Below are 65,094 nucleotides of genomic sequence, written 5' to 3'. Positions count from 1 at the left end.
CCCCTTTTCAGTGTGAACCCATTCCCCCTGGTCCTGTCACTCCAGTTCCTGATGCAGAGTCCCTCTCCCTTGCAGCTCCTTCAGACACCGGAAGGTGCTGTGATGACTCCACACAACCTTCTCCAGGCGGGATGTGCCTAATTTTCTCATCCTGTTCCCAGGATAGGGGAGGTTCCCCAATCCCTTTATCACCTTCCTGGCCCTCAGTCACTCTCCCTGGTACCCACTCAAATACCCGACAGGAGGCTGGACCCAGCTGGGGGCCAGTCACTTCTCCCAGCTAACAAGAACAGGAGAAGAGGAAATGGCCTCAAGTTGCACCAAGGCAGGTTTAGATCGCCTGTTAGGAAGAATTTCTTCACTAAGAAGGTGGTCAGGCAGAGGCTGCTCGGGGCAGCAGTGGAATCACCATCCCTGGAAGTGCTCAAAAACCGTGTAAATGGGGCATTTACAATTTAACAGCAGACCTGGCGGTGCTGAGTTAATGATTGGACTCCATGACCTTGGAGGTCTTTTCCAACTTTAGGGATTCTGTGATTCTCAAATGCTGGGATGGCAAGACAACACCAAACCCTGGCTCTGCTCAGCTTTATACTGGACTCTGCTCCTATTCCCAGCAGCCAGACTGGTGTCACATCAGCACCACACACAGTCACACCACCATCATCACCTCAACCACTGCCATCACCTCAACCATCAGCATCACCACAACCATCAGCATCACCTCAACCATCAGCATCACCACAACCGTCAGCATCACCTCAACCATCAGCATCACCTCAACTATCACCATCACCTCAACTATCACCATCACCTCAACCATCAGCATCACCACAACCGTCAGCATCACCTCAACCATCAGCATCACCTCAACTATCACCATCACCTCAACTATCACCATCACCTCAACCATCACCATCACCTCAACCATCACCATCACCTCAACTATCACCATCACCTCAACCATCACCATCACCTCAACCATCACCATCACCTCAACTATCACCATCACCTCAACCATCACCATCACCTCAACCATCAGCATCACCTCAACTATCACCATCACCTCAACCACCATCATCACCTCAACCATCAGCACCACCACAACTATGAGCATCACCTCAACTATCACCATCACCTCAACCATCAGCATCACCACAACCATCAGCATCACCTCAACCATCAGCATCACCTCAACTATCACCATCACCTCAACTATCACCATCACCTCAACCACCACCATCACCTCAACCATCAGCACCACAACTATGAGCATCACCTCAACTATCACCATCACCTCAACCATCAGCATCACCTCAACCACCACCATCACCTCAACCATCAGCATCACCACAACCATCAGCATCACCACAACCATCAGCACCACCACAGCCACGGCACCACCACAGCCACCATCCCCTGCAGCAGGAGGCTGAGCACTTCTCTTGGAGACACAGGATACTTTGGGATGACTTCAGCCTGATTTGTTTATAAATTTAGAATTTGCCTCCAGAGCTTGCAACTTGGCACTTTTCACGAGACCTAAATATACTCCTTGAAGGCGTGAACTGTTTCCATAATAAAGCCTTTTAGAATTGACTTGTGAAAACTCATTTAAAGCTGTATTTTGGCAGAGTGAGGGGAAGTGCTGACTGCAGTGGTAGAGCTTGTTCACAGTACAGAGGGAAGAGCAGAGAGGAAGGGAGTAGAGAAGGGCAGCTAAAACTACCTGCTACTAATATCCTGTTAAACATCCTGTTTGCAACAGTTTCGCCAGTTCTTCATGCTTGGGTTGGAATTTTCTCTATCGTATTTCTGGATAAGGCCAAACTTCTACAGTAAATTTCACCCTAGAGGGTTTTTCTGGGTTTAAGAATAAAGTTGTGTCATAGATACAACTTAACATTGAACAACTTTTGCTTGGAGTGTTACGAATGTTTGGCAGGTAGTTTTTTGATATTCTCAGAATATCGGGGGAAAAAAAAATCAATCACATCAGAAGGTTTTGAGATTTCATATTGAGGAAATTCAGGAAAGATTTCTTAAGCAGGAATCCCCTTAGATCCGATCCAGCTCAAGACTGAACAAGATTTCCACTGAAACTACAACTCCAGGTTGCTGCAGACCAGACCAGGAAGAGATGCCTACAAAGAAACTGGCAGGCTGTACCCCACAGGTAAGGGAAAGTGTAGGATTTAGGCTCCATAGGTCTGAGGAAGCAGGTAAAAAAACCATTCACTAAAGATTATTGATTAAATGACTTATATAATGTCTAAATATTGCAGTAATACCAGAAATCAGCCATCCATGCCCACCTGGGATAGGATCTGTGTAGATACACAGCAAGTTATACACTCTGCAAAGTCCTTTTCTCATGTCCCTGTGCTGGTTTGGCTCAGGATGATCATTAGGACCTTCTAAATGTGGAGGCTGTAAGAAAATCCAAGAGCACACACTTTGCAAGTGATGCCAGAAGCCCAGTCTCATCCCAAATCCTGAGCCAAAGCCCTCTGGCCCTGAAGGCTTCTGTCAGAGCATTTGGTGCCGCTCCTGTCCAGCGTCAGCAATGCTGGAAGGAGCCCATCCAGTCCCTAAGGCAGGGACAGCAAGAGCAGGATGCTCAGGGCTGTTTCCAGTTGGGTTTTGAATAACTCTTGTGGGTGGAGACACAAATGCTCTGGGAAAGCTGTTCCAGTGTTTAGTCACCCTTACAGTAAAATAGATTTCTCATGTCTAAATGAAATTTCCTGTGTTTCAGTTTGGGCCCTTTGTCCCTTTTCCTGTCGCTGGGCACAGCTGAGAGGAGGCTTCTCCAGCCTGAACAATCCCAGCTCCATCTGCCTCTCCCAGAGGGGCAGATACTCTAAACAAGACAGTGCAATTACAGCAACTCTTTCCCCAAATTCCAGTATATTACATTACATGATCTGAAGTGATTTGACCATCCACAGAGATTAGCAGATCTATACTTACCTCCCATTGAACATATGAATTTGTACTACTATAGCTCTTCTGTCAGCAAAATGGCTGTTTTCAAAGGAAGGACTAGGAAATGTTATTACATAGAGCAAAGAAAACATTGCATTGCAACTCCATGAAAATGGCATTGTGGTTTTCCACCTTTAGCTGGTAATTACCAACTTGAGGGCTCTGTTGAAAAGCAAAGTGATGTCTTTCATAGCTTACAAATGCATCCTGTGATCTAAAAACTAAATAATTTTCATCCACATCAAGCAATGAAGATCCTGCTTAGCCAAAATTACATTAATGACACCTAAGCTGATGCTCTGGCTTAAGAGAGGTCTTAAGCAACACTTCACAAAGACAGTGATGTGAAATCTCCAGAGTCACCTGTGCAAACCCATGGAGACTGGGGTTCCATCATGAAAAAATAAGGTTGCAAATAAGGTTACCTGCTTGCTCCTCGTCTCTACTCAGTTGAACTCACAGAGTTTAATATATTAACTTTTGTTGGTTATGCCTGAATACTCTTCATGGTAACAAACCTAAGGGGCAGTGAGGGGAATCCCCTTCCTTTTTGTACATTTTACCACTGTAAAACACCTTTCCTGGAGCTCCAAATCTACTGATAACTAATCAGAGCTAAACTCTGCTGGAGAGATTCCATGTGGCCCAGAGAGCCCAGCTCAGCATGGCCAGCACTCCAGCACTGGCGCTTGGAGCCACTTTTCCCCTCAAGCCTTCTAGTTCTGAGTGCCAGCAGCAAGAACCTGCAAAAAAGGAGCAGATGCTGCTTTTACCTTTTGACTTTTCAGGGTGGAAGCACATCTTAAGCAATATTTTCCAGTGGCACCATCTGAGAATTTTGGCAGTGTGGTGGAGGGAGATGAGCAGAGAGATAGCCAAAGCCTCCCTCGGAATTACATCCAGTAACTTCCATTTCCTCCAGGAGACTGGACCAGCCCTGTGACTACTTAGGGTCAGTATGGCCCATTTCAGTTTGAAAATACCTCTTTGCAAAATCCCTCTCTCACAAACAAACAAACAAATAAACAAAGAGACTACCAGGAGTAAATTTATGTAGCACGATGCTTCGTGGCAAAAATAGATGTCTGAAGTTGCCAGCAAGATCCCAAAAGTGAACATTTTGTAGGGACAACATTAAAGCAAGCCCAAGTGAGTATGAGAAATCAGAGTAACACACAGATTTTCTTACAGAGCCAATACAGAGCCTGACATTTCCGCCCACACAGCACAGCTCAGTGACAGGCAATAAGACACAGCAGCAATATGAGCAACATGAGACTCCAGAGGAATAAACAATATATTTCTTCTGTCAACAAAAATATATGCCTCTCTTTATTCCTTTCATAAGTCTCCCACGATATATTAATGCATTGGGTTTGTGTGGCAGGGGGGCTGCAGGGGTGGCTTCTGTGAGCAGCTGCTGGAAGCTTCCCCCATGTCCCACACAGTGGCTCCAAGGGGGTAACACTTCTGGAAAACAGATTTAAGCATGGGGGGGAAAGCTGCACAGCTGCAGGCAGGAGAGAGGAGTGAGAATGTGTGAGAGGAACAGCTCTGCAGACACCCAGGATGGGGGAGAAGGAGGGGAAGGAGATGATCCAGGTGCTGGAGCTGAGATTCCCCTGAAGCCCAAGGTGAAGCCCAGGTGAAGCTGAACCCAGGAGGAAGGGTGGGTAACAGGGCTTGGGTAGAAAGGTTTCAGTGTATTGCAAATTCTGCATCTTGTAAACAAAACATCAGTCACTGCACGGTTCCGCCTCTCCCCGCTTCAAGCCTGAACACATAAATCAATTTCTCTTCAATGTTAATGAATATTATTCTACTCACTTGCTCCTTGATCTATGAAACACTCATTGTCTTCCTTCATAAAATATGTTTCCTGCACACCAAGCATTTTTCCCTATAATGGTCCTGCTCATTAATATAAGGAACAATATTTTATCTGTTTCCATATATTGAAAATCTGGGACCAGGCTTTCAATGAAAGCTTTGGAAAATGTGTGAACAGGAAGTAGGGGTTACTAAGAAGAGAAACTACAAAACTTATAAGCATTGATTGAGGATGAAGTTTCAGGAAGTCACGATAGTCATGATAGGGCAATCCTAGGAGTAACATCATCCACCTCAGACTGTTCTACCAAAAGATCCTGTTTGTTTCTCAAACATTCACCGGAGTTCATTTTAAAATTAGTCCAATACAACAGTAAAAACCAGTACAGTTTCCTTGGGAGATCACAGACAACTTAGCACCATACTCAAAATTTTTTACCCTTTCTGTAGCTGAAGGAATTTAAAATACCAGGAGGTGTAAAAAGTGACCATGTCCATTTTAAGCTGGGTCTAACTACTCATAGTCACTGCTGTGAGGATCTCATCCATTCCACAGAGTTCCATCAGCACCACTGTTTTCTTGTCACACACATTAGGAACCAGAAAACAATCATACAGCAGAACAGGGAAAAAAGCTAAAAGCCACGTTAGTTTATTATTCATTTCAAAATACAGGAGATTACAAAGATTCTGGAAGAGAGGGAACATTTGTCAGTGCCACCCTGAGCCTTCCAGCACAGCTCTTTCAATCTGCCTCTGTTCCCCCTCAAACAGGATTGCCAGGGCTGCAATAAATCTCACACATTCCCAGCACGGAGGGATCTTGTCATGACCTCTGGGAGATGACACAAATCAGATTTCTTCACAGCCCAGCCCAGCAACATCCACAGCTCAGCTGAGCCCCTCGGGTGAGACACAAACGTGGGGTCCAAATTTAGAGAAAGAAGAAGAGATCCTCTCTTAATCTGCTTCACATATTCAGCACAAGAGACACGATAAAAGAGGTGCCACAGTCACTGGGAGGTCAAAGCACTCAGCATTTTCCAGGAGGTATTCACCCTCCCTGGATCAAGCCATATTCTTTTTTATCTCGGGGGCCTCCAAACTTTTCTCCCAACAAAATGAAACTGCAGCTACACAAATTAATTTTCCCTAGGCTGAAGCTTTCAAATGTGAATTTTTCTGCCTCAGAGGAGAGGGTCCTGATGCTGTCACTAACGAGTGAGAAACTTCCTGTGAATATTTATTAAAAATCCACTCTGGCTGTAATATACTTCAATAAAACTTGCTCTTTTCCTCCTAAAGTAAAACTGCACTTAAGCCATGGATTCTCCTGCTGCTTCAGTTTGCTGGAAAGCCCATGATGTGAAACCCATCCATGGCTGGTTTGGTTTTCATGCAAATTCCAACCATCACAGTTATACAAGTGCTTATGCAATGAAAATAAACATAATACACAAACCTGCCCATGTATGTCACTGAGAATTATTTACAAGAGCTATAAGTCAAAGTTCTGTTCTGCTTTATATTTAAGGGCCTACTGCACAGGCAAAATGTCATATATGCCCAAAATTTGCTTTCAGTCACTTCCCTCTCCCAAAGAAAAAGAAAACTACAATTCAACTGCCTGCTGAAGGCTATTCCTTAGTCAGAGTCCATGCAAAATTGTATTAGAAGCTTTGAAGTTAAAACATGCACATTGACTACCAGGGAGGGCCCTAAAGACAAAGACATTTACTGGATGTAAATGTTCAGTGAAGATAAAGGTCACCTTCTACATTCCCAAAATCAAACCATGTTGGAAACTCCACCGCCTGCTCTCAAGTTTTGCTTCAGAGCTGAAATCTTTTCATGGAAGGAATCAGCAGTGAAATATTATTAACCTTGGTGATTGATTATGTTGTAATGGCCAAGTTACGATAACCTCAGAGGCCATGGGACTGCAGAGCCTCAGTTGGTGGGACACAGGAATCTAATTCATCCCAGGTCCAGAGCAGATGAGGCATTAGCAGAAGAGCTGCTGGGCAAGCCAAGCCTCCAGCCTGCAGGAAATGAGGTCTTATCTGAATTGGTGGCTTTGGGCCAAATCAAGCAGGAAACAAACCCTTTTGAAAATGCCCACAAACTGGAAATTCCCAGAAAGGTCACTTCAGAAACATCAAAACACTTCCAAAACACAACTCCCAAGTTCTCAAGGCTGCAGCTGATCGGTGACATCGTCTCTGGCAGCAGCAGCAGCAGCATCTGCACACAGCAGCTCCACACAGTAGCTGTGGGAGCTCCTGAAGCTCCCTGGCTCCTGTGCAGCCTGGATGCTGAGGACACCCGGGGAAGGCTGCCCAGAGCCACAGCTCCACAGCAGGGAGTGCAGGAGCTCCGGCAGTCCAGCTTCAGCCAAGCCTCTCAGTGCTTCCAGACATGGAAATCACTGTGGAGTTCAGGCTCCCAGCACTTCCCTCCTTCCAGCTTTACAGCCACTGGAAGTCGTAGCCCGAGGCCACCAGCTGGAGTTTTGAGCTCCCAAGCCCTGTACAGAGAACTCCAAGGCAGAGTTGCCTGGGTCGAGCTGCTCCAGGAACCAGGCAAGAACTCCCCGAATGGGATAACTTCAACCACAACATGCCAGGATGTTCTATTTCCAGCTAAACTTTGACCCATCAATCTCCAGCTAGCATGGAATAGTGATATTAACCCCAAAGGCTTTTACTCTCCACTGCTTACCTTCATCCAAAGTCATTTGCATTTATGACACACAGGGAAAAGAGCTTATCCAGACCAGCTTTTGGATCATGAGACAAGTGTCTGACACCATTATTAACAGATAACAGAAGTTCAGCAGCAATGCCTTTGGCTACTCTGCATGCCCTGGCTGCTCCCTCCCACCTCTGTACCACAAGGAACCTCCTCAGATCTCTTGGCAGCTGTTCACAGAGTTGAGACAAAGAAATGTCAAACTTCTAGAATAAGCTGGAGTTTGTGTTCTGTGTAGAAAGGTAAATTATGTGCTGAGAACAAGGCAAAGCAAAGACAAAGTGTGACCTCTGTATTTGCACATCTGCTTCAGTTCACACTCCAAGGGAGATTTGTTATTAAAAACTTCAGGTAACTGATCTGCATTTTGAAGAATGTGAAGGAGCAGCAGTGCTGCCCAGGAGCCACAGCAGGACAGTGTGACACTTGCTCTTGGTTCTGCAGTGATGATTGAGGACTTCAGAGCAGAATCAGTTCTTTTCTGAGTCTCTCCTCTGTGATCCAGCGCCCTGAGGGTCCCTTATTTACTTCTCACTCCTTTTAACAAGGAGGGTTTCAATAAATATTTTCATGTTTATCCAACCCTTTTTCTCCTTGTTGAGCACGTTACTTACTTGGAACATGCAAGATATTTCAATGCAGCACTACAACTACTTTTCTTTTGCAGTTGGTACTTAAATGATCACATGAATTAAAAAAAGAATGCACGGAGGTCTGGGTGGATGAGGATGGTGGTCTGGTTTGCAGAGCTTGAGCTGGTTCTTCTCCAGGCCCTTTTTTCAGCAGTTTAACTGCTCTGATAACCCTTGTTCCCAACTGTACCTTTGAAATCTGGTCACTACAGCAGAAAGCTGAAATTTAGCACCCAAAAAGTCAAAAATTGAATGTGAATCCGCATTTTTCCCCACTGCAACAGCTGTTCTGACCCAAAGTGATTTGAAATGTAAGAGCCTTTTCAAAGTACTGCCAAATGAAAGTTCTTGATCAGTAGATTCCAACCAATTAATTATCTCATCATCACCACACAGACCCTTTAGACTGAAGGAGGCACATAGGGATGATTTAGTGCCATACTTATCTTTTATAATTTCTTTTAAAACAGTCATACAGACAGAGGTCTGTATTTATCCAAAGAATCTTAATGTCTTGGCTAAAATTCATTCAGAGCTTTAGGTTAATGCACCTCATCTATCCTGTTAAAGCAGCAATTATGCATCTGGAAGAAAAGTGTTTCCAGGGCCCCTGAAGTCTGTGCCAGTAAAGTACCAACTGCAGCTGCAGTTTACAAGAGAAGAAACATTAGAGCAACAACTCTACAATTTACAAACCAGGATTATAAACTAAATAACTCCCCATGCAAACATTTCATTGATAGAACTGTGGGGACAGGGAGATAGTCTCGTTTAGTCAAAAAACCCCCAAACCCCCCAAAATCCCACGTGTGACTCTAAACATGTGTTCGGAAAATACCAAAGAACTATGACATTTTTGCTCTGCCAGAAAAATGATCATGTCTTGATTGAATACTTTGCCTTCTCATTTCCTTTTCCAAGCTGAAATGTCAACTATTTTAAGTAAAATCCGAATATTACTCAACCACAAACCAGAAGAGAACCTTGACGCCGCAGCTGTCCCTGAAAAGGCACTTTCCAGTTCCCCACTTGCAGTTCTACTACGAAGAAAACAGAGATGAAACCTTTCCAAATGCTTTGCTGCTTAATGACACAATCACCAGCATGTTATTAAAGCTCAACACTCTGACACTGCAGTCATTATATCTGCAAACACCAAGGCATTATGCCAGGAGAAAACAATCTTTTTATTGAAAGCAAGGACGCCTCACTGTGACAGGTGAATGTTTTACTCCAAGATGAACATAACTATTTTTATGCAGTTTTCATGTTCCATTTACACAATTTGCTGGCTTAAAAGGCTTTAACAGTCAATCAAGAGTTCAAGTATTAAGCTGCATAACAGAAGAAAATTATATTGTGTTATTGAAGTCAGGTAGATAAACAACGCCTCGTGATTGTGATGGTACCATTATGAGCCTCAGGATGAACGGGGAGAGAGAAAACATTCACCTGGTTTCATATTCAAAATACTTGCTGAGATTCATGTAGAAATGGATGAAAGAACAGAGGGGGTTATTGTGTAATACTTTAATATCATAAAGTCAAATTTATTCAAATCAGGAAGAAAGGAAAGTGAGGGTTTATTTCTTGTTGAGGAGCTCTGCCTTTCTGAATTTGTGTTTATTATCCTGACAAGCTACACAAATAAAAGATATAAATACAGAGACAACACTAAATGTGTATCTCTTCTTTTGCAAGCAAACTGTCACAATATTATGCTTATTAAAAAGCTTTCTGAAACTAATAGCTCAGTAAAATACCAGCCTTAATGGCTTGAGATAAATATCTTGCAACAGAGCTGTTTAAGCCACTGTAAAAACAAACCTCTTAAACAGCAGAAGCACAAACACCAAGCAAACAACAGAGAACCTGTGTTCCCTAAAGTCACTTTGCAATCTTGCACTGACTCCAGGAAGAACTAGATCAAAATAAAAGCTTTCACTACTTTTTTATTTCCATTGGGGCTGAATATTCCTTTCTTTTCCTGCTACACCCAGCCAAAGATGAACTCGTCCTAGAGAAAAAAAGTGATAAAAGTGAGTTGGTACATTCCCATTAATATAAAATAAAAATCTGTATCAAGTGGGACAAATAAAGACTGTTCAGATTCTTCAGATTGTACTCTCGACCATCATGGAAGGATTTAGATCAAGAAGAAGGCAAAATCCACCTCCCTTTGCCTTGGCAAAGGGCAGAGCCCTCCCTGTGAGGATGGAGCTGTTCTGGTCCCCAAACATCACTGAAATCTTGAAAATATTTGAGCTCAATGTCAGTAATACTTTAGAATATAACTGGCACTTATTATAATAACATTAAACAAGATCAGTGCATGTTTTTAATAGTATTAATTTGCTTATTTTAGCTTTTTCTTTGGCCTTTAATGGACTGCCTACATACCCTGTCCAGGTATGCCCCATTCTGTGACCTCTGGATCCTGTCAGAACCTGCAGGAGAACATCAGGTGGAGGAAAATCATCATTTGCAGTCACGTGGAATCTAATCTTAATTGCAACATTCCAAGGAGTAAATAGGTAGCATTAAAATTCAAGTAGACTTTTGTTCTCGCAAAAAGACTATTTATAGAGGCAATAAAATGCAGCATTAATTTTCTGGCTTTAGTAATCTAGGGAAAAAAAGAAGATAAAAATGAACCCAGTTTATTCAGACTTGTTGATCCATATCTAAATATGTGCTAGAATTATTCCATTTGCTTCTTGATTAATGAAAAACTCAGATCAATAGGAGACTTATGCTAGATTTGATGTTGTGCAAAGTCTGCTAATTAGAAAGAAGGTATTAGAATTGACGGTTTTCACTGAAATAGGGCTTAATAGGAGATTCTCAATTAAAGCTCCTGAGAAATGGGGTAAAATTACAATTAAGGCTAGAGTAAGAGGCGAGGGGGAGGGATTGGTTGGTTGGTGAGGTTTTTTAAGTCACTGGAAGTTATATATAAAGAAAATGCTCTTTCTCTAAAAAGAAATGAGTGGCTGAAAAGGGGACAGGCCCTGTCCATACATCCAAGGTTAAACAGCACATTGTGTGCCCATAACAGGAAAGCAGCCATTATGGTAAGATGGCAAATCCACCCAGGAAATCATATATAAGCAGAATTCTGGGGGGAGGTTTCTTAAAATAACTTGAAATCTAATAATCTATTAAAGATTTCTCCTCCTTTTTTCTTGACACTTGTTCTCCTTTCTCTTGAAATCAAGCAAATATAAATCCAGAAAGATTTTTTTTTTGAATTCACTGTCCTACACATCCATGGATATATGTGTGTCTTAAACATAGATATATATCCAACATATACATTAATAGCTGTGCACAAACACTTCTGCAATGATCTCAGCTGTGGGAGAAAGCACATGGAACAGTTTCCATGGGAGGAGAGATTTATTAGATTGGAACTTCTTAGCACAGAAATGTCACAGAGGCCAATGGAACCTCGACTGATATAAAGAATATGAACAGCACATAATGGATAATTAATATCATGTCATAATTCCAGAATTAATCAGGAATTGGGTTTGAAGCCAACAGAAGTGTTTTTCCACACAATGTAGAGTATTTGCACAATAATTGCGGAATAAGTTGTTGAAGCACACTGTGGAATTTCTTCTCCTATTCAATAACATCCACTGGGGTAGAGATTTCTGTTCTGAACCAGAATTGCCCTTCTTTTGTTCTCATGAAGAAAAATTTTGTGGGAGTGTTTTCTTGTTACATATGTGGAAATCTAATCCAACATTTTACAGAATAAGACACTAGCAGGAGTGGTCCTACACATTGGGATACACCCTAACATGCCCCCATGTGGAAAACATCCAGCAGCAGCAAAGCAAGCAAAGAAAAAGTGCTGTGGGTGAACATGGCATTTTTTACTTGCCTGGTAGCTTTTCATGGATTAGTATATTCTTTTTCCTAGTAATTCATCCAACTGTGAGGCCAGAAATTCCAATTCCACTTGTAAGCATACACTGTATTATCTTAAATTGTGCAGCAGCTACAATGCCTCTAATTGAAATTGGCTGAATGCAGAGCACCAGTTTTAATTCCCAAGTCATTTTCCAGTAATGAAAGAGCTGCATTCAGGGCACAGAGTGAGAACATGTTTGATGGTTTTGTTAAATTGTGTTACAGCAACCTTTGGGGAGCATCTAATTTATTTATTGTCTGTATGAAATCAACCACTATTTTCCTACGTGAAAAAATAAATTATTATTCATACAAATACCGCCTCGGACCCATCTGTGAATAAGTTTAATTACGTATTTCACATGTTCAGAAAATCTTGCAGATGATTTATGTGCATGTCTTTAATGTCAGGCTGCAGCAAACACTTCCACTGTCCTTCCTGAAAACTAATACATACAAGAGTCTCCATGAAACAAAAGGGTTTTTTCCAAAAAAGCTGGAAGTGCCTAAAATATGGAATGAATTCCATTTGTGAGTTGTAACACCTACTACCCAAAACAAACAGCTGAATGGACCTTAAACCTTGGGATCTTCACTTGTATTGATAATGTGTTTTCTCTAGTAAAATAAAATCAGTTCATTTCCTACCTGCTTCATTAAACTGGCTGCAGCTCAACAGGCGACTTCTGAACCTTTCATTTTCCTCAAGCATTTTTGAAATCACTCTCCAGACCTTGTGCCAAACTTCGGACTGAAAGATGAAATGTGAAGCATATAAAGAGTTTGCATTAAAACATCTATAGGGCAGAACTTTAAATTCCCCACAATGACTATGAAGTCCAGATGGGTTTTTTTGTTGAGGACTGGGAGGGAAGAGAAGAAGGGATATATATATATATATATATATATATATATATATGTATGGGATGTATGGAAGAATCACCTCTATTTAAAAGTCAGAAACAAAACTTCCTCCATGATTTTTCTCATGAGGTCTCCCCTCCTTTCTTGCCTGGAACTCTTGTGCTTATCCAGGACTTGAGAAGTGCCCTTCTAGATAAGGAGAGCTTATGAAAACGTGTGTAGAGCCATTAAGCTCTCTTCAAAGTCATCCAAAATGGGGGGGAAAAATAAGATTGTTTATTTTTCCAGGAACAAAAACTTACCCATGTGGTCCCTCAGCAGCAGCATAACTCAGGCCCCAAACTCAGATTCCAGAATAGCAACAGTGTTGCCCTTTTCCATATCAAATCCATATTAATCTGTTTTATAGATGTTGAAAACCTTTACTTTAGAGGCATAAAGCTCTGTCTGTAGTGGGCATGTTTCAGACTTGTACATTGAAAAGATTAAATTGGAATTGTGGACAAAAGCATTCAGTCAAAGGTGGCCTAACAAACAGAAATGGCTATTGACATGCTGATGTTTGGACTTTTGCTGGACCTCATCTGAGAAACTTGCTTAAATCTAAACACAATTCCTTTCTTGAGGACATTTATTGCTAAAACATAATATATATTCCTCATTGTTTTTGAAGACTATTCAATGCACCAGGAGAGCCGTATTCCAGGATGTTATTAGCTGTTCCTCTGCAGTTGGTAGCATTTTGCTGTTTTTAAATCAAATATCTATGACATAACTCTGTTCTAGTCTAGCTGATTACTTGTACTTCACACATTACAGAATCTCATAATGAGTAACTGCTTAATAAATGTCCCTCTTAAAATTTCAAGCCTTTGTCGAACTACTGAACAGGAACAGAAACATGTTTGTGAAGCAGAAAGTAATTCTGCATTGCTACAAGGATGGCGTTAATAGCTCAGATTCCTGCCTTCGCTTATTTGCAACCCGTGGGATTTCTTTGTTTAAAACATGAGAGGAAGAGGAGCTGCAGAGCTTTCTCCTGCTGGGTTTCACCCAGCAAGGTGTGCTGCACCCTGGCCCCAATCCAGCAAAGCATTTCAGTACAGGCTTTAAGTCAACAGCATACTCTCATTTTTCAAGGTAAGCACACACTTAAGTGCTTTATTGAATAAGAGCCAGAATTTTAAAGCCTCCAGAGAGGGAAGATAATACCTTTTTTTCTTTTCTGTAAGTAAGGTTTTCAGTAACAGGCTACCAATTCCATCTTTTAATCTCCTTCATGCTCTCACACACAGAGAACAAGCAGCCTTCTCAAATGCCAAGGCAGCTAATTGAGCTCCCACACTTTATACCTTTTTCTTCTTTCGTTTAATAACTTTATCAACGTTTCTTGAAGGGATGGGAAAGTCAAAGGTGTCAGTCTTAGCCTCTTGTGGGCCACCTAGAAAGAGTTTAAAAAGCTTTTTTTGAGTATTTACAATACATTCCTAAGGAAGCTGTAGATCACTGGCGCAGGTTGCCCAGAGAAGCTGTGGGGGCCCTGTCCCTGGAAGTGTCCAAGACAGGTTGGATGGAGTTCTGAGCAGCCAGGTCTAGTGGAAGATGTCCCTAGGAAGGAAGTGGAACTGGATGATCTCTAAGGTCCCTCCCAACCCAAACGATTCTATGATTCCAGAGGGATCTTTATTTCTGGTCCCAGCAGATTATAGGATGTCAATCCTTACATCCTGCAGATTGTCCCCTTCTTTACTCCATTATAACCCTGGGGCAAGTGGATGTCTCTCAAATGCCACAAAACAGATTTCAAAATTGCACAGCACCCACACATTAAGATAACAGGCTTCTGGGAGCTTTTAATTTCCTCTTTTTCCCAGAACTGGACACAGCACTCGAGGCGTGACCTCACCAGTGCCCAGAACAGGGGAAGAATCACCCCCCTCCCCGCCCCCGGTTCCTGCTGGCCCTGCTATTCCTGGTACATACAATTAAGACAATACTTGAGCCACCTCCAGCCCCTAGAGGGCCCGACACAAGGGGGTTCTCCCGGGGTCTCACGTACCGGGGGCTCGGCTGCCGGGTCTCCCCTCGCCGCCGCTCCCCGCCCGCCTCCCGCCGCCGCCCGGCTCACGGCTGGGCCCGGCCCGCAGCTCCGGAACGGCCCTCGGGGCCCCAGCCCGACCCGGGGGGCTCTGCCCGGGGCTCTGCCGGCAGCCCCGGCCCAGGCGGATCACGGAGCCGCAGCGGTGCGAGCCGAAGGTGTTCACGTACACGAGCGGCACGGGCGGGAGGGCGCGGCGGCCGCGCTCCATCTGCGGCGGGGCCGCGGGCATAAGGGGAACCGGGGCTGCGGGCTGTGAGGGGAGCCAGGGAGAGAGACTTAGTGAGGGCAGCCGAGGGTCGGTGAGGGGAACGGGGGTGAGGGGAACCGCGGGTTGAGAGGAGCCGGAGCTGAGGGACGGTGAGGGGAACCGGGGGTGATGCTTAGTGAGGAGAGCCCAGGGTTGTGAGGGCAGCCGGGGCTGAGGCGGCAGCCAGGGGAGCCGGAGGTCGGTGAGGGGGGCCGGGGCTGAGGGACTGATGTCCCCCTGCCTCTGGGCCAGCGCTAAGGTTTAGCACACAGTGCTGCTGCCCGAAGCCATGTTTCATGCAAGTTATTGATCTATTTGTAACACTGATAAGGGGACACCGGGCTGAAGGTTGTTTGATGTCTTGTTTGTCTCTACAGAGGAACCGGCAACACCTCTTTGGTGCAGGTGCTGCTGCAGTGCCTGCACTGATACAAGGAATTCCTCTCCAAACAGTGCACCTGCTCCAGCCACTTGCTGAACAGTAATGAAACATCAAATACCTTTCTGTCCTTCAGGCAGCAGCAGCAGTGTGACCCCGACAGGATGCCCAGTGTGGTCAGTCCAGCCCATGCAGGTGCTCGACATGTCCCACTGCAGCCATGGGTTTGTTGGATATGGACACTGACAACTGGAGTTCTCACTGAAGAGCTCAAGTCATGGAATTATAGAATGGTTTGGGTTGGAAGAGACCTTAAACACCATCCAGTCCCACCCTGTGCCAGGGGCAGGGACACCTTCCACTATCCCAGGTTGCTCCAAGCCCTGTCCAGCCTGGTCTTGGACACTGCCAGGAATCCAGGGGCAGCCACAGCTTCTCTGGGCACCCTGTGCCAGGGCCTCCCCACACTCACAGGGAATAATTGACATCAAGTCCCACTGATGTTTTCTTTGTCACTAGAATACTGCTCCGGATTATTTTCCAGAGTTCAGCACACTTTTCAAAGGATTGCAAACTAGAAAGAATAAATTCTCTGAAAATACCAGGTTTTTTTTCTCCTAATTGTTTCAGCAGCACTGGCAGCATGAATGGTGCTGCCCTTAGGAATGGATCCAAAGAGATCACGAAGCAAACCGTGGTCATTCCCCAGGCTTTGAAGAGGCTGAGGGTCCCTGTGTGTGTCCAGGAGAAGGGAATGGAGCTGGGGAAGGAGATGCAGCGGCTGAGGGAGCTCAGGGGGCTCAGCCTGGAGCAAAGGAGGCTCAGGAGGGACCTTGTGGCTCTGCACAACTCCCTGACAGGAGGGAGCAGCCGGGTGGGCGTCCAGGACAAGAGGAAATGGACTCAGGCTGGGTCAGGGGAGGCTCAGGCTGGACATCAGCAGGAATTTCCCCATGGAAAGGGTGCTCAGGCCCTGGAACTGCCCAGGGAGGTTTGGAGTGCCCATCCCTGGAGGTGCCCAAGGAAGGGCTGGAGGCGGCACTCAGTGCTCTGGGCTGGGGACAAGGTGGGGACGGGGCCCAGGCGGGACTCGGCGATCCTGGAGCTCTTTCCCTCCTCAGCCGTTCCCGCTCCCGGGTCGCGGCCGCTGCAGTGCGGGCGGGCCCCGCCAGGTGGCGGCCGCTCCCGCGGAACCGGCGCTGCCCCGGTGCCGCCGCTCCGGGCCGGGAGCGATGCCGGCCTGCCAAGCATCCCTGGATTCCCAGCTATTGTACACACTGTCGGGAAAAGGCATGCCGCGTATGCAGCTGCAAACGAGGAAAAACAACTCGCAGAGGCACAGCCTGACAGCTCGCCAGAGTAATTTGTTGTTTCCCACTTATAAAAGGGCATCGCCTGCAGGCTCCAAGGGGTACGGACTAAAAAGGAGGTTGTAGATATAGCACAGCCACTGAGTTAGGAGCCTTGAGATCAACTGTGACCTCAATTATCAACTCTGACCTCCTATATCAGGGAAAGGTTCTTCCCCCAGAGGGTGCTGGGGCACTGCCCAGGCTCCCCAGGGATGCCCCAAATCTGCCAGAGCTCCAGGAGCATTTGGACAATGCTCTCAGGGATGCACAGGGTGGGATTTTGGGGCTGTGCAGGGTGAGGAGTTGGACTGGAAGACCCTTGTGGGTCCCTTCCGCTCAGGATTTTCTCTAATTCCACAATTCTCAACTCCACTCCTTCACAAACCCAAACTCCCTCCTTTGTCAAAACCTGCACTAACCAACCGGCCCAGAGAGGCAGCAGCCAGTGAGTTCATTTTGGGATATTAAACCCAAAAACTTCATTAAAAACTGGTCCTGGCCTACAAACTTCCCCCATTCCATCCATCACAAAGCCCTGGTAAAGAAATCCCTCTTTTAGCTGCAATGCAGCCCACACCACAACCCCCCAGTGAATCCTCACACACAAACCTAAAGAGCCCCGTGCTCATTCCATGACTGTCTCTGCATTGTGCAGGAACACTCGCTGCTGTATCTGCCAGGGCAGGAGCTGCCTGTGCCAGCTGGCAGCTGCTTCCTTCCTGCGGCCTCCTCAGGGCACCACGGCTGCCAAGGCAGTGGTTTCTCAGCACCTGTACTCATGGAAATGCTTCTACCCTGCTAATGCAAACACACAGACCTCATGGGGCACATTTTGTCCACTTTTCCCAACAACACATTGCCAACACTTTGATCTCAAATGCAAATTCAGTTCAGATCCTTTTTAGGATCTGTTGCTACTCAGAAAAATCAATGCCACCTAGAATCTCTCTGCAGATCTGTCAAGTTCAGCTATTTTAGCTGCATACTGCTCTTCACCCACCTTTCCACATGTGTGAGCTGACTACCAGCTGGCCACTATCTCTGTATTAATCACTCTGAGCAAACATCTCAGCTTTTCACCACAGCTGCAACTGTCTGGTTAAAAATAGCCCAGATTCCAGCGTTCAGCCTTGCACCTCACTGTGCGTTTGCTTTGTGTTCCACCGGCAGCTCCTCCGGCTCACAACTTGCGTCGGTTCCTGAATTCCATTGTTCCAGTTTTGCTTTGGCCAAGGATGTGCCATCATCTGTGAGCCCTGACAGTCCTTTTAAAATGAGGCAATTTTTGGTGCCTACAGCTGATGCCAAGGAGAGGGAAGGAAGGAGCCATTGGGACATTGCTGCACGCATGGTCAGTGATCCCTGAAAAAACTCTCCCTTCTGCTGCTGGTGGAGATTTGAGTTTCTCTGAGCATTCTTTGCAGTGGAAAGTACCCATATGATTCCACAGAGTTCATGGAATCACAGAATGGGTTGGGTGGGACATTAAAAATCATCTCATTCTGGCCCTGCCACAGGCAGGGACACCTTCCACCGTCCCAGGTTGCTCCAAGCCCCGTCCAGCCTGGCCTTGGACACTTCCAGGGATCCAGGGGCAGCCACAGCTGCTCTGGGCACCCTGTGCCAGGGCCTCTCCACCCTCACAGGGAGGAATTTTTTCCATACATCTCACCTAAACTTACCCTAAAATTCAACATAACTCAGGCAAGGCCATTGCTCATTAACTGTAACATTATCTTGATCAACTGCAAAGAGTGAATAATCTGAAATAGGACTCTGACACTGAACAGGGAAAAGTGTGCTCATTCTGACAACAGCTACACTCAAACCTTGTTAATTATACCCTCAGCAGCAGCACAAACAATTATTCTATCACCTTCGTTTTCACAGAATATTTAATAAGAGTCACTGGAATGAGGGATTTCATTAGAATGTGGTTACTGTACAAAAGACACTGGGGACCATTTATTAGTGTAACCAGGAATCATTATAAAAACAAAAGTCACGACTTCTGCTAAGTCAAAGCAATGAATTTGCCTTCAGCTTCTTCTTACTTGTAAAATTTCATAATTTAGCCTGCCTCTCAGTTAATTGTGTGAGCAGTAATGGGGCAGAAGAGAGAGAAAATGGAACAGCACCCGCATTTCACAGCAGTGAACCTGCACAGCTCCCACTGCTTTACAAACCACACACATGGGAATCGCTTCCTCCACACCACTCATGAGGAGAAGCCAGTTCTCCCATCTCTTCATGCTGTGCATAAAAATATTTAGCAGGCTATCAACTGTGTTACATAAAAGCCTGAGCCTCCCCTGGAGAGATTTCCATATCACCGAGAAGATCCGCAGGCTTTACAACAAAACCGTCAAGGAGATCAAACCCCCTGGCTTAGCAGAACTTTGTGTTACATCATTTCAACAGATTGCCAGTTGGAAATAAAACTATGGGGAAAACTCAAGAAGACAAAATGAGCCCTGCAATTGCACCAGAATTACCCAGCCTGATTTCCAGGAAAGGCTGGTAGTCAAGTGGATAAAGCAGAAGGCAGCTCAGGACTTCACTTGCTCTGATTTCATTTTTCCAAATGAAAAATGAAATAAATGTGCAAGTTATCGGTTATTTGTTTCCAAATCAGCGACAGGAAAACTTTACCAAGTTTTAGGCTGCAGAGACTATAATATTAAAGATTAAAAGTCTGCTGTTCTGGGGAACATACGCAGTTAGATCCTGAGTGAACACACAGCAGAGGAAATTCAGCCCTACCTGCCACAACCCTCCAGATGCTGAAAGAATCCTGGCTCATGCAGGACACAAAAAGCAAAAATCACTAAATCATCCCCAGATTCAGCATTAATGCAGATAACCCAAGTCCAGGCACAGAAAGCTCACGATTTCTTACCTCTCCTCTAACAGGATCCCAGGCCAAAGTGTGACCACCAACACATCTGGCTGCAGGAGTGCCCATCCCTGGAGGTGCCCAGGGAAGGCCTGGACATGGCACTCAGTGCTCTGCTCTGGTAACAAGGTGGGGATCGGGCACAGGCTGGACTTAATGATCTTGGAGGTCTTTCCAACCCAAAAGATTCTGGGGTTCTCAGCAGCAAGGCCACCCTATAATAGTACTGGGAACTTTGAGACCTGCTCCAGATACCGAGCATTTCCTCCCTCCCTCCCCCCAGAGACATCAGGATGCTGCCAGGAGAGGAGCAGAGCAGGGCTCTGTCTCCATGGATTGCTCTCTCTGCAGAGAAAATGGGAGCAGTCACTGCTTTGTTCTGCCCTCACATTCCTCCACAGACACCCCCTGTAAAAGCAACGCTTGAGCAAATTCCCTTTCCACTGACTGAAGGGCTGGGCTGACTTTGCCAGTGTACAGAGCAACATCTGTCCGTGCACAGCTGGCCCGCTGCAGCAGAGCTGGGGGCTACTGCCTGCTGCTTAGAGGAGAATGCCTCAGAAACCTAAGGAATCCCAGTTAAACTCAGAAACACTGGGCATGAACGTGCTCCCAACCCAACCCAGCGCTGGGCATCAGCTTAAAGCCACGAGCACTGCTTTGCAAAGTGACACTTGGCCAAACTGACAACTTAATGCACAGCAAGGCCTCAACAATCCCTGAGCAAACAGATCCTGGTCCATGAGTCAGCAGCGATGTCAGATGGTGATTTACACCAAGCAAACATTTTTTTCAAGCCTTGGGTTGGAGAAGGCTGGCAGAGATTTTTTTTTTTTAATGCATTGCTCTCCTTCCACTGATTTCAGATGTGGCTGAGTTACCGAGGCACACAGTGCGTGTCCACTGCATCTACCCCAGCACTCTGCCATTTAAACCCAATGTTCTTCACTCCCATGAAAAGCAAAGCAACTCAGGCTGTTGTAGTTTTGGGATGAAAAAATACCCCATGACTGAGAGCAATAAAACTACACCCATTTTAAACATTAAGAATAATACAAACCCAAAATGTGTCCTCACAGTCATCCTTGACCTGTGCTGCGCTCAGAGGATTTAATCTCAGTTTTCATGACTCACCAAAATTAAATTTCAGGAAGAAGAATGCAATCAAACACTGACTTAATACATCTCTATATTTTATGTATACCAAGAGCACTGAGAATTCTGGACCAGCAAATTTTGTGGAGGAACCTTAACAAACACGGTCTCCCACGCTCCGTAAACAAAGTGACTGAGGCAGCTTCCCTTAGGGAGAGATGCATTCAAATAAATCAGCATTTAGTATCAAATTGTCTCTCTGACAAGCCCTACAAGAAGTCAGGAAATTATAGTTCCTGTGCCATGAAAACAGGTGATATCTGATGGCATCAATCAGAGCATGGGGATGCAGGAAGACTTTCCACGATGTATTCAGAGCACTGATTCACCCCCTTCAGTTTCTCTGAGTGCACAGGCAGCTGCGAGGATATTCTTATCCCACAGGCTGTTTTTCACTCTGACAAACTGAATCAGCTCATTTCACACAGAGGAAGGGATGTCAGTGTTTCTCCTCATCTCCCCTTTCCGAGGCTATGACTCGTCCCAGATTCCCTGGAGCCGCACTCAGCATTTTGGGAGAGTCAGGACTGAGCAGAAAGTGTCCGACAACTTCACAGCTCAGAGCCTGTCCTGGAGATCAGCTCAGCCTTTAAATCAGGGGGAGATGGGTTCCATCCACCTCCTGCACCGCCCTGGAATGTGGCAGCTCGTTCAGTGCAAGTGGCACCCGAGAGAGCTCCCGGGGACTGTGCTGGGGGCAGCTCCTGCTGGAAGGAAAAAGCTGGGATCCACACGCGGTGGAAATTCTGGAATTCCACCCAGCAGCGCCTACCTCCGTCTTCTCGAGTCTGCCTGTAGCATTTACTTACAGCTTCCGTGCAAAGTGAAACCCAGAAGGGATTTGTTGGGTCATCTGCCCTAGAAAGTTACCAGCAACTCAGAATCAGCCCATCACTTCCCACAGTGGTTATTTCGAGTTTTGAATGCTCCAGACCTTTCCCCTCATTGATTTAAAAGTTTTAGACTCTGCCTAGGTAAGAAAACTTCATTTATTAAACATTCACCAAGTATTTTGCAATTTTCAGAATAGGATTTTAGAATGAATATACACTGTAATCCCCAACTGTAAATCAGACCTGTTGGATCCTGATAAACATCTCTAAATTTGCAGCACTTTGAATTGGAATGAGTCAGGGAGTGCCCTGTTTGTGAAGGACAAATTCACAAACTGATTCCACCATCACGGCATCCAAAGCCTCGAACCCTCCAATATTCCAGGACCGAATTGCAAGTCTGCCACACATGTGAAAAAACATGAACACATAAATAAGCACATGTTGTCTAAAAGACCATTGGCACTCGAAAACGATATCAAGAACATGTTAATCCCTCAAAGAGGCTGAACTGTGACTATTTCCTAACAATCCCGATGCAAAGAACAGAGGGATAAAGTTTCCCAGCCAAGTCACACGCTGGAACTGGTCAAGAGCGCCTGGTGCTGCTTGGCCGGCTCTGAGCACCGAGGAATTCCTGGCTCACTGGGCAGGCACTGCACCGCAGCCACTCCTGATCCCAAGCATCCCAGCGTTCTGTTCAGTCACGGTAAGGGAATCTGGAATATCTGCATGGAATCACCAGCAAAACTTCCCATTCCTGTTAAAAACCAATTTCCAAAGGCAGGAGCTGCTCCACGTGCACCAGGTGAGGCAATGGCGAGTGATCAGCACTGGCAGAACTAATCCCATCACAGCTCCAGGATCTGCTTTTCCCGGAGCACTCATACAAAGGAATGAGACTCGCTATCCACTGAACATTTGCACCACAATTCCTTCGGTGATGGCACTCGAGATTAGCGGCACAACTCTGGAATTCCTTGAGTACCTGCTGGACAGCCCTTGAAGAGCAGATACACAAGGTAGCAACGCTTCACATGACTTTCTAGATATTTCAAGTTTAGATATTTTAAATTAAGGCTGAAACGAGCAAGTTCTCTAAAATGCCAGATGTCTTCCTTCTGTTACTGTCAGATCACAAGCGTGAGACAATTAAAAAGGAATTCTTGACTGTTCCTGCCTTGCTGGGCTCTGCCCTGGCCCCACTCTGGCTCTCTCTGTGTCCCAGTGTGGTTTCTGACAGGATAAAGGAGTTGGGATTGTTCAGCCTGGAAAAGAGGAAGATTTGGTTGACCCAACTGCTGCCTTCCAGTAGCTGAAGGAAAGATGGAGAGAGACTATTTACAAGGGATGGAGTGACAGGACAAGGGGGAATGGTTCACATTGATAGAGAGAAGGTTTAGATTGGATATTGGGAAGAAATTCCTCCTGTGAGGGTGGGCAGGCCCTGGCACAGGGTGCCCAGAGCAGCTGTGGCTGCCCCTGGATCCCTGGCAGTGTCCAAGGCCAGGCTGGATGGGGCTTGGAGCAGCCTGGCACAGTGGGAGGTGTCCCTGCCCATGGCAGGGGGTGGAATGAGATCAATTTTAAGATCCCTTTCCAGCCATTGTGGGGTTACCTGAGCCTCAGTGGTTCTCTCCTCTCCTGCTGGATCTTCACCTCCCCAAGGAACCTTTGCTGCATTTGTGACCAGAACAGAGCAGCAGAACTTCCCCTAAAGCCCTTTTCACCCCACACAGCCCAACAAAACCCCCTCCCCAAGCCCCACGAGCTTCGGCCACAAAGGAACAAGTTCCTACAGGAAGCTCAAAAAAAAAAAAAAAAAGGTTTAAGGAGAAACATTGAGTTAAAAGTTTTATTCATTCAACATCTCACATTACAAATATTTAAAAATTATATGCATACTGGTATAAATAGTCATTTGCAAACTATTTAATAACATTAATTTTCACTAGCACTTCAACAAATGAACTCTTTAAAAAAAGTAACTTGTGTTATATAACTTAGAGTAGAACATACAAAAATATGAACTTAAACGTGAAAATGACTTTAATAAAAAATGAATTACCCTTATTTAAAATGCTATAATAAATACTACAACCTCCCCATACACAGTAAAAACTATATGGAAATTCAGCCAAGTAGTACAATTAACTGACATACTTAAATAACTTTTCCTTCTGATAATATGAGCAATACATTGGGGGAAAAACATATTAGGGATTAGTAAAAACTAGACACCCACTTGCTAAAAGTTTCACTTCCAAAAAATATAACAAAAAAATCTGATGAAAATTATAAAAACTAATTATACTTTAAAATTCAAAAATATAAAAAATAAAACAGTTGAATACAATATTGTCCCAATTCTTACAATGCTATCACAGTAGCTTTAAAATAAGATAATAAAATAAAGCAAATGACCAAAACCTTTTATTCCATTTTTTTTTAAAAATAATCTCAAATTTACATTAGTAGAAAGTTTGATTTCTGATTCTTTTCTTTAGAAACACCAGCAAGAAAGAGGATTTACTAGAACAGTAGAAAATGACATTTTTAAATGTCTGCAATTAAAAACAAAGAATTACACTGCAAAGATCTTCCAGAAGTCTGAAATAGGTATTGCACATAACTTGAAGTTAACTTGCCACAATTCATCACATTCAAGTTTTAAATCACCTTTGAACAGAAGGTTTTAACTCTTCAAAAACACAAGGGGTGAATTATCAAGTCTTTCCAACAGCATCCTTTATAAAACGCTAGATTCAGTCACTGCAAGGTTGAAATTTGCATTCTGCAGAGGTCTGTGTATGGAGAAGTAGAGACTATACCAAAAAAGCACGGGGCAGTGGGGTTCCTTTACATATAAAATAATCAGAAACACTTTATTTTACATTGCAAAAATAACCATGGAATTACTCTGTAACTCCCCCGGGAACGCCGCTGCTCGTTAATGACACCCCCCCACCGGTACCTAATTACACGTTAATGAGCCTGGGGCTACACGGTAACCCCAGAGAGCCCCGTGGAATCAGAAGGCTTTGCCAGCACTGTTGAAGCACAGAGTAATGGAGAGAATTGTTTATGCCCTGTAAATCGAAGTGTAACCAAAGGATCTGTAAACACGCTTGTCACACAATCACAAGTGAGTATTAGTAGAATAACGATTTCTTACATTAGTCATGCATACTAACATTACGTGCCTGCCACCTAGCAGGCTCTCTTTTATTCTTTAAATATAATTTAAAAGAGCAGACACAGTTCTGCATCAAACACCTAACATCGATTCTTTAGTAATAATAAAAATGGCTAAACATTCACCAAAAACGTCTGCATTTGTGTATAATTTTTAAAAACTCAGTAAGAAGCGGTAGACAATTTTGATGGTTCTTGACTTTTAAATTTCTACACTATATTTATGCATTTAAATTTCATGGGTCTAAAGACAAGTGTCATTTGTCACTTTCATGCTTTTTCTTCTTTAATTCTCAACTTTACATATACTATTTCTTAAATTATATGTACACCAAATACCTGGTGCTGGGCTAAGATGTTTAAGCAACATGCTTTCTTTTCTCTGCAGATTCTAAAATAGCATTGCCAGTGCACAACATCCATAATTCAAAATGTATGCAGAGCACTGAAATGTATAAAAAGCAGAATATAAGAAAATAAAATTTATTAAAATTATTTATATTAAAAAATGAAGTATATGAAGATCTCTCAGTAATAAAAGTACAAAAAGCTACTCTTTGCAATATGAAAAATTGAGGTATTGCATAAAGAGATATCCCGTCAGTGAAAAGTGTGCCTAAAAATGCTCACTGTTGGAAAAACAAGATATACAAAAGTAGTGCATAACAAATATACATTATGTGCATGACAAAATAAGTTAGCTACAAAAACACTGTACCGAAATTCAGCAGGTCATGTACAAAGGGAAAAAATTATTATTCAAAGCTAGTTCTCAAACAGTGTTATTTCTTGTAATGGAAACCCACCTCACCTGTTTGCTGGGTAGGATCGGCACAATAGCACACCCCAAGCCACCTACAAGCATTAAAAAAATGAAAGGAACATTCCAACTATAATTATGTACTTCAGAGAAAAAAAAGTCCCTGACAATCTACACAAGAGCACTCTGCATTTGCATTACTGTTGTCAATATTTTCAGGGATTTCAGTAAAAGCAGCTCCCTTGCTATACTTGACTAATAGACAGCAAATGTCTCCATTTTGACCTTTGGAACTTGGTAAGGTATCAGTTCATTAAAGCCTGTATTGAACACAAAAACTGCTTCTCATAAAGATAATGGGGGCTGGGGGAAGGGGATGAGGGGGGCTTTGAAGGGAGCAGATGTTTTCCAAGCAGTGCCAGGGCAAATCTTTGGTTTGGGAGACTCTCGGGTGGTCCCAGGCCCCTGGGGCCGGGCAGAGATTGCCACAGAATCACTTTGTTTGCACACTGCTACATCCTTGGTGGAGAAGTTGGCCAGGGCATTTAGTTCAAAAGTACTAAAAATAAATTTTCAGAACTACTCCTTCATTCATCTGTTTCAAACTAAACCCTCTGCACCCGCTCGTCAGCGTTGGGTTCACGTGTCCTGGGCTGATGCTTCTCAAGGTAGGACTGAGTTCCAATAAAGCCGGCGTTAATTAGCGATGTTGGCACTTCAAACACCTGCGTGTCTTTATCTCCCCACAATTAGTTCTGAAGAGCTGGGATTCTTTCTACAACAAGAATAAGAAAGGCATCTGCACACTTGCACCATTCCATGCACAAATTCAGCCCACAGTGCAAAGCAACATTTGGAAACTCCTGGGTTCATGCCTTCTGTTATAGCTAAATTTGAGGGGATTGAAAAGTGACTTTACAGCCGAGATGGGAAACCAATAAGCAGCCAATTTGAGTTTGTGTGCCACAATGGAATATCAAAACTCCAGTAAAAATCAGTGATATCCTTGAGGTATCTTTAGGTTTTCTACTTTTTCACGTCAAAATGGAGAGCAAAGGCTGGCCCCTGATGAATGTTAGTATATTAGGATATAGAGTTATATATAGCCATCAAAAATAAAATCTATATATTTATCCTTCAGGAGAGGAAATGCCAGTTCACTAGTTGTCATTACTCTAGCTTTGGTAGGATATCTAGGGCTGTAACCAGACAATTGAGTTCTCTTAAAGAAAAAAAAGTGCACTCCCCCCTCAGTAGTAACTTTACTCAACTTTTACATTCAGGAATTCTTAAAATGTAATCATTTTGATGAAAATATAGTAAGCTCTGCCTATCTCATTAGAAATTTGGATGTGGGTGGTAGCCAGAGGCACGGTCAGATACACACCGAGCTAAAATTTCAGCCTCGAAACCCTTAAAATATTTAAAAAAAACCCAAAACAAAACAAATCATTATTATAGTGCTGCTTCAACTTTGCTCATGCATTTTTGTTGCTTTAAACATGCTCTTTCCTGTTGGTAGGTAAATGCTAACTTCATCTGTTGCTGGAAAAATCCAAAGTCCAAACAAACAAAAAAAAAAAAGAGGCAAAAACAGGCTTCCCTGGGGGAAAAGTGTCAGAACAGACTGATAGTGTTATTGTTACACGGTTATTTAATAAAAGTATTATTATGTTCTTTATTAACAATAATTTAATTAAAAAACCAAAATACTCTATTGTTTCAATTCTCTTCTCTTAATATTTTTCTCTCCTCTAAGAAAACGTTGCAGGAAATTAAGTGTTCTCTCGGTAGTAAAGACAAGAGAATGCAACTCGCTTGCAACATGTTATCGATACGAAAAGGAGTTCCCAATACAGTTTTCAATGACAAGATTCTATAAAATACCCATTATAGGTCATTCTTTCGTTAGACTATTGTTAAATTACAGACTACTACAAAAGGACATGCTGTGAGTGAGGGACGGGGTGGGGAGGGCAGTCGGGAGAACAGAAGAGTGCACTTAATTGGAGGCCTGCAAATGAGCGATCCTTTAGTTCCAGCGGAATGAAATATGTCTCGGGCGGTCCCCTCCCTCCTTCACCAGGGGCTTGTGGAATTCCCTGCCGGCCCGGGAATGGATAGCAGCCCAGCAATATTCACAGTAATACTGCAGACACGTCACGTTAGCACAGAAGAACGGGGCGAACTTCCCGCCGCAGCGGGCGCCCTGACACTCGTCACACAGCTGATCGTCCAGGACATATGGCTTAACTTCCACCTGCAGCCACAAAACAAGACAATTTATCATTCTTCGTTGCAAATTCTTAATTGCACACCCGTGTTCTAGCAGGCAGCCGGCAGTTAATGCAGTAGGGAATGCTACACTCAAGATTTCCCCCTCGTGACGCCTGATCGTGGCTGTTGAACACCCAAAACTCCAGGCACTTCAACACTCCTACCCTCTCCTTGATCCTTAAAAAACACCCCCAGAAATCAGTGCTGACCACTGATCACACCTGCTGTCTCTGATTTACAGAAAGGCCCAAACAACCTATTGTTGATACACAGACTGACACCAAAACCCTGGATGATTATGGGAGTTATTTTTGATGACCAATTAAGTTCCTTCCCTTTCAGGCAGGAATGGAAACTGTTTATACAGCACCATAACTGTGGATTAAATATGCACATGGCCTGCAACTTTCAATATCCGAAGTCACAACATTAAAAATAATTAATTTATTCTCTAAATAAATACTCCATTTCTGTATTCTTTTTCCATGGCTTAGTCCTCTCAGCTAAAGGAAATCCACCTGATCTTGTTGGGATCAAATGAGAGGCTTAACATGGGACTGATGCCCTCCTACGCTGCTGGCATTAAGGGCCAGGTGATGGGCAGGAATTCAGAACAGCAGAAATAAATACAGGTTACGAGCTCCTGTTCTAGAAGGGTTTGTGAAGCGTCTCTGAAGCTCATTTAATGTGATGTTTTCACCAACATTTTCAAACACCCAGGCTGTGACTGGTATCTCTGCTGTTATCTCTGCATCTGGCCTGGGGCTGCTCCTCTCTGCACCTCACAGGTCTTGGACACACCTCAGGCAAATAAGGACATTCACAAGTTCCTGGGTTTTTAAACCCACCTAATTTTATCACAGTCCAGACAGCACTGCAGTAGTTTGATGTCATTTTTGCTTACAGGACACATAAACTGCTCAGAGACAGCACAGCAGCCTTTTTAATGACCTGGTTCTCTCTTCCCATCAAGCTGCATTTCCCAAAACCCCTCCCTGCCAACTCAGTCAATTTGTAGAAGAGCAGAAGCAGGCAAATATTCCTAACACTACATTCCCCATCCCCTCATCTGCTGTGTAGTGTGAGGTTGGGGATTTTTTGAGGAGTGCTGCCTTCTCCAAGTGCTAAAAGGACAAAGATGCCACACAGGCTTCTTTCATGTGGTGATTCTGTTCCCTTCCCTCTGCTCAGCCATGTTCAGAGGCCAAACTGCAGCTCAGGTGTCCTGGCCACATTTACTCAGAGTGTGGCAGGGGCTGCAACTGCTCCCTGAGCTGGGCACAGCCAACTTCCCAGCTCCAGAGAGTTACAGCAGCTCCATCAGGCCCACTCAGGGTGGGAGCCCCAGCCACTGAACCCTTCCTTTGCATTATCTCAGGGCACACCCTTTAGCAGCACCTTCTTGCCTAATTTTACAGGAAATCCCTTCTTGTTACTTTGTTTTTCACTAATTTTATTTTTCTTTTAACAGAAAAGCAGTCTTAGAAAACTATTAATAAATAGAACCTTAACAAAAAGTAGTAGTGGTGGTGTATTTTTACCTCCCTCATGCACCCAAACTCTCCTATGATGAATCCTCTCTGAACGTTTATCTCCCCACACAAAAACTACACAAAAAATGAGGAAATAAGGAGTGGGAGGAGAGGAGGAAGGGGAAATAGATTGCAAAATTTTGTTCAGAGTTTACAAGTACTTACTTAAATTTGTAGTCCCACCAGCTTCAATGGACCTATTCACCCAAGTGTCTGCTTATGCAAGCACAAGTTGCACAAGGACAGCCCAAATTATTTGTTCAAAGCTGTACAGAACTCATTTCAGAGCCAAGATTAGAACAAAGACATTCCAATTCACAGGCCCACAGTCAAATTGTTGTTACAATTCTTCTGCCCAAGCTTTATAGCCAAAGCAGAAGTGAAATGATAATGAGCTCATCAGCCAAGTTTGGAGGTTTTCCGCTGTATTAACTATAAAATTCAGATCAGTAGTGACAGTCATGTAGGAAAAATCCAGAGACAAAGGATGAATTACAAGAGGAGATGTGAGCATCTGAGTTTCCCAAAATTGTGGTCTGAAGATCACCACAACTGGCAGTTCTATTTTAGAGAGATGAAGAGGGCAGAAGCAAGTGCTGGTCCATATTCCTCTAATTTAAAATAATGAGGAATACAATAATAAAGGAATGAAAAAACCAAACACAGCCTTTGCACAGGCTGTGGGAGGGTGAATGTGAGGCTGCAGTGCACAGTAACAAGTTTACAAGGCATGGGGTGGTTCTGCCTGGCCCCCCCAAAGATGCCGAGCAGGATTAAGAGCTGCCCCATCCTTGGCATGCACCTCCCTCCCTGCATCACACGAACACCACAAATCCTTGCAGGGGGAGCATCTGAGGAGTGCAATATTCTTAGAAAAGGCCAAGGCAGCTGCCACACTTCCCACTACACTCAGCAAGTCGACAAAGTCTGTTTCACAGTCACCTCCCACGTGCCAGAACCACCAGCTCCCTACCACTCCATTTTATTGCGTGCTGCACCTGAGAGGCACTAAAAACGGGATTAATCTGGTGTAACATTTCCAAGGACACCCCATGAGGTGGGAGAGGGCGTTTCCAGAGGAGCCCAGGAGCCCAGGGGCGCAGGCCTTACCCGTTTATCAATCTCTCCGTGCTGCAGCTGGACAAAGCGAGCGCTGATAGCAGCAATGTAACTCTGTTGGTTGGAAAATGCCACCCGCCCTGCTCCTTTGGGGTACTTGAGCTCGGGGTCGGTGTCGATGCCGGCGTAGCAAACCCCTCCGTAGAGCCGGTCCATGATCATCGCCAGCTCCACTAGAGCACAAAGCAAAACCAAACAGCGCTCTAGGCTCCGTTGTGTCTCTAAAAGCACCACATCAGGCCAGCTCGTGTCCCCCACTGTCACCACACTCGATATTCCCTCGCTGCCAGGCTCGCTTCCCCCAGTGCTCCCCAAACCAGGCTGCACATCCAACATGCCCAGTGCTGCAGTGTGTACCTGCTCGTAAAGGCCGAGGAACACCACCAACAAAAATGGTTTTTCTTGGGTCAAGAGGCTGGGAACCATCCATAACAAAATCACTATCACTAAGGTTCCAAGGCCGGATCTGAACCTATGGACAAAAAGCCTGTTTTTTTTAACCATTCACAATTCAAAGTGTCTCAGTAATATAAATTACAACAGTGTCCTACAGAGAAGCAAACTTCTTAAACAGCTCTACTTTCTAAACTCTACTTGTTCAGCAATCATTTCTCAAAATGAAATGGTAACGAGCTCTCTTAAGACAGACCATTTGAGGGTGCTAAATTTCATCACTTCCTTGTTACCTAAATTTCTGGGAAAAAACCCTCACCCTCTACTGACACATTTACTTAATCGTGACTGAGCTGTGCTGTCCAACCCCCCTGGTCACACAGATGTGCACTGCTCCTGTTGTCCCAGCCTTATCTCAGTGCAGCAGGCTCCAGAGTTGCCTGTTTATTTACTGTGTTGCTTTATATTTGGTTACAGCTGGCCAAAATTTGAAGCACAGGACTAGAGCAGAATTCTCCCCAACTATTGACAGACTTGCATCAGCCCCCAAACTATTTGTATATTAATAATTTATAGTTCAGTGGTATGTTTTTAGGATTTATCTCTGTTACATACAACACTCAGACAATATGAATTCTACATGTTTGTCATTAGCAAGCATAAAATACCTGTCTGGAAACACATCTTTTTCTAACAAAAATAGGCATTGTAACAAGACTAAAACACCTTCCTATGTCTCGTTCAAAAGTAGTAACTTGGTCTTTTCTCTTCCAAGAACTTGACACCTTAAAGAAATTTTAACATTAACATTCTGAAGACAAAAACTGCATGTGAAGAACCCAATTTGTGTTTATCACCCAGGAATTGTGCAGGCCCTGACAATTCCACCTACCGGCTTGTCTTTGATAGTGGGGCTGGAAACACAGAGATAGAGCTTTCCATCTTCTTCAATGCATGCATCAATCAGTGCCTGCACGGAGCTTTCATCTTGGAACAGCAAAAATGCATATCCTGGCAGAGGGAAAACACAAACATCACTGCTGCTGGCTGTTTGTCTACAGGATCATAATTGAACTCAGAATTATGTTTGACATCACGCTGCCACACAGGAAGGGAAAAGATTTAAGGTGCTCTCATCACACATTTCTAACCCGCAAGTGCTCTGGTTGTTCATGTAAGGGACAAATCCTTCCCAGCTGCTGTGGAAGGCATTTAGTGTCTTTAAAGAGCTGTTACTACATGTACAACAACAGGGGGAAAAGGGAAAATGAAATAAAGGAAAAACAGGAAGTTAAGGAAGAATTCTTTCAGTGAGTAATAACTGCAAAGCCACATTCGAGACTTCACCAGTTTAGAACAATCCCAAGGGTTAAACTCTTTTCCTTCTAAACACTGTGTCACTGTCAGACCAAGCTTGTATCTTATCACAAAAAATTATTCTAAAATGCTAATCTGATTTGGTTTTAGATGTTTACCTTTAGGAGGAAAATAAGATTTGCTCTCTGCCTTGTGTGGCCAGTCTACAATCAAAGGTCCAAAGCGCCGAAAACTTGCAGTGATCTCATCTGGAACAGCAAAAAAAAGGGAAAAGGCATGAACTTAAAATTCAAATAAATTGAATTTAAGGCATTTGGAAGACACTGACTTCAGGTGGCTTCACCCTATAAACAAATATTCTGTGACCCTCCATGTCCAGCAGCTCACAGCAGTGCTCAGTAGCTGACGGGGAATCTTTATGACAAGGCAGAACACTCCTTATAAAACAAGACAGGCCAAAGCTCAAGCTTTTCTTTCTACTGATAATCACAAGGGTTCATAACCCATTAATTCACAAGAACTGAGCCACTGCATCTGTACAGTTACAATAATCCAGCTTCAACTACTCTCATGGCTGACATGACATTCAGGCTGCCATGTCACAGCAGTGACACAAAAAACCTGGGGATTAAAACAATTCTGTGATTAAGAAAAGGAAACTTTTCAGCTTTATTGTTGCATTTCTTCTAACCACTATGCCAGCAGCGTCATGCACACCGAACACAGAGCTCAGGTGAAACGAAGCTTCACAAGACCTGTACATGATTTTTTTAGATTTATTTCAATAACAGCTGCAGTGCTCTGGGCCCACCACAACTCCCTGGTGCCACAGGATGCCCTGCACAGATTCATTCCTGTCTGGGCTCTCACCATGCACATGTCAGAAGCTACCACAGGACAAAAATCATTGCTGGGAACAACCTCAACTACACAGGAGCAACCAAACACAGAGTTAGGACTTACTACCCCACACAGACCTTATAAAACTATGAGCAGCTTTTCCTACTACTGACTTCTGGGGCCTGTGAAATGATGGCAATGGATTCATGAGTTTCCACAGGTGATCTTGGCTTGTTTAATTTTACACTTCTGTACGTTTTATCCTGCTGAAGTCAGTTTAACGTGTGGCAAGGAGATTTTGTTCTTCGGTGGCAGAACAACACTACAACCTAAACTCATCTGAATTATCTCACGTCTGACACGTGAAAGATCCATTTCCATATCAAAGCTTGGAAAACACCCATCCCTGAGCTCGCAGACAAAAGGTGTCACAGCCCAGTTCTGTCCCTGAGGCAGCAGAACTCCCCTGGGTGAGGTTTTTACCTTCATCGATGTCTGGTGGCAGCCCTCCCACAAAGACCTTGCGGGAATAGCGTTCCACGCGCTCCCCGTTCTGGTGGGAGAAGCAGTGAGGAGATCCCAACCCGCTGTGCAGGGTCTGATCCCCACGGCCGTCATCCAGGAAGCCGTCTTCCATCGGGAACAGCGAGGACTGACCTGAAGGGGGGGTTGGAAAAAAAGAGAAACAGGGAAAAAAAACCATACTAACAGAACAAAGCACACACTGTTGGAATAATTGGGGAAAATGCATCAGTTGCTGCATCAGCAGAACCGGGAGTGATCTGCCCTCTGAATGAGCAGTTATGTTCTCGATTTCATTGCACCCTTTTAGTTTTCAGTATCATCCAGCAGCTCAAATGCATTATTTCAGAGGAAAGGTTCCTCCTCATAACAAACCAGGATTTCTAACGGGTGCTCGAGCTGACTGTTTTCCATCATATTTTGTGTTTCCAGTTAGGTTTCTTTCAAGAAGTATAAAAAGGGAACAGCCAATTTTGTTTCCGGGGCTCCCACAATATGAAGCCATATATCCCATTTCCCAGTGAACAGGAAATAGATACAATTTCAAGGTGAAAATGGGAAAACAAGAATTCTACCAGTTAAATAAATTACACATTTAAATTACCTGACATCAAAACATGTCATAAACCACCCACTAGTAAATAACAAAAATAACCTGATGAAAACAGCAAAACCCATTTATTGCAAAGACTGAAAACTTTGTCCCCCCTACAACTTTACTTCAGTGTTCCAGCAGAGTTTTGTTAATGGCCTCACTCTAAGAGAAAATGTTGTAAAATGAGAAATGTTCCCCTCACAGTCCAGCATCCTTCTATGATAATCCTTAATAATATTCATTACTTTTAAATAAGGTTCTTTGCTGATAAATGCCACTGTATAATATCATAAATAGAGCACAGGAGCTGTTCCCTGCCAGGAATTCCCTCCTTAGTTCCATTATTCGACAGCTACGCAACAAACTGAGACTTCTACTCATTTAAGGAGCATTTTAGGAATAAATGTGTATAGGGAAAGTGAGTAATGAGGCGTGCTACAAGTTTTAGGACACATTTCCTTTTCCCTATGATGTGATACGCTGTGTCTGCTTTTTCAGGATTCCTCCCAATCTACCACAGAAATGTACTGGTGAGGTTAATTTATCCTGTTCTTGCTTCCTTCCTTCCCTTGAAAGAAATTGATTTTAAAAAAGAAGACATCTCAAAACCAGAAAATCTGACCAAGACACAAGACATTTTCCATGAAAAAAATCAAACAGCTAAGAAGCTGAAAGAAAAAAAAAAAAATTAATAAAATCCACAGCCCATAGAATTTATATGAATAAAAAATGGAAGGCTCGGTCAGGTTGCTTTATTTGAAATTTCAAGAATCTTTTATACACCTTTAATTAAAATAAAGTCAAGTATAATCAGGCCTCTTTCTGTAGCTGGGCAAACCTCATTCCTACTATGATAAAAATATTGTAATATTGACTTAAATCTTGTTTTTCCCTAAGGAACTGCTGCACATGTGATTTGTTTCATCTCTTAAGACCCCAGTCCTGCAGGTATTGTTGGGAGGGAGCAATTCCCAAATTTAAACCCCCTTTCCAGGCTCCTCAGCTGCTGTTGGAGAACTCCACACACACACTGAACCCAGCAGGTCAGACACTCACTGTATTTATGTTCCATCAGCACCCAAAATTCCCAAAATAAACTTCTCCAGCATTGGGATTCATAACACACACACACACACACAAACACAGCAACACAGCCCCCCAGGGTCACAAACCATACAGGTGATGTCCACTGTGATCATTTCAGCCTCAGGTACTCCCTAATCCAGTTAAAATGCTGATTTATGGCATGCAGACTATGTAAACGTACGTGAAACTGCTCCCTTATAAGCTTAAATTTTGGACTTTGCCCTCTAGTAAAAACTTAATGTTATTTCTCCCATGAGACATTGTCAACATTAGAAAATTAAAGAGTAATATTGTTACCTCGCCTTCTCCCATATGTCCTTGCTGCATGTTAAATGAGAAAGAAAACAGCCTTTCAATCATTGTTATAAGGACCAAGAGACCTCGTTTTATTGCCTTTATACTGACTCAGTGATTCTCAAGCCTTTGCAGATCCAGGTCATTTAAAGTAAGTGTTCACAAGCTGCCCCACCCCACCCTCCCATGGCTTCCTCAGCCCAGCTCTGTTACTTACTGATAAAACATGTTGACAGGAGGCTGACCAAGTGGATATGGATAATCAAAGAGACTTTTGGAAGCAATTTTAGCCCTCAATTTGCACATTTATTTATTTATTTATTTGAGCTATTCCTGGGGGTGTGCCTATAAGCAAATGGATCTTTCCTCATGCACCAGACTCTCTCTGCCTTGCCAAGCTCCAGAATATTCCACCACTGCTCTCCACCCGAGCTGGAGGAGAAGCCCTGACACAAGGAAAGTGAAAGATTGGTGCCATACTTTCTGTTTGAAATCAGGTTGCTTTGCACAACCCACAAAATCCTTGGTTCAATTCTGACTGGCAAATAACCAGCTGAAAAACTGAAAAGTCAAGGAGGAAAACTGGGCCACTAAAGTTGCCTTCCAGACTCCTGCAGTCTGTGTCCAACAGGATGGATTCTCTCACACTAACCCAGGACACTGCGCTGGAATAATTCAAGTTACCCACTGGTTCCTACTTTTCATGTTTCAGAACAAATCAATCCTACCTCTAAAAACAACAGCATTTTCTGAGCTGGCTTGCAGGAACCCATTGTCAGAGCACGGCCAAACTTTCTAATCAAACTTGCACATTCTTTCTCTTTTAATCTCATTAAAATCTCTTTCTGAAAGCAGGCCAAGTGTTTTCAAAACTTGGATTCTTCCTGGCAAGTGCTGTGAGAAACTCTGAGCACATAATGTGTTTGATTTTGCTTCCCCATTCAAAATTGAGGCCGACAATTAGTTTAAGCATTTAAATATTTGTAAACCACAACAATACAGGAGTCGTTTCCTCTTTCCAAATAAAAACTGTATCAATCCAATTTACTTCATGATTATTTAACATCCATAAGATCATTTCACTCCTCTGGTAGAGACTCACAATTAACACCGAGAACACAAAATAACAAAGCCCTAGTCTTTGGACTGGAGCATATTCTTGAGGCAAAGGTTTTATGGGAGAATCTTAAGGGCTGAGGACCTTTATAAGTATGGTTTTTCCATGTCGATTTTGAATTTAGAAATGCAGGATGCTGATACAGTCCTCAAAGGAGAAATTTAAGGAAATCACAAAGCATCAGCAGTCCTGCTGTGTCTCTGACTGAGCCCAGCAGCCTTTGCATGTTTTGGAGCACATCAAGCACTTTCAAAGCCAGCTCTGCCTATAAAGCCATAAAAATCCTGCTTGTGGTTTCTGAATTACTGACAAAACCACACAGCCTCCTTCTCTCTGTGCACTCACTCCTGGCAACAAAACACAGACACGATTCCACTGTGGATGTGTGACCACAGTTCAGACCAAGGGACTCCTCACAGCTTCCCCACCTGAGGCACTCAAGACAAGAGGACTTTTCTCCTTTACCAGGACAAAAACACCCCAAAAAGACTCAGCCACCAGCTAGGAATTATTTCCAGTGCCAAATACTAGGTTTGGAGAACCAAATACTATGATTTTTTCTCTTCCTCTTCTTAATTTGCCTCTTGTTTTCTGCGTTTGCTTCACATTTAAGCCGCAAAATACCAACATCTGACATTTCAAAACATTTCTCGGGAGCCGCAGTTTATAAACTCCCCCAGCACAGCACAGATACAAACTTTCTCTGCTCCCTCAATGCAGAGTTCATCACACGCCATTAATTCCACACAATGTGAAACTTTGTGAAATACAAACAGCATTGAGGCAAGGAATGCTCTCTTGGCAGGCCAGGAAGGCAGCGGAGTCCCCCCTTTAGCTCTGGCTCTCCGAATTTCAGATTAAGAGAAGGCTTTGCTACAGGAGTACTCAGCTTAAGCTGCTGCACAAATGAAGCCTTAAACTGCCACCAACCAGAGGAAAAGGTTTAATTTGTAGATCACAACATTTGCCCATCCTTTGCTGAGAAATGAGACAAATGCAACCTTGGTTTGGATTCCTCAAAGCTGTTTTCCCCTTCCCCATTTCTTCAGTTCAGATAATTGCATAAAGGGCCTAAGATTTATTTATCTCATGAGATATCTGAGCAAGAGTTTTGCTACAAAACCTAAAAAATACGAAGTGTGTGTGCAACTGGTTCAACTGCTTATTAATAACCACTGCAGAGATGTTTTCACCAATAAAATCAGCCTGAAATTTAAAATGCTATTAGCAGCTGCTACAATTGTTTTGTCCCCTCAGCCCTCCCTTTATTTCTGTGTCTGAAATAAAGCCATAGAGAAAGTCAATGATCGTTTGCAAAAATCTGCTGCTTTTACTGTCTTTCATTTTAAGGAACATCAGGAACACTCAAATGTTTGTGTCTTCTCCTCATTTGAGACACTTAATGGGCTCCTGGTCCCTTTCCTTTCTCCTTTCTATTTCAAAATTCACATATTTTGTGTCTATACCTACAGTTAAATGTGCTGAGCTCTCTTCCCTTTAGAGGAAGCACCACAAAACCTGTCAGCATCTTGGGTATAACCCCACAAACACATTCTGCTGAAAAACCCTGAAAAAATGCTGCAGGGATCCTAAATCACTCAAACCCCAAACCTGCTCCAATTTTGTGCTGCACAAAGTGTGCCCAGGTTGAGCACCTGGTTCTTGCTGATTCCAGGTGTATTTTGTATTTATATCTTCAGCAGCTGTTTGTTAAATATTATATAAATGGAGAAAAGTGTCAGAGGCCAGATTTCCTGGTCTTTTAAAGGGGTATAATAAAGTTTTCTCTATATTGAAACCTCTGTTATTAACATTGGTGACCAATGTTGTTTATGTTGGAAAGTAAATATGACCAATATCAGAGGGTTTCAGGCTTTCACTGAAACTGGGAAGGTAATCTTGGGCTGGGCTGTCTTTTGTTTCACTTACAACTTAACTTGTACAGCAACAGAAGTATCAAAGTTCCACAGGATTATTTCTAAAAGTGAGCTGTATATCCTTGAATCTACCAGAGAAAACATTTAGACTTTCCTGAATTTTAGTTTAAAATTATAGAAAAATACCTGAAGCACTATCTGCTTTAGCCATTACAGCAGCAGAACCTTATTCCTGCATTTTTTTACACTCACTTTGCAATTATATCGAGCTTGACAACGCTGTGCACAAGGCCATTAAAAACATGAACTCTGATATTTTACTACCTTTCTCCCCACTACTCCTTGAGACCAGGCAGGGCTGGTTGTAACTCCAGAGTGAGATTTTATCATCACTTTGTGTTTTACAACTTGTTTCACATGTCAGGAATGGATCACATGTTTCTGCCACAGGTAAGAGGGCATTCCACAAGAGGTTCTGTAGGGTCACCTCTGTTCCCTGGTGAAACTGGCCTCATCTAAACATCTCCTTAACCAAACCAAGGGAAGAAAAGGGAGAATTCTAAAGAACATCTCTGGTTAATGCACATTTGGTTAAATTATTTCTATTAGAGAGCCAAGCAGGGATTTTGCAGAGAGCTATATATATACTTTGTTAAATGAACATAGAAATCTTACCAACCTGCATGTATTATACACCAAAGTATTTCTTTCTATTTAATAGAGTTTAACTTAAGCCTTAGATCACATTTTCAGCATAAAAGCAGATAATGTCATAAAAAGTTGTGTGTGTCTTCAACTGGGAGTGATGGGGCAAGAGGGAATGGCTTCAAACTGACAGAGAGAAGTTTTAGATTAGATTTTGGGAAGAAATTCTTCCCTGTGAGGGTGGAGAGGCCCTGGCACAGGGTGCCCAGAGCAGCTGTGGCTGCCCCTGGATCCCTGGAGGTGTCCAAGGCCAGGCTGGATGGGGCTTGGAGCAGCCTGGGACAGTGGAAGGTGTCCCTGCCCACAGCAGGCAGATGAAACTAAATTATCTTAAAAGTCCCTTCCAACCCAAACCATTCTGTGATTCTGTGGTTCTAAGGCAGGCAAAAAGGTGCTCTTTTTTATGCATTCCTTGGTTTCAGTTCTAAAATACAACGGGATCAGTCACCAGTTCCATGAGTGTTAACATGAGACATTTGCATGTGTGCAGAAACATTGCCCAGCTCAGGCACTTAATCTCATTCCAGGCAAATTATTCCAAGCACATGATGTGCTGACTGTGGAACAACAGCCCATACATGGCAGAGGGCACCAGCCCAGGACACCTGATCCAGGAGAAATTTTGTCAATACAGAATAAACTGAACAAAATATTAACAAAACTATACTGACAGTGAATGTATTCCATGTCAGAGCTTTGCATCTTACAGTCCCAGCCACCTCTGACACTGTCAAATGAGGTCCCTGTCCTAAAAATTGTTTTCCAAACCAAGCCATGAAAAGGGAATTTGAGAGGTTCCCTTTTTTTGTGGATTTCAAACGCTACCAAACTTCAAAGAATGAAAAATATTCCAATAATATTTTATTAATCTTAAAACAGTCTTACAAAAATTAAGCAGCTCTATTTATACATCTGAAGAATGTATATTTGACACACTTTCAGCAATGTCAAAGTCAGCATGAAACCAGCAAAGGAGCCTAAATTTGGCTGCACAGTAAAATCAAGGATTAGCACCTCTGGAATTACTGATTCTGCAAAATTAAGCAGCAGAGTTGCCAAAACTTGTATTTTTCCTCCTAATTTACTTTTCAAGAAACACAATGTAAAAAGAGATTTAAAAAAACACGTTGTTAAGAAATACAGCTCTACCTTATGTCCAAAACGTCCAAACAAATGCTGAAACACAGGAGTACTCTTGTAGATGCAAATATTATGCTTTATTTCAAGTAAAGCCAGATGCCTGAAGACAAGTATTTACCATTCCTTCTGTCAAGAACAGGAACAAAATGAAGTTTCTGTTATTCCATAGCACTCAAAGTGCAAGTCTGACTAGAAGCTTTAATTTTCAATTCCAGGTCACCGTCACAAAAAAACTGACAGACAAAAAGCAAACAGGTTTCTTTCCTTCAAAAACCCTGTGGAGAATCTCCCTACAAAATCCTTTGGTAAATAACACTGTTTTACCTGTGATTATGTTGAATTAATTGAGTTCACATGGTAGAAAGGTAGAACCTGAGTGAATGCACAAAGCAGATTCTCAGCATAATAACTGCGAACAGGGAGCATTGACAACTTTCGACATCAAATAAGCAGGGCTGGAGGAGAGGCTGGGAACACTGAAAGGGAAAGCAACTGTTTCCAAGGCGTGTGGAATGAGCTGCAAGTTTTCAGGGCTTTAATCTGCCTAAAGCAAAGCTGCCTCATTGGAGAGATGGGGCAGTTACAGCCAGGAAAGAATCATCCTTGGGAAGAAGCCCCCCACACTGATGGCCCTCATTCCCTACAGGCTGCCCAGGGAGGCCGTGGATTCTCCCTCTCTGGAGAATTCCAAACTCACCTGCTCCAGGCGACCCTGCCTTGGAAGAGGGGTTGGACTGGATGGTCTCCAGAGTTCCCTTCCAACAACCCCAACCATTCTGGGATTCCCTGATTCCCAGGCTGCAGCGGCAGGCAGGGACAGGAAGGAACATCCTGCTTCCAACTCTGCCACTGCAGCCCAGCACAGCTTCAAATCCACCTCTGTCAGGAGCTCAAGGTAACTACTGCATTGGGCAACTGAGCCAAAAAGCTCTGGACATGCTTCCAGCAATTACTGAATCCCAGAATCACTGAGGTTGGAAAAACCCTCCAAGGTCATCGAGTCCAACCTGTGACTGATCCCAATTTTGTCACCCAGCCCAGAGCACTGGGTCACATCCAGGCCTTCCTTAGACACCTCCAGGGATGGGCACTCCAAAGTTCAAGCCTAAGCCTGATGGGGAAATGGGATGAAAAAGGTTAACTCTGAAAACCCCGAGTTCAGTTTGTGGGAGGGCTTTAAGACCTACCACCAGGTCACTGCTTTGCTGCTGATGCTCTGTCAGACCACCGGGGCCTCTGGACTGAAGGAACCTCCAGACAGGATTTTCCTACATTTCAACAATCACTTAACTACTCCTGAAAGGTGACAAAACCAATTCAGCCTCCTTCATCTCTAACATACAGAAGCTTCAAAGGTAACTTTGAAGTTTTCTTTGCTATCAAACAGCAGAACACAGAGAAGTCTCCCAAGCCAACCTGCTATAAATCCTGAACAAATCCTAGACACAGCTACAGCTTTGTCTACCAGGGATCAATATTTGTTCCCTAATTCCAATTATATTCCAGTGGGATACTGCAAATCAATTTAAGTGGGAGCCTTAAATATTGTATGTATTTGATTATAACTCTTCTCCAGGATCCCCCACAGGGTGTGAGGTAAGAAACCAAAAGCAGAAGAGCAAATCATGGAGCACAACCCTCAGCTGGAGACTGGATGTTAGTTGGAATTATACTGTATTTCAGAAAAGCAGGCACCCTACTGCTCATGGCACTGAGCTTATTTTAAATTCATGTATGACTGCTGGAGAATAGACACCAAGTTAGAAAAACATCGTATCTTTTGCCTCAATACATCTTCCAGTTTATGATATGGAATAATTGGCAGCATTTATCTTTTGAACACTTCAAGTGTTACTATATTCACTTGAAAAATAAGAAATGAAAGGCAGAGTTTGCAGCTGGGAGAAGGAAAAGCATTACAGGAGTCAGCTTCTCAGCCACAAAACTACTTCAAACGTGGCAACTTCATTAATGACAGACTTTCAACTTCATTAATGACAGATTTTCTGACAGGAGGGAAGGGAGGAATAGGATGTCATATGCTAAAAATTGCTAGATAAAATTTATTTTGTAAGTGACAAGAATAATTTATTGAACCCAGTATAGAATTTATTGAACAACTTATGAAAAGGTGTAAAACCTTCCCAAATCTCCTTTTTGCTGTCATGGTTTGTATCACTGTGTTCCTGGGCTCTTTATATGCAGCATTTCACCCCAAGAGCTCTGCTATCTGTCCACCCCATCACCAATTCCTGCACCAGGAATTCTGTCCAGGCTTTTTCCTGGATCACCTGCATGTGACTTGCAAGAGCTGGATTTACACTGTGAGATCTAAACCTGGAGTTCCTTAAGTACAATAATAGGTTCAAAGCAACTTATTTTTGTCTGTGGAAGGAATGATCACAAGACAGCCTGGAATGCAACACGAGGCCTTGGTTCCTTTTTTAACCATCCTCTTAATTCACTCCCAAACAAGAAGGGAACAGGAACACAAGCAAGTCAACAGCAACCCATGAGGAAAGGCTGAGAAAAGTGGGATTGTTCAGCCTGGAAAAGAGAAGGATTTGGGGTGGCCTAATTGTGGCCTCTAGTGCCTGAAGGAGCCAACAAGAAACATGGAGAGGAGCTATTTACAAGGGATGGAGTGACAGGACAAGGGGGAATGGCTTCACACTGCCCGAGGGCAGGGCCAGATGGGATACGGGGAAGAAATCCTTCCCTGTGAGGGTGGGGAGGCCCTGGCACAGGGTGCCCAGAGAAGCTGTGGCTGCCCCTGGATCCCTGGCAGTGTCCAAGGCCAGGTTGGACGGAGCTTGGAGCAGCCTGGGATAGTGGAAGGTGTCCCTGCCCATGGCAGGGGGTGGCACCGGATGAGCTTCAAGGTCCCTTCCAACCCAAACTCTTCCATGGTTCTACGATGAAGCACACTCACCTCTCTGTACTGTGACATTTCCCCATTCTTCATTTTTCCAGTAAAGGGCACAGGTAGGACACTCAATTTCCCAGCAATGTGATAAAACTGTACTACACACTTCCCCACACCCAATCCAAATGGGAAGAGAAAATGAAAACACTGCTTTAAAAGAATCACCATTTCCACTGCCTGGATTCAAAAGGTGCTGCACAGGACCAGGCACCAGCAGCATTTATATCAGTACATATTTATATCAGTATCCCCACATTCCATGCACAACATTCATCCTTTTCTCATACCCAATCTGAGTGCTGAGCTGGGATTCCTGCTAATGGGATTTCTCAGTAAAGCTGAAATACCTGCACCTCATTTGACATGTGCCTCTCTGGAGGCAGCAGGTCACTGCTCCACTCACCTGACAGCCCAACCATCAACACTGGAGTGGAAAAAACCTGCCCTTACAGCTGACCAATCTGCATTCCAACCAACAAAGCATTAAGCCAAGGATGGATAAATCTACTCTAAAATGTATTTTCAAACTCGCCTCAGCAATAGTTGTTACCATTCCAGCTAATGCTGGATTAAAGTAAGTGGATACTCAGTACACAAATTCTATGTGCATCGTGATTCTTTCTTGAAATAGCTTAAATAATTGATGAAAAATTCAGATTTTAGTCACTCTTGGGTATAGGCAATGACTGCCCACAACTAAAGAAGTTATGACTTTCTTAGGACCAAATTTTTCCCCTTTACACTCACACCTCAGCATTCACTTCCTTATTTTTTCTCAAAACTCATCCCCTTTCTCATTGCACCCATTTCTTCTTTAACTCCAGTCTTAAGAAAAGCACTTCAGGCTTTTCTTTCTGCTTCTTTCATGCCATTTCAAGGCTCACAAACACAACGACAGAGATCATGAAAATGTGGCTAACAAAAGACTCAAACGATTCAACATCAAGGCAAAAAGTGAACAAAGTGAGCAAAAAGCAAAAAGACAGGTACTTTGAGCAGTTTGGGAAGGGAAGCAGGAGAGTTCAGTGTCTTCTAAAACAAGGAACAGACACCACTCATGAAATACAGCTCCAAATTAAAGGCTGCTTTGAAGATGATCCAGAATGGTCAGAGATTATCAAAGCAAGAATTCAGAAAAGAAAAAAAAAACAACAAACCAAACCAAACCAAAACCCACTTGGTGGACAGTGATATTAAACAAAGCAGAAGATTAAACACACTTCTAAAAAAAAAAAAGGGATGGAATTAATTTCACGAAGCCACAAATATAAAAAAGAAAGCAAGAAAACCTTAGAAAGGTTTTAATCAGATTAGCAAGGCTGCTGTCACGGCATTCAGAACGATTTTGTTGGCTGTACCACTTCTGAAGATCAAATCACCGAGTTAGACATGCAAATATTCAGCAGTACTTCCATGTTTTGCTGTGTTTTAAAGAGCTCTAACTGCCACATCATTTACAGCACATACATTCCTAGGAAATATCTTGTCTGAGAAGTATGAGAGGCATTTAATTTTCCACGCGGGCTCTGGAGATGGGACAGCATGGCAAGGGGCCTGGGAGAAATGACGGGACAAAAAACCAGGTCTACTCCAGTGAATTTCACAGGAATCCTGACACTGATTCCCAAATTGGATTAAGATCAGAAAACCCTGGGATTTTTGTACTGCTCTGAGGTGGCAGGGGAAGGAGTTTCCTGGTCTCAAAGGGTGGTTACATCAATACCCTCTGGTTCAGTGCTAAATGGCTCCATTTTGGACAGAGCATAAATCAAAGTTTCCCCACCTCAAAACCCTGCAGGGGTGAAGTAAAACCAGAGTTGTTTGATTATTATTTGATATGTTCATTATCAAGACCAGCATTTCTATAATAGACAGGTATTATCAGAAAGTTTAAACTGCTCAGTAGTTCTTGTCTGGCCTCATCCTCTGACACTGCTTGGAGATATTTATATGGATTGATGGGATCCCCTCTCGGTCTTCCCTTCTTCAGACTGACCAAGCTCAGCTCCTGGAGTCCTTCCTCATCAGAGATCATTCTTCCCTGTGTACTACCTAAGGGAATTCCCCTTTTTTCCTTTTTTTTTTTTTGCAAGGTTCAGACAGGATTTTTTTCTTCCCAATCCAGTTTAGCCTTTCTAATCCTCACGAAATCCAGCATCTCTTCCAAACAATTTCGTTGAAGCCACAAACCCAAATGTCCATTTAAATGGCTGGAAGTTTATGAGGTAACAGCTAATGAGTGTAAAATCATACATTATTTATGGTTTGTATCCATTACTTCTATGGCAGATTAGAATCCGATCTGTGAATCTGATTTTAGTGTTTATTAACAGAAGATTTTAGCCCCTTCCTGTTGCCCAGGTGATTTCATTCTCTTACAGGATTGTTGGCTGTTTCTAAACAACAGCTGTGATGAATCCCAAATATTGGAAAAGCAGGGATAATTCATCAAACGCTTCAATTGAAAAATTAAAATATTGAGTATTGCCCCAAAATTTTGAATATTAGCCAGAATTGGAAAGAAATTTGCTTGAAATTTGAACAATTTACTTGTTAATATTTTAGAATATAGAATAGTAAAATTACTCCTGCTTTAACCCACCTGAAAACAGTGGATTGCAACAGGCATGGGAACTGCTGATTTCAAATAAAATTCCCACAGAATTTCCCCCATCCCAGCTCCCTCAGCATGGGCTGTAGTTTGGTGCTATTAGACCCAGTTCTGCAACATTGTGACATAGTAAAAGAATTGGTTTTCCTCTTAATTAACATACACTCAGGCCTGCAAATCCCATTAGCCTTTCCTGGCACAGGAGGCAAAAGTCAGGAAGATCCTGAGGATGAAACATTCACACGGTAAGTCATCAACAGTTTCCAAAGAAAATGAAAGCAAACCTGAACTGTCTGCAGCCTGAAAGGAAGGGGTTGTTCATTTCATTTGAAGCTGGATACATTAAAAACTTGCAAATGAGTAACCCTTAGGTTCTGGCCAAGGAGATCACTCCAGAAGTCTGAGGTACAACCACCACAGCAGCTGTGAAAAACCTCAGAACCTATTACTTTACATTTTAAAGTAGGTCAGATTTTGTCCTGTGCATATAAAAAGGACCCTAAACCTCCCTAAAGGGAATTGGGACTGATTCTCAGCAGATTCTCATTAATTTTCGGGATCACACAGAAACCCAAATGTCCCATTCTACTTCATTAATAAGAACATGCTGCATAATCCATACGGCTCGAGAAGAAACAACCAGTTCAGATTCTTATCCAATATTCAAAAAAAGCTCTCAAAACTATTTGGATCCCTTTCATCAAAGAACATTTTATAAGGTTTACATATTTTCTTCAATTCTGCCATGGTTTTTGAGGTGAATATTAAGGGATTGGTGATTGCTTTAAAATACAGCTCAGTCTCTCTGTTTGCTTGGAGAAATCTGAATGGTGCAACTTCTCAGCATTCTGGCTTTTCAAAACTAAAATTTACGGTTGCTGTTCAACCCTCTCAGTGTCTGACCTTACTCTACTTCTAAACCCTTCATTTTTTTTCAGAAGTTTTGTTTTTCAGACTGTGTCACAGTCACAGGATTCCTGCAGACACTGAGCTGTTCACACCCAGATTTTACGGGAGTGCTTGGCAGTGCTGGAAGCAGATGTCCTGGCCTGCTGCTTTCATCCATCCCACCTTGCATCATTTCCAGGCAATAACCTGATCTTCTCAACTGAAATATTGGATATTTCAGTAGCAAACCAGTCATAAAGCATTTAAAGACATTTCAGTGTCACTTAACAAGGAAATATTTAGTCAATCTACTACTATTACAGTAATGCTCAAATTGCCATCTGGAAGACCCAGATTCAAAAATCAGGCTCTGGATCCCAGGCTCAGCTCAGGGAGGCCGAGTACATTGTAAAGAAGATGCAATTAAGTCTCCAGGGAAAGGCTTCTGCAGGCTGACATTGGCTGTGCAGCACGCAGCACACTCACTGGGCTGGATAAAAATAACATATTGAAATGGCAGCTGCTCAGCAGAGGAAGAGGATTTGAGCAGGGATAAAAATATACCTTAAAAGAAGGGGAGAAAATGGTAAAATGCCCCCTCAAAGCATTAAAAGGTAATACTGAGTGTACTGAATCACTGTAAGATTCACCTTTTAACCTCATGCAGAAAATATTATTTATTTCATATAGCAACACAACCTAAGAATGTAATTATTACTGACCTAAACAGATCCAAGCCTAGCACAGCTTAATCACCTCAGACATGAAGAACACACTGTGAATGGATTTTGTTACATTTGGAAGAATTCCTACTCATGATTTTATCAGAGAATTCCCAGCCTGCTGCTCTGAGCATATCATTTGAAGATGGAAATGATTTCCCAGAGACAGCAGGTTCCAAACTGTGACTGATGTCTATTATCATGCCCATACTCTAAGTTGCTTTGAAGGGGTATTTTACATAGTACCTCTTTCTCTGGCAGTCCATGACAATATGAAGGGGGTGCTGTTAGTGTTACACACTAAACTCATGCTGAGGCAGGATTAAACCTCTCGCAAGATAGCAGTGAGACCTATTAGATCATCTGAATTATTTCCATGCCATTCTGAGCTTGCTCTCCACAGTATGTTTTATTACTGTCTTGCCCAGGCTATTTTTAAAGTCTCAAACCCAGAAGCTTTTCCTTTCTGAGAGTATCCAACTTTAGTTCAAAGCACTGCGTGCACTGATTAACCCATTTAAAATGCAAACTGAAAAACTTCTTATGGATCTGCTGATTTAAATGCAGGTGTTTGAAACAGCAAACAAGATTTGAGCTGACAGACATAATTTGTCCTATTTAAAAATTTCTATATCTGAGGTTTAAATAAAGATGGGGCAAGAAAAGAGAAAACATGAGACAGGATCTGTGTTAAGACATAATGATACAGCAGACGGAAAATAAACACAAAGGGCTCGTGATCACGAGCCCCACTCCAGACCTGATGTGGAATGTTTTGTCCCAGCAGTTTACAGTTTTTTTCCAGCTGTATCACTTGGTTTAACTAAAGGTATTTCCTCTCCTTCCAGACCCCACCCTACTCAGGGATGATCTCTGCAGCGTTACCACGGCACGGCGGATGCTGGGTTGAATAAAGATCCATTCCTTAAATACACGACAGGAACTCGGTCACTGAGTGCTGTGCCAGAGCAGCACAGCCAAATTCAGGCACTGCACACTTCACTGTAAGCAAAGTTCATGTTCTTGATGAGGAGATCCTTGAAAAATGAGGCTTCACAACAAAGTATTTCATGTAGAGTCACTTAAGTGTCTCATCTCGGCTTTGAGGCTTTTTTCTGTACAGTTATGTAACTGTCAACTGTGAAACAGAATAATTCACAAGGAATCTAAGCAATAATTCCCAGACAGGACCTCACTGATATCCCTGTGCTTCAATCAGTGTGAGACAAGGCACACAGAACTTTTGAGAAGCCACAGATGACTCTGCAGAGGGGATTAACACCCAGGCTAAAGCAGGAATTAATGCGTGTCAGAACTTTGTATTCTTTGCTGACATGCTTATTCCATCACTCTTAAAACATGCTAAGCACTCAAAAAGAAATAGTTCAACTGCAAAGAGCCTTTTCAAAGCATTTAAACTAAACATGAAGCCACTTTCAGAAGTACCCTTGCTTAGTAGCTGACCATAAATACCTATGAAGCAGACTTTGTTAAATTCAGATTTAAAGGGAGATTTTATTTGCTCTATGGCCATGTCACCTTGGGCCAGATTTCAGAGCTGTAACCTGGTTTGGGACTGCCTGGAGGTTGGATAGAAGGTTTTGGGGCAAATCCCAGGTGCTCAGTCAAGGAAAGGCACCTCATTCTTGGTTCTGTATACAATGCTGGGGGCACAGGATGTTGCCATACAGAACATAAACCAAATGAAATAATAAAAGCCTGCTCCCCAGTGCATAAGGAGGGAAGGTATTTTGGGGTTTTAATTCATTTGGCATCACTTTTATCCACATCAGGCTCTCCCTGTCATTTCAATAGGGAAGTATTTCATGGTGTTTCTCACCACACTGAATTTCTGCACAGCACTGGGGATGGGAAACTCAAGCTGCATTTCCAGACCACAGAGAAGGCAACAAACACAAGTTCTTGCCAGTTTATCAAAGGTTGGTCTTCTGAGCAAGAATCACTATTAAAACAAGTCAGATTTCATTACCACCACAAGCCTTGATATCAAAAGGAATTTACTTGCAGAAACCACAAGAGCAGGTTTGTTTTTTTTTTAGTGGTCTCATGACTGGTAACAAAAGTGGGTGGTTAGGTAAGAAGTGTGTGTGAGAATTTGACTACTGCACTCATACAAGTAACCGCTGAACTGAAATGGATTACTCATCCTACAGGACATGAAACTACAGCTCTGACTTGTAGACCATAAGCAGTTTCTATTCATTTTTTATGTGCAGACAATACTTTGAATACTTTGTAAGCGGAGATATTTCCAAAGCAAGATCACCTTTGGCAAAAAAACAAAAGAAAAAAAAAAAGAGATAAATCCCAAATGCAAGTCACTTCAACCTCTCTTTTCCTTTCCCAATTGTTCCAAAAAGGTAAAAAAAGATGAAAAACTCTGTGTTTTTCTCAAAAGGACATGGATAAACCTTATTCCTTCCCAAGACAGAAAAAGCTATGACTTCATCAAGAAAACCCTATTAAGCAAAAAGTTAATTCTTGCTGAGCTGCACAAGATTCCTGAAGTTGATCAAAACCCCTGGCAAACAACACAACAGGTCAGCCTGTGGTTGTGTTCTGCATTGCTCTGGACAAGGACAGACACCCTCAAGTGCTCCTGTGTTGTAACAGCTTCATTCGAGCAGCTGAAAAAAGGCATCAGGTGCACAAGGTCAATTCGCTTTTCCTAACCAAAACTGAAGTCTCTTGCTCTAAGTAAGCCACTCTCCCCAGTTATTTACTGCAGGAAACAGTCTCTGTCTAAATTTACCTTTCAGTGAATCATTTTCAGCCCTCATTATGTCAATTAGGGAGTTCTCCAGTGAGTGCATGTCAAAAGTCCTCGTGCGATCCTGCAAGCAAACACAAACAGAGCCAGTGTTAAACAAGAGCACCTGAAACACAAAAACTACACTTTTCTTCTACATAACCACAGCAGAATTAAGCAAAAACCATATACCATAGGGAGTCTGATAAAGGAATATTAAAATTTATAATATTCTTAAATATTAACCTGATCTATAATAATCTTATCATAACCAATGAAGTCTAACACCAAATATTTCTCCTTCCTATTAACCAAAGCCATCATTTAACACGCGCACAGGTCAGACTTTCTCAACCAAATAAATCCCACATCATACAAATCTGATGTTATAGAAGCAAAAGACAACATCAAATATCCTGGCACTTCTCTATTTTAATTGGAAAATTCAGAATTACTGAAATTTCTTGTAATCTCTGAAATCTTTACAGTGTCATAAAAGGTCCCAAAGGGAGGCAAAAATCACTCTAATTCGCAATATTATTCACATATCCATGCTTTCTGTGTATTTATACATTTGGACTTGGAAAGAATTTTATACAATTACATTAATCCACCCTGATTTTAATTTTTTTCTGTCCAAGAAGCTCTCTAACATTGGCTCTAAAGATTTTATTTCATTCCTGCTCTAAGGAATCCCCTCTGAATTGAACCCAAGCATTGGGAACTCTCTGTTGAAACAAGAAAGAGAAACGTGAGCAATTCAGGACATTTTTGCTCTCAACTCCTTCTCCAGGACTCTTGTTATTCCAGCATTGAGTATGTTTTTTGTCCCTAACACTGGCTGTGAAGCTGAAATTTCTCCAAAGCACACAGATCCAGCTTGAAATATTTTTAAAGGCAGTGGTGAGTTATAAAGTGCTTTATTTCAGTGCTGAAGCAGCAGCAATTTCATGTTGCAAGGGCCGTTCTTGATTTCACTGATCCCTCGTTCTCGACTTTGAATACCTCAGACTATTCCAAGAGCAGGAACTCACAAGCTCCTGATGCATTTCCAAGTTGTAAATTACATTCTGATCACTAAAAAATACCATTTTTCAATCAAATTTCCTGGTATTTCTCCTCTCTTCAGAACAGTTTATTACTGAGACAGAACAGGCCACGTATTCCAACCCGGATGTGCTGTGTCTCAAATAGCATTAGAAAGGCCAGAGTTTGGAACCAGCTCCTTTATTAAGTCTAGCAAATATCAAATTTGCTACAAAAAGCACAGCACTGCCCTGTGTCCCCACAGGATTTATTTCCGTGGTCATTTCTATTACAAGATAATTGAGGCACCTTAGAGAAACTATCAGGAGCATTTAAATTCTAAAATTCTAAATGTGCTTTTCTCTCACGTATTTCCTACAGTTTTCTGCTTTTCCTAGCAGAATTAATTTATTGGTTTGGTTTATGCATTGCTAGCTCTTGCCTATTTCAAACTCTAGTTACACTAAAGTCCCTTAGCAGGAGTGAGTACAAGCCCTCAGGTTTTGGATCCATTAGGATCCAACAGTTGAGTAACTCAGGAATGGATATTAAAAGGCAATCTCTGCCATTTCCAGCAGTCCTCCCAAAATGACAAAAATAGCCTAAAACACAGGTGGGAGCATTTTCTGAAAACCTGATGTCCCTCAGCAGCTTCTCCTTCCTGAATTCCTGTGTTAACCTCAAGCCCACCCCATGAACAGCTACAAAACTCTAATTTCATGAAGTGCAGATCCTCAGTAATTCCAAATCTTGGTGGAGTTGTGGCACTTCACATTTCAGTTGTCTGAGAGACACCAAGGACGTGACCCGGGTCAGGTAATTCCCAGTTTATTGTGCTGAGCACCTGAGCCTGAAGGAAGCCTCTTCTCTCTAAAATATCTGTGCCGTGTTGGCTTGACCTGTAGTAACAAAGGGCTTGCTGCAATGCTAACTTTTTAATATTGAGAGAATTTAAACATTTGAAGGGAAAAAATAGAATTGAACTGGTTGGCTCTCAGGGAAGCATGTCCTCCAATGGAAGCTGTTGGTGCTGAGGAATTTATTTTCTTTTTCAAGAGAACCACAAGCTGTCCCTTTTTTAGGGTGAATCACACTGCAAACACTTTAAAACACGACCCTGCACACTTGTACAAAAGATTAACTGGTTATATTCCCACCTGCACCTATCACCAATCCCAGAAATAGGAGGAATGGCTAAAACTTGGTATGTCAGGAAGCCTGTGTACATCTATCCAATGAAAAGATGTCAGTCCTAAATAAAGGCCAGCCAAAATGCCACGCACAGCTGGGTCAGAGGTTTGCACAATGCTTATTATTAAAAAAAAAAAAAAATTCATTTGTTTAGTTGATTTGCCCTGACACTGAAAGGTTGCACACTACTGGAGAAAGTCACCACTGGTAGTTTTGAGAATTTTTATACAAATTAAAGTCCTTTTTATAGTGAAACTGCCTTGAAAACAGTAGCTCAGATTTCGTCAGTCTTAACTTCCAAGACATTTTAGCAGAAACACATCTGAAATATATCCATTTATTATATACAAAAGAAGAAATAAAGGCTGGTGAAGGTTAGTGGGAGTGGCCAAATCCCTGAAGAAATGCATAACTCTGCATTTCATTCTATAACGTCAAAAATAGCTCTAATAATAAAGATATTGATCATGAACTGGTAACTAAATGTGAACTTTTCTCATATACATGTTACTCATGAATTATAAAGCACATAAACCACACTGAACTTAGGAAAAAATGATGTTTTCTTCAAGACTTCATGTAGAGAGAATAACAACATGGTGATGGTTTTAATGAATCAATTCTCAAAGTTGCAGTGCTTTGGAGCTGGATTGCTACTGTACACTTATTTATTTATAAAGAAAATACATTGGGGTAATGACTACCCTGGACTAAAGCAGAGTATGTACAATTCAGTAACAAAATGTGGCAACCACAGCCTGATATTATTTACCTGGGTTCCAAAAGAACTTGGCTTTACACAAGTTTGTTTAGTGCATCTAAAATGTTGCTTTATCAGAGGGCTCAAAGGCTACACACTTTTATCCTTGGGAAACAGAACTGAAGCAGAAAGATATCAGGTAAACACAAGGCCACAATAAAAAAATTTAAAAAGGAAACCCAAACAAACAAAATACAAACCAAATTAAACAAACAAAAGCCACAAAACAACCAAAAAGAAAGAAATCAATCTGCAGTCTTAACACATGACTATGTTTAAAGTTTCAGCCAAAAAAAACATTTCAAAAGACATTAATTAAACATAATTTGGAATAAGCAGTGCTGTTTGCACAGTGTACAAGAGGTGACAGCCTGCAGATCTGGTGAAGAATGAATTATTGAGTCTGTAAATGTCCTACAATAGCCAACAAACCACTTCTGGACTCTGCTCTGGCCATCTCTGCCTACAGAAAAATTAAATTCTAACCCCTATTCCAACTTTATTTTTCAAAGTCCGAAGACATTTCATCCCAAAGAGAAAGTCACTTGGTGCATAACACGTATGATATACACTGGGTCATCCTCCCACGCAAAAGAAATTCCCCGTCAATTTTTCCTGCACAGGAAGATCATACTTTGAATTTAAAAATCCCATACCTTAATGTTCTTGCACATCAGAAAAATGTGCATTTAACTTAACTATTAAAGGGAAAGTTCATGATATTTGATCTGCACCCACAGCATTACCAGCACATGAATAATTTAGAGGCCAGAACGTGAGAACACTTCCCAGGATGGGCCTTCCAGTGTTAAATCCCAAATCACACAAAAAAAATCAAGGGATGAACACTTGCTGGTAACTAAGACTGGGCCTAATCTCTTAAAATAAGCTTGATCTGAAGTCCAAGCCATCAGTAATAATGCAAAAGATGCCACTGCATTAACCAATTTATTGATCAGCACTTATGGATTAGGTGTAGTTGTGAAAGTGGGGCTTGTTTTATCCATTTAAATCTTTGTCAAACCAGAGTAATTGTGCAAATCAAAAACCTCACAGCTACATTTGTACCTTAATTATAGCATGACAAGCCTGAAACTTTCTGAAACCTTGTTCCCAATTCCCACAATTCCAAAGTCACGTGTCTCAGGCACAGGAGAGGCAATATCACCATATTTATCATCCTAAATACAAGTTCCACATTTCTCTTTTAATTGCAACACAAATTTGGACTGGATTATGCTTCTGGGTAAGCTTCTCCTCCTTCCCAGCATCCTGCAAGTGCAGTATTCCAGCTCCCAGTCCAGTATCCAGTGAATTAAAGGCTTTGAATAAACAGGTTTTTCCTGAAAGGATGTTGCTGTATTCTGCCTGGATCATCTTTTATAGCTTCACCAGGGAACAATAAGAAAGAGCTGGAAAAGTGAAGTGGCACAAAACACAAAGTTTAGTCCAACTTGAACTTTTTAAGTGTTAGAAATGACAAACCTTTACTGGAAATGTTTATAACACATGTGATTCTATTTTAGCTGCATATTAAGTTTATCATGTATCTTCCAGAAATTATTTTCCACAATACCTTGTGCTCTCACTGTTTGCTGGGCTTCTAAGTATGCAACTTTCAAAGCAAAATGCTTAATAAGAGTACTCCTTTTAATCTTAGGAAAAAGACAAACATAATTCAAATAGCTTCTAACAAAAGCTCTCTTTAAACAGAAACCCCGAGGTCAAAAACACACGGGAGGGCCAAAGCCCAAGTATTAACGTCAGTAGTAAGTTTATAAAACAAGAACAGTGTTAACTTCCACAGCACTTAACTTGTGCATGTCATACCACATTAGAGTGCTGCTAATCCCACAGATCAGCAGCTGTGGGGAACAGCACACAAAACACTAATTACTACACAGCTGATGGAGTTACAGAAAAATGGGGAAACAGGTTTCAAAACCCAACTTCAAGTATTTGTTCTGTTTTCAGATGATACCTTGACATTTCTGGGAATAATTGCTGTTGCTAGAATAAAAATTAAATTCTGCAAAACAAATAACCTCTTTTTATGCAGCCAGCCATTGTGAGTTATGAAAAGGTTCCTCAAACCCAAATATTAAAACTAAGAGGCATGGTAAAGAAATTGATTTGCAAGATCCCTTCAAGAGGAAAGTTTGGCAAATGCATCCAAGAGACTATTTTTTTAATTCCAGTTCCCTGTGAATTTGTTTAATGCACTTATTAAATCAGGCCATTTCTATGGGCAAACAAATGCTGACGTAGAGCTCGGAATTCAAACACGTTTTGTAATCATGAATGTGTTTTCTCAAACATTCCATATCTGCCCGGGGGAAGAGCAAGTCTCCCTGGCACAGGCCCTGGCTGGATTTGGAAGGGGTTATATACCTGGAAACCAGCCACTGGGGAAGAAAGGAAAAAATATTTTGAACAAGTGGATACAATGAACTGCTCTCATGTACAAAATTCTTTGCAATGGGCAGTTATTTTTGAGCCTGATTCCGGGAAGAAACACAAATTCTTTTTAAGCATTTTTACAGAAAGCTGAGCACTATTGCTTCACTTGCTTCTGCCTTCAGAGAGCCATTTAAAAAACATCGTCATGCACTGAAGATGAGATCTGGAAAGCTGGAAATGCCTATCAAAGCAAGATTTATGCATTGCATAACAGGCAGGATGTTCCACTCATGAGGAAGTGCAAGTACACAGCCAAAGAAAAGCCAAAACAATCTTGAAGGCAGCGCTGCCGTGAAACGCAGTTACTGAGCACTGAGTTTGTCAGTGCTGCTGGGAGAGAAGTACAAGGAATTACTCTTAAAAATCACTAACTTGGTAAGGTGCCACAGTCAAAGCATTTTCATATATTAATTTTCAGGGAAGGCTGTGAGAGCCAAAAGACTCCGTTTTTTGCTTTTTCATTTTAATTCAGGAACCGTTTTTTCATTTGGAGACCATTTCCTTTTCAAACGAACACACAAAGAACAATGGCTTTTCTCTTTTCAAAAGATCTTTGAAGGGGGGAGCCTGCCCAGTGGCTAAAGCACAACATCAAAACTTAATTTCATTAACAGATCTGGTTAAGTCTTCTCCGACCTTGCTGCCAGTTCCATCCCTGCAAGAGGTTCCTACAGACATTCTCGTTTGGGAATTGTAGGAGACAGGATTCCAAATGGAAAACACTTAGAGCAGAGAGCACAGGGTTTGCATGCAGCTCTCAGTGCCAAGGCAAGGCATCATCAAATTGCAAGGTTATCAAACTGATCACCACAGTATTTTCCTTTCATCTGCACCATTGAGAACACCCATTTCATCCCATGGGCAGGGATGTTTGAAGGGAGCAGGAGTTCACAGCAGTGGCTTATAGGGAAATTATGCAACGCCATCCTCTCCAAAGAGGAAAAGAGCTCTTACTCCTGGTTATCCTAAGATTTCCATCCAAACACAGACAGAACCCTGTGTGTCACCAAGCTCTGGAATAGAGACAACCTTTGAGAAAAAGAAAAAAAAAAGAAAGTAATCCCCAAATATTTGCAACTGCTGGTTTACATTTTGCCTTCTAAAGAAACTCATTTTCACTAGATTGCAGCACCACTTGTTAATGATTTAAGCAGCAAAACATAAATATTAAATGAAAGGGATTGTTGTATCAAATTACTCCATTATGTTGCTGCAGCGAAGACAGCTTTCAATTATTTCCTAAACAGGAATCTAAGAAGATTCCAGTAACAAAATAGCCTTGTCCAGTACATGATTGCATCAGCAAGGATACTTCGGGGGCAGAGAGAGAGAGAGAGAGAAAGAGAAAGAGAGAGAGATGCATGAACACAAATATGTAATAAGCAAAATTCTGCTTTGAGTCAGGCATAGAACCATGATAGCCAAGAAGAAGAAAAAAAGACATCAAAGGTCAAATTTTATATCATTTGTTTTCAGTGATGCAAAAATTCACTGTGCTTTCAACACTCGGCTAAAGTGACCAAAGCAGCTAAAGACTTTACACAAAAGAAAAAAAGTTGTAATAAGCAGTTGTCCAAGATGGCTTCAAAATTAATCAGCATCTTTCTAGGGCTGCAGTGCTGAAGTCCTGTTCTGCTGCCCTGCCCTTTTCCTCACAGAAGTGATAGTAACACACTGGAAAGCACTTCACTCCACACTTTCCTTCTCTTGGCATGAAGGAGTGTCAGACTTGGTCTTGACATGTACAGCTTCATCAGAGTGTTTATGTAAACAGACATCAACATGCCACACCAAAATGATTTCTTTACTATGATCAAACTACGTGTGTCTGCTATTCTGTGTCTGGAACACCATCCAGAAGTCAAGGTTGACTTTGCCAGTTTCCTGAAATTTCCTTGATGCCAATCCAAGTGCATTGCTATGCCTGTGTATATATTTGGGGCTTACACACAGCAGCAAGGACACACTTGATCTCATTCTGTCACTCTCAACATCAGCTACGTGTCAGGGTACAGAGCGAATCAAACCGTGAGCCAAAGCTCGCTGCAGTGAGGCTGAAAAAAGACCAGCTCCAGCTGGGTCCCTTTTTCTAATGGTTTCACTGGATAAATTGGGTATGCTGGACACAGCTTCATTATATTCATTACAAATCCTGACATTAAAATCAATTATTACTCTGCATTCTAAATTTAGAAGGGCTCTACCTGATAGTGAACCAGTCAGTAGCACTGCAGCAGAAAAAAAAAGGGCTCTAAAGGAAAGTTATTGCCAGCAGCTGCTGTGCTGTCAGCAGGCCCTGCACACCACCAAAAACCTGCAGTTTGCAAAGAACCCAACTATGCACAAATCCACGAAGTCACTGTTAAATGTATTTGTTTCTTTACATCATGAGACACATTGCACAGTTTGTATCCTGGAAATTGTATTAAAGTAGGTCACCCCAGTTCTTGCAGTGTGGCAAGAAACACTGCAATCACGTTGAGAATTTTACTTTTGCCCTCATTTGAAGGGCTTGAAAAACAACCCTGGAAATGTAAAAGAACTCTTGGGTCTTTCAATTCACCCTAAAGGAGTTTACAAAAGGCGCACACACACATAAAAGCTGGGTTTAACTGGTGGTCAGATGAAAAGAAGGGGACCTCTGGTTTAATTTCTGCTGTAAATTAGGGTCAACATTATACAGTTCTTTTCAAATTCATAACAAGTCAGCCCAGAAGGAGAGGCTGAGCTGCCAGACAACCTGCCTCCTGCCAAGAGAAGGCCACAGGAAAATATAGGAGACCACCAACTGATCTCATCCACATCTATTTTTAGTGCTGATTTAATGGCCTGTAACCAAAATTTGCTGCCATTCCTGAGGAGAGCAAACTGCACTGATTACCATTATTTGTAAAGAGCAAAGTTCCCCCCAAAATGCTACAAAAATTATGTTGCACTGCAAGCCCATGTGATACTGTAAAACCAAATACAATCACTCCATACTTTTTCTCAGATGTGGTACAATGCTGAATATTTTAAAAGGCCTCAAATTTTTCATACTCCACCAGGCACTTTTTTCTCCTTTTTCCTCTTTGTAGAAATACTTGTAAGTGCATTTCTTCATAGGCTATTTCTGTCTGCGTGTAAGTATTAAGCTGAAGCAAAGTGGCCAATACAGATGGCTGGTGGGCAATAGATATTTAAGACCATCACTGTTAAAAAAACCCATGAATCACAGCTTGGAGGATCATTCCTACTATGACATTTCAAGTCAGCCATATGTTTTTTTTCCAGTAGCAAGCACAGAAATCCCACAACCAGGGCATTTTAATGCTCTTTGGGGAGAGGGGTTTTTTTTTTTTCTTATGGATACAACAGTGTGTGCTCACCTGAAAAGGAAAAATGTTGTCAGCTCTGTTCAAGCTGTCGTCCATCCAGGATTTGGGAGCGAAGGCTGAGCTGGGTCGTGCATACTTCTGCAGCTGGATGTGATTACTTGCAAAATTCTTCTTTAAGGGCGAGATGGAGTTCAAGGGGGTTATCCCTCCGTTCAGTCCCCGGCGGTGGTCTCGGCCCTGGGACCCTCCCCACCCGCCGTATCCGCCGCCGCCGGGGCTCCAGGAGGACGGGGTGGGCGATGGGCTTTGGTAGCTGCTCCACGGAGAAGGTGGCTTGTTAAGATTATTGGCCAAATGAGGCAACTGATTAAAAGCAGCATTTCTATGTGTGAATGGAGGTGGGTGAGGACTTGCAGGAGACCTCCTCTGTTGCTGATGCTGATTGTGATGATGCTGGAAATGGGGGTGATGAGGGTGGTGCTGAGAGAGGGGTCCGATCTGGGGGGAAAAGCTACCACCAAAGCCAGGGCTGACGTGATGTGGAAAATTCTGAAACAGCAGAGCACCATTATTAGCTGAGGCAGTAGGGACCCCTCCCTGGTGGAAAAAACTTGCATCTTCATTGATTATTGTAGAAGAAGAAGGAGCAATAGCTGCAGACCAGTTACTAAAACCAGTCAGAGAAGATGCAGTGGATGTCAAGGGCTGTGTCGAAGTACCAAGCCCCGAAGCCTCTTGGTAATCAAATCCTGTTAAAACCGGCGATTCTATTCTTATTTTCTCCTTCCCATTGCCATTCTCTGAAGAATTATCGCCCTGGTTTTCTTCAGTTTTAGCTTTCTCAGGTTCAGAGAGCATGCCTGCTTCCTGACTTTGACCAGGGGAAAGCTGCTGTTTTTCTAGGGACTCTTGCTTTTCCTGTTGCTGAGTTTTAGATTTTTCTGACCCCAGAATCTCATCCTGAATATTATGGGCAGCTGGAGCAGGAAAGAGCCAAGCTGACCCAGCACTACTGCCATTGGCAGCTGTGTTATTATTTATAAAAGCAGCAGGGCTGGGGGTTGCATTTTGATGATGGTGTGGAGGCTGCAGATGTGGATGAAATCTGACTGGAAAAGCTGACTTATTTCCAGTGTTGTTTTGCACTAACACTCCAAACCCGTAATCCCCCATTTATTATATTTAGGGTTTGAATCCTCCCTGTAAGAACAAGTTGATGTTTAGTGTTTAGCTTGTCCTCTTGTGAGGCAAGATTAGCAAGTATCCTGTTTTTCGCTAGATATTCCAGTTTCTCCCTCCACGCTATTGATTTCAGATTCGGGTAAAGATGTTTACTTTTTGTTTGCAAAAGACAGATCTCTTCAACTATTTCAATGTGTCAATTTGTGTCCGTTTCCTTCCTTTGGCCAGGAGGAAGGGAAAAATAAATCTTTGGTTCACAAAATAAGAGGTTTCCTTTTTCTAAAGGAAATGCACAGCAATGAGAGAATAAGCTTCTGGGCAATAAGGATAAAGAGATTCTAACTATCCTGTTTTTTTCCTCCTCAGCAGCCTTGACTCGCCCATAAATGAGTTAAGAGGGAAGAAAAAAAAAATACAATGACGTCTGGTCCCTCAACCCCTTGGCAGCAAAAAATAGATTTAAATCTGGAATAATTTAATACATCTCTATAATCTAATATATATTTGTGTCCTGTTCAAAAAGAGTCTTTGCTGTGGACAAGGGAAAAATTTACCTCAGGATCTCAGCATTCAGAAGGGTGAAATGGGGGAGTGAGTTGCAGAAGAGGCTTTATCCCGTGCTGCTGGGTTTAACCTATTATATTTAGCAATAATATACACCGTGTGTGTGTGCGGTTGTTTAAAAGGGTTAGATCTTATCTCAGGAAATCAGTATTCTCTGTGTGTTGGGTGGGGAGTGAGTTGTGCAGGAGAAGGGTGGATTCTTGATGCTGCTCCTTCTGGGCTGGGTTTCTGAGCTCGCCAGACTCGCTTCTTATTTATCATCCAATATTTGCGTGTCCTTCATATGAGTCCTGGCTGTCCGAGGAGGAAGGTTTTCATCTCAGAAATCAGCGTTCACCGTTCGGGAAAGGGAAGGGAGGGGACAGCGAGTTGTGCAGGAGGAAGGGGAAGGAGGTTTTCTCTCGCTCTCTGCTGCCGGGAGGGTGTTTTGTGGTGCGGGGCTCGCCTCCTTCCCCGGGAATCGCGGCTCCCGCAGCCCAGCGAGCCCCCGGAACGCGCTCCCTCCTCAGGCACTCGGCATCCAGCGGGGCCGGGCTGTGGGTGCCCCGCGCGTCCCCCGCCCTCGCTCGAGCCGGGCAAGGCAGGAGGGGTTTTACCTCAGCAGCGCAGCAGCCTCCGGCAGGGAGGGGAAGGCGCGGCCGGCCGGGCTCCTCTCTCCCCCATGGAAGGTGTTTAAGCGGCTCTCCCGGGTCGCCCGGCGGGGTCGGGGCAGGCTCTGTCTCGGGGCGCAGCGCTCGGGGGTCCGGCGGCGGCGGCGGCTCGGGGCGCTCCCTGCCCTGCGGCGGCTCGGCTAGGCTGCGGCCGGGCCGTGCCCCTCATGTACCGGCCGCACCGGGGGGGGGGCTCCGCGGGCTCGATGCTGCGGGGGAGCTGGAAGGACGAGGCAATCGACAGCTTTCGGTAGCCGGCGACGTGTCCCCGGCGCGCAGCCCTCGCTGCCGCCGCCTTGTTTCGCGTCTTTTTCCGTGTGTTTTTTCTGCCGCCTTCCCCGCCCCCCACCCCCCCGGCGGCCGCCGCAGCCGGTGCCTCGCTGGTCCCCGCGCGGCCGCTGCCCAGCCCGTGCCGCCCGGACCGAGCGGCCGCACCAAATGACAACCAGCTGGCGGGGGCCGCGCGGCGCTTCCGGGGCGGTGGCGGCCGCGCCCCCGGCCCGCCCCCGGCCCCGGCTTCGGCTCCGCCCGGCGCCGCGCCGCCATCTTTGGTGCGGGCAGGGACTCCCCGGCTGGGGCGGCCACCCCGGGGCTGGGCGCGCACCGCCCGCGGCGCCGCCGCCATCTTAGGTGTGGGCGGGAGGTCAGGCGGATGCCGGCGGCGCCGCCATCTTGGAGTGAGGAGCGCGGCGCCCGCCATGTTTGTGCAGGGCAGGGCGGTACCTGTCACCGTCAGTGCCCGGTGTCACGGAGAGCGGCCGCGCTTGGCAGCGGCATTAAAGAGCTTCTCATCCCACCCCTGCCATGGGCAGGGACACCTGCCACTGTCCCAGGTTGTTCCAAGCCCCGTCCATCCTGGCCTTGGACACCGCCAGGGATCCAGGGGCAGCCACAGCTTCTCTGGGCAATCTCTGCCCGGCCCTCCCCACCCTCGCAGGGAAGAATTTCTTCCGTATATGCAACAACTTAAGTAGTCCAAGGGCAAGCATCAAAAAGTCTGTCTAGTACAGATCTGGTTCATGCAATAGTTCATTTTGGGGATGGACGCTGGTTTTGCACACGTACAGATTACCACGCACAAAAAAAATAGTTCAAAAACGAATATCAAAATATAGTGAAATTAAAATAGCTATATGTAGATACACCATTAGAAAAATCAAGTGTAAAAGGAAACGTGCAGAAACATTTTCTCAAAAGTTTTCACTTAGGAGAGGGCTGTCCGCTACTTGCTCCAAGACTCTTTCCAGCCTACTCAGACGCATGACTGTAATTTGGATGATACTTTTACTAAACCCAGTATTTCCCAACGATTTTATGAAATAAACTTTTTCTTCGCAATCATAGACACTGTGTTTCGGTGTGTGAAAACGGCCTTGTTTACATACTGTGAAAACAACATTGTGAAAATGTAATTACTGGGTTAGAGTTTCCCCTTTTGTTTGCTGTTTGCAACCTCAGTGAGCCCATCTGATACTGAGCATTATTTTCCTCTGTATTTTCCTAGTCATACTGCTGTTATCATCATCATCATATGGTTCAGGGTTAACAGGCACTTCTGTCCGGACGCCACGGATCTGGCTCCAGCAGCAGATTGCTGTTCCATGAATAGTTTAGGAAAGACTGAGTAGATGGCCTTAATTTAATTTGAGGCACACCCTTGCAATGCATTAGGGTAGATGCAGTGATACCAGCAGAATTTCTAAAATCTGACTTTAATCACTTTGCTTGAAAAACATCATTTGCTGAAACCATGGGAGGTTCCTCAACAGCCAGTGCTGGGATGGTTCAGCTGCCCAGCAGGATTTGTGGCTGTTTATTCAACCTCTTTGAGAAAAAACGCCTGACCAACATGCAGGGATTGCAGGCATTAGTTACCGAGAAGAATAAATCACTGAAGAAAGTCAGTATAGTCTATAAATAAGGGGATTTAACCACCTGTGAGGAAGGTCTCACTTTGGTGGCTGGATGATGTAAAGAGAGTCTCAAAGAATACGAAGCTCGACAGTGCCATAGAATCATGGACGGTTTGTGTTGTAAGAGCCTTAAAGATCATCCAATTCCAACCCCTACATTGGCAGGGACACTTTCCACTAGACCAGGTTGCTCCAGTCTTTTAAATCAAGCCATAAACTCAAATCCCTGTAGAGTCAAATTAACCCCTTTATCACACTGATTTTGCCATAACGTATGCCATGATCGAACTTCTGGATGAAATTTGAAACATAAGATTCAAATAATTAGAAAACCTTCACCACAACAGCAAATATTCAAGATTTTTTAAATGAGAAGGAAAGGGGAGAGTTCTTTGAGTAGGATTTGCTCGCACACAGGGGTGAGATTCCTGCCCAGATTTGCTGCCACATCCACCAAATTGGTCCCTGCAGCTCATTCCTGATGTATCCAACACTTTTCACCTGAAAGAGGTTTCAGTCTGAATGACACTTGAAGTACTTTAAGTCATCATGGTACCTTCCGCTAATCACCATCAGCATCTAATGGATTAATTTCTGGAATCACTTTAACTCTTCTGGGTTCCTTAGAGGAGAGGATTTCTCTGGCCATTCCAGCTGCCATCATTAGGCAGCTTTAGCTGACGACTGCCAATGGCTCTGTGCTCTACCCAGGCTCCCCCCAGCATCAATCTCCAGGATCACAAACCCCTTAACAACCTCTTCACTGCGGGACTAAACCACAAGTGGGAACATACTGCTCTCCTCTGAGGATTAGATTTCTTAGCCTGCTTTTATTCCGACAGTCTCACTGTGAACGTCACATAATAAGTGCTTGACCGTGACTCAGGTCATAGGAAAAACTCAGGGTGGCTGAACGGGTGTAGAGAAATCCGTGTGCTCACTTTTGCTCAGTCAGAAACAATCCTGAGGTCTGTGGTTTGCTCGGCCTTTCAGTGCCCCACACCCAGTGAAACACCGCAAAGGGGAACATCTTCAGTTTTGTCAGGTGTACTCAAAAGGTCGTGTGCCTGCGTGGTGGAATTGCTAATGATAATTTAGTAGGATAAGCTCACAGATAGACTGAACCTGAAAGCAAGTGGGATCCCCAGGAAGCAGCCTCTCCAGCTCAGTCACACGGCTCATCCTGGCAGAGCAGATGTGCCGTTTGTGATATGCTCCGAGTGTTATCAAATCAAGGTCCCATTGAGCGAAGAAGTGAAAGGACTTGCAGAGCTGAGAAGGAACTCCTTGTGAAAATGCCTTGCCAGCAACCCTCTCTTTTTTAAATCAAAGGACTGCCAGCTCTCAGGCATCTGCTGGTTGCAGCTGTCACGGTGTCATCCGGAGGGAAAGGTGA

The 65,094-nt window shown here is 43.2% G+C and overlaps 2 protein-coding genes across 3 annotated transcripts; both read right to left on the bottom strand.

The window, feature by feature from the left end:
- Positions 1-9,369: 9,369 nt before the first annotated feature.
- C15H5orf47 (chromosome 15 C5orf47 homolog) lies at positions 9,370-15,531 on the bottom strand. Its single transcript, XM_048320048.1, has 5 exons — positions 15,046-15,531; positions 14,339-14,427; positions 12,771-12,873; positions 10,602-10,648; positions 9,370-10,218 (listed from the first exon to the last, which is right to left on the bottom strand). The coding sequence occupies exons 1-5, from the start codon at positions 15,314-15,316 to the stop codon at positions 10,192-10,194; spliced, it is 537 nt and encodes a 178-aa protein (XP_048176005.1). The 5' UTR covers positions 15,317-15,531; the 3' UTR covers positions 9,370-10,191.
- Positions 15,532-23,790: 8,259 nt separating this feature from the next.
- CPEB4 (cytoplasmic polyadenylation element binding protein 4) lies at positions 23,791-62,202 on the bottom strand. 2 transcript variants are annotated; one of them, XM_048320325.1, is made up of 9 exons: positions 59,441-62,202; positions 50,639-50,720; positions 35,883-35,906; positions 33,866-34,039; positions 32,701-32,790; positions 32,118-32,236; positions 31,190-31,304; positions 30,824-31,005; positions 23,791-28,164 (listed from the first exon to the last, which is right to left on the bottom strand). In XM_048320325.1, the coding sequence occupies exons 1-9, from the start codon at positions 60,560-60,562 to the stop codon at positions 27,937-27,939; spliced, it is 2,136 nt and encodes a 711-aa protein (XP_048176282.1). In that variant the 5' UTR covers positions 60,563-62,202; the 3' UTR covers positions 23,791-27,936. The 2 variants fall into 2 exon arrangements, with proteins under 2 accessions (XP_048176282.1, XP_048176283.1); XM_048320326.1 differs by lacking the exon at positions 35,883-35,906.
- Positions 62,203-65,094: the final 2,892 nt, after the last annotated feature.

The sequence above is a fragment of the Corvus hawaiiensis genome, chromosome 15 (genome assembly GCF_020740725.1).
Source record: "Corvus hawaiiensis isolate bCorHaw1 chromosome 15, bCorHaw1.pri.cur, whole genome shotgun sequence".
Taxonomy (NCBI): Eukaryota; Metazoa; Chordata; class Aves; order Passeriformes; family Corvidae; genus Corvus; species Corvus hawaiiensis.
Note: the sequence above shows the minus strand (reverse complement) of the source record. Positions and strands in the feature narration are given on the sequence as shown.

Coding starts and splice junctions, on each gene's coding strand:
- CPEB4 (XM_048320325.1), bottom strand. CDS start 60,562: ATGGGGGATTACGGGTTTGGAGTGTTAGTGCAAAACAACACTGGAAAT. Junction 35,907..50,638: donor TGAAAATGATTCACTGAAAG/GTAAATTTAGAC, acceptor TTTAACATGCAG/CAAGGACATATGGGAGAAGG. Junction 31,305..32,117: donor CCACTATCAAAGACAAGCCG/GTAGGTGGAATT, acceptor TTTTGTCCATAG/GTTCAGATCCGGCCTTGGAA.
- C15H5orf47 (XM_048320048.1), bottom strand. CDS start 15,316: ATGCCCGCGGCCCCGCCGCAGATGGAGCGCGGCCGCCGCGCCCTCCCG. Junction 12,874..14,338: donor TTAAACGAAAGAAGAAAAAG/GTATAAAGTGTG, acceptor TTCATCTTTCAG/TCCGAAGTTTGGCACAAGGT. Junction 10,649..12,770: donor CAGCCAGTTTAATGAAGCAG/GTAGGAAATGAA, acceptor GTTCTCCTGCAG/GTTCTGACAGGATCCAGAGG.